Below are 72,089 nucleotides of genomic sequence, written 5' to 3'. Positions count from 1 at the left end.
GACTCTGTGGCATTTCCACTGAAAAAGTTAGGAAAACAATTTACAAATTAAAGGCAACAGTATAAAGAATCAATCAGATCCATCTTTTTTTTGCCTTACAGGCGCCTCCCCCAACTAAATAAAAAGATTTTGAAATAGCACACATTGGTGGATGAAACAAAAAGGAGCAGGTAAACACCAGCTGAACCAAGCTCTGATCTCTTGGGTGAGAGAGGTAATATATGGAGTTGATTAGACTTCATTTCATTCTAATATCACTTTCTCAATTTGTAACAAATGTAAGAATGTGGCAGCACATTATAAGATCTGAAGAGATTCTGATTTCATAGCGAAAATGAGGAAGAGCAAATAAGATACATTAAAAAAGAGAACTAGCAATCGGTACTTAAAATAGAACAAATCACAGAAAAGTCCATTAAATATGACTGAGAACCAAGATAATGGGCTTAATATTTAAAAGTGATTGAACAAAGAAGGGACATGCAAATGATATGAATATAATGCTAGAAAGAGACGAGACTCCGAAAATGATGGAGAAGGTGAATATTGTCACTAAACCACATGTTTAGAACAAAAGAATAGTCAGTTTATTTTCAGAAGGAATGATATTTTTTGGTCCCTCAAAAATGATTTTAGTATTTACCTAGCATCTGCAGCGAGTGTGGCACTGGACATTTATTGCTACAGGAGACTCTAATCACAAAGCGGCACATGCTGCGGTGGCATTGCAGGAGCACCGTGTACCACAGGCTCTCTAGCCTTAACTCTGAAGAATTACAAGTGACTTTCAGAGGTCATTTGGAAGATACCAGTTAACTTGCTTTCTGCTGGAGAAACCGAAAGGCTGAGTGCTGCAATCCTTTCTGATCCAGAGTGATTTCCAATTCAAAACAGGAAACCTGCAGCTGCTCGTTTCTTGACATTACTTAACAGGCATCCACCTTGACTTCAGGCAGTGAAAAGCAACTCCTCAGGGCAGAAGCTAAAGATTTCGCTAAGTTAATATCACAGCTCTCCAACATTCACCTTCTTCAGGCCAGCACTCTATAGCGTTATCTCTTTATTCCTCTTAACTTTGTGCTCAGCATTTTACAAGATGTCACCCACAGTTTCATATCTCTCCCACTACCAAGAGTACCTTTCAAGTTTTATGTATGCCGCTTTCTACTTGGCTCAGCAGTTGACTTTAGGTATCTATTTCAGCTTAAATGTTTACAAAATTCATACAAATACTTGAGTAGGTAATGAATTTGCCCAAACATGTGTAGCAACTGAACAAATTTTATATAGCTTAGATTGGAAAATTTTGCCTAGCAGGAACAGTTACTTTATTATTGTTAAGCAGTTATCACTACTAGAAAAAAAAGTAGGAGAAATGCTAAGAGTGCTGGTCATTGACCCCAACATTTAAATATAGCTATGTAAAGCAAGAGAATTCCTTAAAAGAGCCCTTAGTCAAGCTCAGCAGAATATAAAAGTAAAGGCACAGAGCAAGAAATACTTGTGACAGGGTAAGACAGCCACTGGGCAAGCCTGAGACAAAAAAGAGGAAAGCCACATGTTTGTCATCCAGTTTCACAAGTTTGAGCTGAAGCAGCTGATTTGGTGATTAAAATTTTGTTTGAAGTATAAGTAAGATCATCATCCAAAACACACAGCAGACCCTTGGTACTTTCCCATTTACATTGTTGGGCTCATCAGCTTGCTGAGTTTATAAAACAGCTACTACAAGGACTTTTATAAAAAGTGCACTTGTTTGAAAATAAGTGTGAATCATTTATGACATCCAACTGTGTGTATGACAGGTACAATCTGCACCTCACCCTGCAGCAAAGAAGCAGGTTACAAGCAACGCGTAGGGAAAGAGCACTCCACTGGCCAAATACTATTAATTCAAGAAGACAGAAACAAGGTCAAGGTTAAGCATTTCTGAAGAATCTACTTTTGGACTGTACAGCTACCAAAGATACAAGAAAATGTGCACCTAAACAGCAGTAAGCTAAATCTGATAAAAAAGGTAGACCAGATCAAAATAAAAATCAAGTCTTGTCATACAAGGACCATCAAGCAGGGAACAGCATGCCAAAATTTGAAATTCATCACTGCCAACATCTTAAGAAGAGTGGAAGCAAGTCTTCATAAGGACTTGCTTGAAGGTCTTACAGAAGCTGTGGCACCAGCACCTCTCTGCCACAGCCACAGGCTGTAAAGCAAGATGAACCCAGATAACTGTTTTTGTGGGCCAGACCTGAAGCTGTCTGACATAGGCTGAACACCCAGAAAACCCAAGACCACTCTGTGCCAGACATCTGGTTTTTGAGATTCCAATATGTTTATTCAGATGAGCTGCATTTCACACACTGGAAGGTGTGTGAGCTTTAGCAGAGCTCTTGTACCTGTACCTCATCTACAAGACTCAGTAGCATGTTATAGATTATACCTGTGCTACAGACTGATAGGGCTAATGATCAATCTTTCCATAAAGAACTTGTGTTAACAACTTAGCTGCTAAATAACCGACTGCTTCAGCTTGTACACTTTGTCAGAGTCTGTCTGTGCTGATATCTGAGAGAGCTGGATCAGGTCCCAACAGGAGTGGGAATCTGTCCACTAATAAGGCATGAAAAGATTTACTTCAGGAGCAATTCTGTGTAAATGATGTGTTAAAAGATTAAGGGTCTCTTATAAAAGAGCTGCATAAATGACCTATTATCTTGTATTGCAACTTTTATACACTTTGGAGACACTCAAGAAAAAAAAAAAACAAGAGTACCTCTTAAGGTAATTCTATTTTGTACCATGTTTGCTGCCTGAAGTTGTAGTGACTGCCAAGTTTTTTTGTCACAAATGGTTGTACTTAAGCAGACTTGCCTGCCAATGTGATTTGAACTTTGCTTAAATTATGAGTCACCCCACCATCTAAGTCAATTTCCCACCATGACAAAAAGGTTATTTAAGCTTTCAAGTGTACTGGTTTGAAAATTAAAATATCTAAGAGTGTAACAATAATGAAAATCTGCTCACCTGAGTCTAGAAAGGAAAAAAAAGGCGGCATGCGGTTTGCCTCTGCCTTCTTAGCTTGAAGAAATAGTCTCATCTGTGGGTCAAAACACAGTAATAACTACATAGTCTTCCAGGGATTGTCATCCTGAAAGGCTGAAATATTTGACATGTAAATAAGTTTATTTGCAGATCACAAAGTGAAAACTCTATTATGTGGAGAGTATTAGGTGCATAAGAAGAAAAGAACACACAACCATTCCAGAATTACTAAAGTGTCCTGGATGACCTCTGTACGCTTTGTGGAAAAGCAGAGGATTTTTCTTTGGAGTAAGTTCGTCAGATCCCTCTAAGGAAGCTTCAGTTTGAGCATTCTGAATCCAACGGAATTGGATACTCAGCTAGAAACAAGATTTATAATAGGATGCTGGGGCCATCCCCATCAGCTGGGGACTGACAATTTACCGGTCGGTGGGATTTAATAACACACAGGAGTAGGCCTGGGGCATGGCTGTCCTGCAGAGTTACTAAATCACAGATCAGGAATCACTGTCCTATGTGAAAAGAGTTGTAGCAAAGAGCAAGGTGGAATCCAGCCTGAGTTGCTGGGAGAGGCAGAGGTAGCCTTGCTCCTCTGCCCTGCTTATGTTTCCTTGTTAGCTCTTCCCTTTCCTGGTTATAGGTTTTAGCCAAAGCCTTTGGAAGACTCTCACCATAAAGGACAACATCTTTTGTGTTTCCTGACTACTGAGCATAGCTTTGCTTTCTGTTCTTCCTTCTCCCATTTGCAGGGAGCTCTGCTCTGAAATCAAAGATTTCAGCCTCCCTTTTCTCCCTGTGTGTTGGTCTCACCAGTGCTTCCTGCTGAAATCTGCACCAAAGCATGGGAGATTAGAAGTGGAGGCAGTACCACCAGCTGCCACAGCCTTTCTGTAGGAGTCACGTTTCATAACTTCTATTCTTTTTATTTTGTCACGTCTTCCCTTGACCAGGTACTTCCTTTCTATTTAGTCCATTTCTGCTTCCTGTAGGATCAAGATTTCTAAGACATTCCTTCTAAAAATTCAGAATCAGGATTTATTGTCATATCTGACATTCTCCCCAGCTAAATGTCAAGAAGTTCCCAACAACTTTGAGCTTTCTTCTGAAAGAAGATGGATTTCTTCATCACTGGATGACGTGTGTGGTGGTATGTTAATGATGCTTTACAAAAACTAACTGAAACTAGAGTTCTTATGGGTCTATACTAAGACTCAAAAATAGAGCTGAGTCAAACTCCAAAATAAATACAGAGATTATTCACTAAATTAAACATCCCCTATTTCCACTGGGGCTTCCTCCTTTATAAGAGCTGAACTTGCCTTCCCCTCCCCCCGTGCCCTGGTAGTTCTTGTCAAAAATTCCCAGCTAACACAGGCAGTAGATTTCTTTTTTGGTTTTTTTTTTGTTATTTTTAAAACATTTTCTGTACTCTTCATCCAACCTCATTGAAACGTGGCTGAGTATTGCTATAATGCTGTCCCATTCCTTTTCCACAATGAAGTCTTGTCACTGCCTTTCCGTATTCCTTTATAAAAAAAAAAATAGCACAATCATTCACATGATATTTTTTCACCTCCAAAGGTGTTATTAACTTACCATAATAACAGAACCTTCTCCTACTGTGTCTGCCAAAGAAATTATCCCAGTAGCACAACGAAGCCAAGTCACCTGTCCAGCAGCCCAGCATTCAAAGTGTTTCCGTATATAGCTGGGCTCTTCATTGTCCTTAATATTTATGTAATAAATAAAAATTAAAGTTCCTAGAGAAAAACATTAATTCTTTCAAACACACACAAAGAGGGCTATTATTTTCTGAGATATGCTTTACTATGGAAGTAAAGGTAGCAGTTTTAGGTCCCAATCCTACTAGGAAATACCACTGATGGTACAAATGGGTGGTCACTGGACCTGCTGCAGGAAGTAGAGTTGGCGGGGTGTGGAGGGATGTGTTCTGATCTCTCTTTCTAAATCTTACCTCTTTTAGATGCCTGGACCATCAGGACTAGGATAATGCCCTGTGCTGATTCAGGCCAAGACAATGAGAGGAGAAACTAAGGGAAATGTTGGAGAACATCAAAGTGTCTGTAAAATCAGAAATGTAAAGGAAAAAAAAACCTAGACCAAGTGCCTCTGTCATGCGTAAGGCACAAGCTAAAAAAAAAAAAGGTTCTTGCATTATGTGTAAAGCTCTATAAGGACACTAAAGAAAGTCCACCCCAAAGGCAGGTAAAGGGCAAAAAATTGTCTGCATGGAATCTACATGAATTCTTGTCCAAATACACTAGGTCAGGCTGATTTCTGTTGTAATAGCCAAAGCCACCGGGTATGGATTTTGCTTGAAGTATTTTAACAGTGTTAAACCTGGCCAAATAAGCAACTGGACTCTATAAAAAGCAATGACGTCCCAAATGATGCTTCATGGTTACTACATATTAGCATGGCTGCACATAAACGATATTTTAAAATCATTATAAAGCTATCACCATTAAAATTATAGCTTTGTGTACTTACTGCTTACATCATAGAAGGCACCAAAACATTGCACTAATTCACCCTCAGTATTTAAAAGAGAGTATTTAGAAGCGAGTGGCACCTCCACAACACATAGAAACTTCATAACTTGTGATAGATTCTCTGGTACCTCGTCACTCCAAAAGCCTTAGGACAACTGTCTGAAATAATAAAAAGTATAATTCCTGCACTATTTTTTCAAGAATAGGAAAGAAACTTTTTGTTTCATTGACAAATTATAAATGAAAGAATTATCCTCGAGATAATTATCTTCACAAAAGAAAGGATGAGAACAGTGCCAATTGTAATGAGTTTTTGTTAAGGAAATTAAAACCATAGCCATAATCTGCTAAAAGTTAGCTTTCATTTTTTTCTGAGACCTGGGATCAATAGTTCTGAAATTTATGTTGCAACTACTATTTCTGCAGAGATCTTTTCAAGGACTACATCTGAAGAAGATAGCAAAAGTGGCTGATCACTCAGCTAGAAACCTGTGGAAATCGGCTATAAACGTGTAGTGGAACAAAACTGTTTTGTTAGCATAATCTTGCAGCCTAAAGAACTGGGTTTAGATCCATTCTTTACCACACATTCATTGAATATCTGAAAGAAATCAAGTGCATGACTACAGATCAGCTGACAGCATTATACTTCTCACAGGGATACTCTCTTGGAAGGTTCTACTAAAATTTATGATGTACTCAATCACTATTTGGTCTTCATTGCCAAATTCTCAAAATAAGTAAATCATTATCTAAGATAAGGAGATCTGGAATTCTTGAAACAGCTTCCCTGCTTTATAAGCTCAAGGAGAAATAACTAAACAAACAGCTGAAAAAGTTTATTTACTTTTCCAATAAAAGCAACCTTTTTCTCTTACGAGAAACAGAAGAAAACTACAATATGCTTCCAGAAAAAGATCAATCACAAACAGAACTCATACAATGTTCCTTAGCTTTGTTTGGCACTCAGTGCTGTCACCATGAGCTGTTATTACAATTAATAATAAAACAAAATTTCACAGAACACCCCAGATCAGACTTGATGCTGTCCACAGTCCTCTATCATGAGAGTTTATTACATGGATAGCCTTATTATCGAGTTATATATTTGGAGGAGGAAGGTTACCAAAGACAACACAGAAACACATAAAAAGCATATCTGAAATTTAAGTCTGTGCTTTGACGCATTGTAACACATGAAATGTAGCAGGGCAGAAACGGGACTTCTAAAAAGAAACTGTTCCTCTGCAGTCACAGTTTCCCATGCCTGGTAACTGCTCTATAGAAGTATGATGTTTATTTTGGGGTTTCTGGCTTGTGGTTTTTTTCCCCCTAACACACCTGGAATATTTTTGAGGTTTTGGGTTTTTTTTTTGTACTTATGGCAAGGAGATGCTTGCCCTTTTTTCTTATTGTCATGCTGGGATCACCTCTTTCCTCAGCAGATGCAAAGCTACATTTACAGCACAGAGAGCACATACTGAAAATTTCTTGGGTTTCTTACTTCAGGCCTGGGTATGAGAAAATATCCATCAGTTGTTGGTGGTGGCCACTATTTATTCACAGGACTTCAAACACACCAGCATATGAACTACTAGGATTTAAATTAAAGTGGAGTCTCATCTATGGAGAGATTGAATTCTTTGTCAGACTTCTGCTCCTCAGGTGTTTTCACTGGGACATTTTCCTTTAGCCATGGAGAGACCTGCTCTCTCCTATGCTTGCCAGGAGCACAAAAAAATTCTTGCAAAAGTGTAAGAATGCAGCTCTGCTATAGTATACACCTACCTTTCCCTCTCTCTTTTCTTGTGCACAAAGGTCAGGCACAGCACGTTTACTCCATTTGTTTCTCCCTCATCAAACAGCAGAGGATCAGCCAACGTTTGAGCAAGAAGGATTATTAATGAGAGCACTGACCCCGATGCCAAAACACAACACACTCTCTTTCTGATCACTCTGACTATTACTTGCCACTTTACTAATTGTTTAACTTCTCAAGTCAAGGCTTATGAGATAGACACTTCATTATGACAGTTCTTACTGTGTCGCTCTCTCTTTCCCCTCCTTCTCTTACTCATTCTTTCAATTCCACATTTTTTTCCCACATTTTTCAGCTCTCATGTTGTTACTTACCCTGCCAAGTGTATGAGACTTGCTGTAGTGAATCAGGTTTACAACCCTTAATGAGTAAAAAAACGGGCCGTTTCGCTTGGAAAGTTGTGCTGGGTTGCACAAGAAATTGGTTATTTGGTCCCTGCTCTGTGAAGATCTTTGTTCACCCTGTAAAGGAGGGCTAAACACGGCTTCTCCCTGACACCATCCAGTCTGTTCAGAGGGGCAGGAGGAGTGGGTGAAATGGGAGGCTCAGGTAGGATCTGCAGCTCATTGTGGGACATCAGGCAGCACAAGGGATGGCTGACAGTGAGGTAGCTTCTTATATTTCAGGTATTAGCAAGTCCCTCCATGTAACAAACTTACCTTTCTGTAACAAACTGGACTTAGAAAACACAGGTGGTGATTTTTGAATTCAGACCATAGGCATTCTTTTGAAAGAAAAGGAGAACTTCCATTTTTCCCAAGTATGTTTTTATACATATATTATTCAAAACAATATAAGCAGTTGATTTAGAAACATCGCTCACATAAATATCCACGAGTTTTAAATTTGATCATATTGAAGAGATAGTTAACTCAAACCTTTATCCAAACTGCTTGTGTGACAACTAAAGAAAAACAAACCTACCTCATCAAGACCTCCTTTCTGAGAAAATGCTTAAGAGAAGTGCTTATGTCATTTCCGCTTCTGTCTCAGTGAATAATATAAAATATTTTCCTATTCGTGTGCAATAAAATCAGGAAAGAGCTGATTACTCTCAAAAGCTTGTTGTCAAGATGGTACCCTATTTTAAAAAGATGGAAACACATCTGATGCCCCCATTCTAACATGCTCGAGTTGAATTGGCAGTATGAGTGATGTTGTGTTCATGTTAATTTGAGGATAAAAAGTGTTTGTGGAGAAGGGAACAACCATTCTAGTCCCAGGGTTGTGCTGTGGACTTTATGTACTGAGAAAGTTGTCTGTTTTTCCTAGCTAGATCAATTAGAAACTACATCCATACAAAGCAAGAATATGAGCAACAACTGGCAGCATTCTTCTGAAAACCTTTGTGACAATAGGAGGCATGATGATCAAAAAAAACCCAACACATTTCTGGAATATTCCTTAGAGATAACCAGAAAATAAGTATTCCAGAGCTTCATCTGCATTGTTAGCAACAACTGTAATTTAAACAGTGAGTTAGATAACTCATTAGCTTTTCACTAGTCATGGTCATATAACTTTATTCTGCCTGGTTTTTGGAACTTGTCATTAAACGAGCAACTATTTAAAAATCAAACGGAGACAACTGGTTATAAGCCTATGATTTAAAAGCAAATCCTTGAACTTCATCTGTCATCAGCATCTAATCATCTTGGCACTACAAATCCATTTAGAAAACCTTCTGGAATAAATGAAATAATTTGCTTCCTCTAAAAGGCATTCATTAGATAATACTCTAAATTGTGCAACACACAGTTTCAAAAAACATACAGTAATTTTCTTAGTGCTATTATAATTCATGATACTTCAGAACAAAGTAGTTATCAGAACTCAATTTTATATTATTATCTGTTCATCTTGGTATGCATCTAACACATTTTCCCCCTCCCCAACAAAAGCGGTACAGCTAACACAACCATGCCTCTCCCTGTCCCAAAACCCGGCTCGAGTCACTGGCAGAAGCCACAGATGAACTTCAGAGACAAGAGACCAAACTCTCATGGCCTGATCCACTCTCTGCTCATATCAAACTGTGAATATTAAGCTTTATTTACATATTAGCTGATATTTGCATCATATTTGAGAGAATGCTCTGGATACTTCAGGAGCACAAGTATATGTTCTTCAGTATTCAGAAGAGGTAAGGGCAGTTTTCCCATTTCTAATGTAAGGGGAAACACTATTAATAGCAGGTGGCTTCTCGTAACTGGGATCAGTCAGCTGACTGGTGACATCAGACACCAGACTGTGATTCACTGCCCCGTCACAAAATGCATGCAAACATGCAGAGTCAGCAGATTCAGTAGCTAACTGATACCTGCTGAAACTAGTGAAGCTCTGTTTCTCAGGAAAATCCACAAGCTTGATGTCTATCAAAGGCTTAAATAGGAAGAGCTGGCTTGCAAGAATACCTGGCAACCCCATTTTGGGAACAGCTTATATTCAGCCTATGTCAAACTTAAAGATATCAGGACACAGACTGCATTATCTATTTGGCAGTGGCACAAAACCACTGAGGATCAAATGACAAAGACACCTTTTTGATTACAAGGCTATTTGGCTACTTGAAAAAAGGCAAATGCTGTCTTAAAAAGAAATATATAAACACAGACACAGCAAGAGAAAACCAAAAAACAGCTTTTAGACAGCTGAGGACTCCCCACTACAACAGTGTGTAGCTTCTTCCCTGGAGAGAAATGAGCTATGAACGAGAGCGTTGCCATACCAGAATGCTTTAATGCTCTCCATATGTCAACTTGCAAAACACAATGGCAAAAAAATGCATATTTTTACCACAGAGTCTCCAAAACAATGGAAGTTACCACCATGACAGTCACTTGCAAGGAAGAATTTTTAGGAAATTGTCTGTGTGGGATCAAGTAGAAAAATATAATATGCAGCGATATGAGCTTACGTTGACTCTTTTCACAAAGACAGAAGGCTTTGATATGAGCTTTCTTTAAAATATTGGATTTAGAGGATAAATAGCCTTGTCAAGGTAACTGACCTTCAATGGTTATTCTTTGCCTGGATATACAATACAGAGACTGGAAACTCAGGTGCCAGACACCTCAGTAACAATTACTGCACATTAATTAATGCTTAAATCATGTTTTAATTAAAGTTGTACACATTTTTAAGAAAATGAATGATTATCCCTTGCAAGCTTCTTCCCTCATTAGCTTCAGAGCAAAAGGTCATATACACTCATCTGTGCCACAGCTATTTTTGATCTTGTAACTGCATTGCTGTAGGTCAGCTTTCCATGGCACTAACTACACAGCACAAGGGAGTTGGAGAATTCAGAGAAAAAAGTGCTATCAAGTGCTCTTTCGATTTCTCAGTGTGACTACCTAGCTAAAAGAGGGGAGTCCCAGACTTAATTCTTACACACGTGGTGTTTAAAGGGAAAAACAGTTTTCACGACATCAGAAAGACAGTGATTTTTTTCTGCTAGATATTCACCTTTTTCTGCCAGAGAATCGCAACTTGCACTGATAAATCTAAAGGACAACGCAGCAAGGGCTGCACTAAACAAGTAATGAAATATGAACACTGGAGAGAGGGCAATGCAGCAGGCAGGGAGGACTCTGCGACCTTACACAATTTAGGCACAGTATAAGAAATGCCCTAAAACTGAGCGAAGATGGAAGATGAATTGTAGGAAGGAGATATAGCTGGAAAATGAATCTGACTTGCAAACTGTGACTGATATCCTGCTTCCACAGAATTAACAACACTACTGGATATTTTCCTTAAAACAGGTTTTACTGAGTTTTTTCTAATCACAGAATTACAAGTTAATTCTGTGTTTTGGACTTCTGGCTGCTTCCTGACATGTGGTGGTGCTACTGCTTAAAGCAAGTCAGATAGGTTTCTTTAAAGATCAATTTCACATTTTATTCCTTTAAAAAAATGCACAGTCATCTTAGAAACAATAAAAAGAAACCCCTCATCCTCATATTAATTTTTTCTTCTCAAAATAATGTACAAATGTTCTTTATTGATCTAGGCATGTTTTTCCTTTTACAGTAAATTACTCTTTATATAATGGTATTCCATTAGTTTAAAGAAAATTCCCTTTAACCACGCAGTTCAGCACTTCTATAACTACCTTACTTGGGGTCATGCCACAGCTATTGTCCAAAAAGCACAGCAGATATTTTCCTTTTAGCTCACCTTCACCTGCTGGAAAAAAAGAATGTGTCAGGAAACTAACGATCTTTTGGTTATAAGTTTTCCTTCACCCCCACGGAAGAGAGCTGATACAATATTTTGATGTGCTATTTCTAACTCAATTTTTTTGCCTTTTACTGCAGTTGTGTTCTACACATGGACATACTTCATTTTGTTCCAAGCTGTACAGAAAGGCAACTTGTCATGGCATCTCTTTCAAACCTGATGAGAGCTATGCAAATGCTGGCCTTCGTTCAAGGCTGCGTCTGATGCTCCTGGCAGCAAGCAAAGCAAATAACACACACAGGGGAAGAAGGGAGGAGCACAAGTGAAGGCTAACTTCTGAGACATCCCAACATTAGAAAAAGATTTATTTTAGAAGTCTTCTATATAATAATAATAAAAAATATTGCTGAATCTTTACTGTCAGAAACTAGTGCTCTTAGGGAAATTAGACCAGCTCAACTCCAGTTACTAGCAAGCTCCACTACCAGAATAAATTTGAGAAGACTCAGCTCTGTGGAGCAGATATTCCTCTTTCATCAATGACCAAGAATAGAAAGGTTGGCTGAAAACAGCTCACTTAAAAGAACAAAACCTTTTTCTGCAAAGAAGCTGAACTGACAGTAAATTAACGTGCTTACTGGTGTCAGTAATGCCAAGAAATAGGCTTTTGCACCCAAATGCAAAACATGGAGTTTTGCATGCCTTCTATTTGAAGCCTAAAGACAGTTTAGGGAAAGGAAAAAAAAAAAAGTCTTCCTAAAAGGCAAGATCCATTTGACTGTGGGATAGTTTTCAAAGGGAAATGAAAATGTCATCACCTGACATTTCCAAAGCTGAGCTTTCAACTCCCGAGACAGAGTGCAGGCAAGAGTGTTAAATAGCAGAGCTGGTCACAGACCAGTACACTCTCCATATGTTTCCCTGGGGCAATTAGCGTCACTTCCCCTATCAAGAGGCTTGCTGTGCTTACCGGTGAATATGTCAAGTCTGATTGCTCATGAGTCTCTGAAAATAAACATTACAAAGTTACTGACAGGGCCTTTAGGTTGAAAAATGAATCCTTCTCACTCATACAACCTCAAAAAAGGAAGTTTAATTGAACAGTCCTTTGAAAGAGAGGACTCTGCTCTGCCTTATGACGTTCCCAGAGATGAGAAGCAGAACAAAAGCGACCAAAACCCCATCTCTAGCTGGCTTTTGGGGTGCCTTAACCTAGTTTTTCTCTCCCCTCCTTTCCTGTTGCACTGCTGGATTTGTGCCACAGGGGAAGGAGCTCTCTCCTTCCTGCAAACACACGGGCACGTACCACATCACCCCCCCCACCGAGGAGCCTGGAAACACCAACCCAATGCTGAGATGTGCCAAGCCAGAGGGATGCCGGGAACATGCCCTTTCCTTACCACAGCTTCCAGAGCATCTGAGGACCACCTCAGGTTGCTTGGAGGAGCCGTTAGCTAGTGCTGCACCGCATTAACGCCCGTTGTATGGCCTCGAGGGTCTTAAAATTCTCCGCAATCCACAGAACTATTTTAAATTACTATTATTTAGACATTCCTTCATGACTCATGAAAGGCATCTCCTCTGAGGAGCTGTGTAGATGGCAACACTAAAAAAACATGTTAGCAAGGGGAGTCAGAGCTGAAGTCCTCTCTTCCACACAAGCAATCACAACAATCTCCCCCTCCCCTTCCCTCCCTCATCCTGAGAAGAAAAAGTGGGCAAAAGAAAGCTATTTCTTCTTTTAAAACCCAATACTGATCATCAGGTTGCTCCCCTTTGAGGAAGAGAGAGGCAGCAGCAGGGGCATGTTGGGCTTTCTTCCAAGCACCGCCATTCTGGACCTGCTCTCAGAAAACTGATGGCACCGCTTACACAAGTGGGGACTGGTCAATCTTTGCCCGGAGGCCACTGCAGGAGGAAGCAGACAGAGCCTCAGCGTGCACGGGACTATGTGGTGCATCAAACCACCCAGAAGTGGTGGTACTGGCCCTGTGGCACTGCTCTGCAAGCACCTGGTGGCCAGCATTGCCAGACCACCCTGTGGCTGACTCTTGCAGTGGGGAAGGAATTTCTGAATAAAAATCTTGGTTAAAATTAAAAAAAGTAAAAAGAACAAAACAAAATGACAAAAAGCTTTAGTTTTCACTTTAGCAAGTCATCTGCAGGAGTGGAATAAAGCCACTCTATGGAAGAGATGAACTTTAGACTTCTAAGCCATTTGTATCCTTCTGTGGCAAGCTCAGTGATGTTGATCACCCCACAGCAAATGCGACTGACCAAGAGCAGTGAGCCCTGCATGTCCTTCACAAGCTTTATAGAATTGAGTTGTCTTTCAGGCTATAGATTGCTAGGCTTTTTTTTTTTTTTTTTACTTTGGGTAGCAAGTTCTTAATGCAATATCTGTTTACTACAATGCTCCAAGAGGCAAGATGTTCCTTGGCTTTTATCCAAACCATTTAGTTCACATACATATTGGAAAAAGCTGTCATGTCAGCAGCTAAGGTTGATATCAAGAGAGACAATAAGAGGATTAAGAGGTGGAAAGCTTTAGAAGGCAGGCTACTGAATATTTCACAAGAAATGAAGCTGAGACTGCTATTGGTGCAAAGGGAAGGTCAGAAAGCTTAAACACCTCAGGGACTTAAGAAATAATAGAATAGCCATTAGGCATTCCAGATGTTGATATGCAGCTTTTAGGATCCCGGTATTTCAATCTGATTTTCGTACCAAGGCGAGTGCTTTGCTGAACACACGTCAGTGACATACAGCACTTGCCAAGAGAATTTGCTGGAATGCACCTACAGCATCACTGGAATGATATGACATTTAAGATTGCCTCTGAAGGCTGATACTTTGTTGTTTTATTGCTCATTTTTATTAACACCTGAATGCTACTGGTGTGGATGGTGTTCCACCTTTCCAACTGCAAGGGTCTGGTGAGATCCAGACCGGTGAGAGATTTCACAAAGACTGACTCTTTGTCACAGTTATGGCTTCCTACCTGATCCTCTAATGACATGGTTAAATGGATTCTCTCTGTTACATCTCACCACCATCAAGACCATGTAGTCTGGGGTGAAAAGGGGGCAGCAGAAGAATTTTACAGGGCATCACAAATATTTGGCAGCAAAGGTACCAGGCAGAGGTAAGCCCAGGTGTTTTCTGTAGCCTTGTCAATGACAAGAGGCAAGGCACAGCAGGAATCTCTCTGTAATTGCTTCATTCTACACTGCAATAACCTCACCTATAAACTCCAAGACACAGCCTGCCAACGGGCAATTCAAAGAACATTAGTTTCTTGCAAAGTAGAAAGGGACTTTAGTATTAAATTACCTTACATTATCCTTTAACTCACAAGTATATCTGAAATGACCCTTTCTTCCCTCCCCTGTCTCCATCCTACCAGAAAGGCATTAAGAAACTTGGACAATATATTTTTTATCTTTATATTTTTGAGCTCATGGTGCACGCTAATGAGTTAACACCTTGTCAATATACCATTCCTGTTATACCATGTTTTTGTGGCACATTTTACTTAATGACTTTCTGGAAATACTCAGTCATAAGAGATTTCCTTCCCACCTCCTGTTGAAGTACAGATATTCTACTGCGAAAGTTGAAAAATGCTCGTCATTTCCTTTTATCTTGACATGCTATTTCAGTCTTATATCCAGGCACTTTGTACTTTTAAAATTGAATTATAAAGAGTAACTTTCTAGCCCTTATAAAACAATTTTTTTTTTAATGTTATTTCTCGGAAAAGGTAACTTCACCTTTGATTAAAAAGAAAATTTCTAGAATTAAATTGGGAACTAATTTTTGTTGTTTTTTTAATTACATTAAAAATATTAGATTTTAAAATTTCCATTTCCCCATGTACTATTACTGAGCTGTTGTGTTTTCACGTTACGAAGTAACTTTGGCTAGCTAGTTGCCCACTCTGATTTCTCTTTAATGCTTGGTAGTTATTTTAAAGTATTTGTGTGATAAAATAAGAAAATGGAAGACAATAAATCTGCATGCACAATAAAGGAGTTTTAGAGGTGTATACTACCTGGTCACTGAAGATGGTAAATACACAGTCAGTCACAACTGTTTCTTTGAGGAACTGTGCTAAAAGGACAAGTCAACATTAGCTAGGAACTAAAAACTGGATCTTCTGTACACTAGTTGAAAGGACTGGTGGGAGTCTTTTAGTGAAGCAATTAATTGCAACAGATTAAAGATAAAATGTCACTTTTTCCCCAAAGTGCCAATTTCAACCCAAGTTTTTGCATTTAGAAGTGTTGAATCTAGACTAGTTAACATGGTGCACTTGTTAATATGAGGGAGAAAACTGAATTTCCTACACCTACAATAAACAGGAACGTGGAAATCAAGACATGAGGCTCAGAGACTTCAACTTATGGCTCCATCATGACAATGCAGGTTTCAATAGCTTATCAGATTTAGTCCTTTCATGCAATTAGACAAATCATTATAACACTGTGGCAGTTGCTTTTCGAAGCTCTATTTTCCAGTGACATATAGCAAATGTCTCCAGTATTTTCTTGAGATGGAGTAGACCCAGATATCAGTCATCATTGCAGTAGCAAAGGGAACGCAATCATGTGGGTTCAGCTCAATAAAATACTTTCCCCCATTAGCAAACAATGAAAAATTAAAAATAACACACACTTCCCCAAACCCAAAATATTTGAATTGCACTACTTCATTCAGATCACGTCACTTACCATTTTTTGTACCATTTTTGTAAAGCATGACTGATATTGTCCAAGCTTTCGACAACTAGCTGAGAGAGAAGATCTTGCTCACTCAGACAGTCACTGCAGTTTCCACAAAAGTGAAAAATATTTCGTCCTTAAAATCTGAATATTTGCTAGACATTATCAAACATCTCTGCAGTCAGTCCGAAAAGGAAGTAGTGAGTAGAGCTAAAATAAATAAATTTGAATGTTTTAAAGAATTAGAAGTAATTAACAATAATCAATCAAATAACCGTGTCACGCTAATGGTCAGGAGCAGTATCTTCAGTTTCAGACATACAAAGTCAGGTAAAAGCAGATTTGTCTGGTGATTCAAATATGTAATTATGAAGGGTTCTGTTAAGGATTTCTAAACAGCAAAATGCTGACCAAGACATCTAACCCCCTTTCTCAAGCGATGTTTTAATCTTTTTTCTCTATTGTATTCTGCACAGTCATTTGCAACATTTTAAGTGGTGATGCAATTTCCAGGGCAGCTCTCTACTGGGTTGTAAGTCTAACACATTTTTTTTTGAATCTAGCACAAAAACTCCCTTTTGTTTGTGACGGAATGACGTGTGAAGAGCTGGAGCTACACAGACATGTATTTTTGTAATTAGAGAGATCAAACCAGGTTTCATACCTGTGTAGCTCCATTCCTAGTGGATCTATCCCTGTTTCACCACTACAATGAGATTTTAAACCAGTCCTTACCTTCCAAGTGCACATAAGGATCAGTTCATTCCACATTCAGCAACAGCAGGTGACAGAAGGATCGAAGCCAGCTTAACAGACGGGCTTCACAGAACAAGGATTTAACTTGACTGTGTTAAATACACCTGTGGCATAAGTCATACCAATAGCAGTTAATTCCCATAGCAGTCTCTGACAGCACTGAAAATACTCCTCATATTGCTCTAGTTATAGAATTTTTCATATTTCTCATCAGGACACTAATTTTCCAGTTTTTATGACAGGACTGTGAGAATGCAGGCTATGGTTTAAGGCGTAGTCCTATACGTCAAAGTAAATTCTTTTGGCTGTATGTTATTCAGCTTTTAAGAAGTAGTAATAAAAATTGACTTTACAACAAAGTAAAACATTTATTTGTTTACAGACATTAGAAATTGCTGCACTGCGTAAGTAAAAAGGGGGTGACAGTACAAGACACTCCCAACAGCTTTATTCTGTTAACTGAGGAATGGCATCCACATGCCCTCTCTCCAAGGGCTCGTGTTAGTGGGAGCAGATTCATCAGGTTATGCCCTGGCTGGATCAGACTGACTTCATGAACCCTGTCGCAAACCTGTGCAGGGACAGCAATATATATTAATTTCCAGAAGAGAAGGAACTTGAAGAATTCTGCATTTAAAATTGCTTCAGGTTGCACTTATCTCAGTTCTTCCATCACTTCTGGCAGAAAGGCAAGAAAAACATACAGAAGATTCTGGATGTGGCCTTATACTACATCAAGAGGAACATGGTGTGTGGTTTTTTTTCTCTGCAAGCCGTGGTTGCTCTATCATGGATCAAGGGTGATGGATTAGAACAGTTCCAAGAGCTGTCAGCTAATATCTACACCACAGCAAGATCAGACAGCAGCAACCTGTCTGGAATGCTGCGACAATTTCTGGCTGCCACCATGAGAACTGCAGGTCATGCTACCCTAGGAGATTTTAAAGCAGAAACCTGCAGCGTTTCTTCAAAAAAAAAACAAAAACAAAAACAAAAACCAAAAAAAACCCCAAACACCGAGACTGCATAATATTCTACAGAATAGGAAATAAGCATTCAGAAGATAAAATACTGACAGTCTCTTGGAGATTTTCACATTGCTCCAGCTTCTTGTGCAGTCTGATGCCACCATATTTGCTTATTACACTGGGACAGTGGCATTCAGGAGAATAAGGCCAATGTCAGAGTTACCAGTTGGGCTGCCTGAGCTGACAGTCCCATTACACCTTTGGACCTGTACTTGAGATTAATGGTTAAAAGACAAATAAAAGTCTAGGTGATCCAGATGCTTGTAGCTCCTCTAACTTCATTGTACATTGAGGATACCCATTATCCCATGAAAACAGGACACTTAATAGGTACAAAATCAGACATAACGTAAAGCGTAATGAAGTTGTCGAAAATGTAGGAAAACACTGTATGCACCATAGTAAATGCTCTGTGAAAGATGTTAGAAGTTTAGTTATTACAGTATCAGTGATGAGAGATGTATTTCTGAGACATTAGTCATATGTCATGTAAGATGTGGAATCATATAACTTCATGACTTTGCAACAAGATGACCAATCAAAGCAATAGTTATCTAACTTTCTAGGCCACTTACCTGAATGTTGGCATCCTTTCTTAAACTTTATACGGATAAAAAGAAAGGAAACCACAGTCGCTGGTTGTGCTGGTCACTCACCACGTATTAAGAAAAGGACGATGAGATTTAAGCCTGTGGGTGATGCTTGTGGAGGACTTGACAAGTACGGCTAGGGGCATGGTAGGAACAAATCTGCTGACTACTATCTACACACCAGAAACCCAGCCAGAGGGAGGGCAAACCAGCGTGGTCACTCTGCCTGAGACATGGCCCTGCTGCCCAAATACCAGGGCATTTGTTTCCATGCTGGTGGCATCCCAGTGTGAGTGCTCCTGTTGCACCCGAAGAGCAACTGAACTCTCAGAGTACATGGTGAGGTGCCCTGACCACAAAAGGAAGGTGAACACCATCAGATTCTCTCAGACCTGGGCTCCAAGTCACTCACAAATTGAGAGGCTTAAACAGACGGCTCCTGTCCCTGCTCCGAGCTGCTCCTCCTGCCCCATGGGAGCTTCCCTGGAGCAGCCCCTGCTGCAGACAGCAGCCTGGGAATGCTGAGGCGTGAGCTGAGTGGCACTGCAAGCACCTGCTCCTGGAAATGGCAAAATGAGGAGTACGTGCCATTGAAAGGTGAGAGTTTCACACAGTGCAATTCTGGGAAAACATGGTGAGTTAGAGCATTCATGCTATCTTCCCCCGTGAAGACAGAGTTACTCATGCCCTCGGGAGTCATAAAGGTGAATAAAACAAAAGCGCTCGAGCACAAGAGCAGCAGCATGGAACTGGCCTTGCTGTTTGGCACCGGCAAACTTGAGCTTATCAAGAGCTATAGCTGGTTGGAATAAAAAACTGACCTAAAATACATCTCCAAGCCAGAAGGTGTAAAATGCGCAATCCTGCTGTGCTAAATATCTTATGACAGTAGACTTACTTCAAAACATGCTAGGCATTTGAAGTAGTGGCAAATAAAAGACCTGTTAGCTCACTCACATTACACCTCCCTGTAAGTCTTAACTCAGTTCCACTGTATGCAGATTATGCAAAATACCTTTACACCATCACTGTGGAAGAGTAGGGAATAATGAATTCCTAGAAGGAGGAAAATTTTGTAAAGACAGATTAGTCAACAGAATGCACTTAACCATCCTAGGGCGCTGGCGGTGATTTTGGAGAGGCATCCTCCCCTGCACTGCTCGCAGTGGCTGGAACCAGGGTGCTGCCCCTAAGTCACACATGGATACACACCCTCAGTGCCAGGCCGATGGCACGTGTCTTCCGAGACTTGCACTGTTTGGAGGCAGCAGGGCAGAATATAGTAAATGGTAACTGGAGTTAGTGACAGAGAAGGGAAGAGACTGGCATGGCTGACACAAGAGATGCTGGTCAAAATAAGGAAGAAGAGGGAACTGCACAGGCAGTGGAAGCAGGGACTGGCTTCCTGGGAAGAGTATAGGGAAGCTGCCCAGTTTTGTAGGGATGGGGTCAGGAAGGCCAAGGCACAGCTGGAGCTGAACTTGGCAAGGGATGCAAAAAATAACAAGAAGGGCTTCTACAGGTATGTCAGCCGGAAAATGATGGTCAAAGAAAGCGTACCCCTGCTCATGAGCGAGACCGGCGAACTAACAGCAGATGAGGAGAAAGCTGAGGTACTCAACAACTTTTTTGCCTCAGTCTTCACTGGCAACCTCTCTCCTCACCCCTCTCAAGTCGATGAATGGCATGAAGAAGACCAGGAGGGTAAAATCCCTCCAGCTGTAAGTGAAGACCAGGTTTGGGACCTCCTCAGGAACTTAAATGTACAGAAGTCCATGGGACCTGATGAGATGCATCCCAGAGTCCTGAGGGAACTGGCTGATGTAGTTGCCAAGCCACTCTCCATGATATTTGAAAAGTCATGGCAGTCAGGGGAAGTCCCCAGTGACTGGACAAAGGGAAACATTGTGCCCCTGGGAACTACCGACCTGTCAGCCTCACCTCTGTGCCTGGGAAGATCATGGAACAGATCCTCCTAGAAGATATGCTAAGGCACATGGAGGCCAGGGAGGTGATTCGAGACAGCCAGCATGGCTTCACCAAGGGCAAGTCCTGCCTCACCAACCTAGTGGCTTTCTGCGGTGGTGTAACAACAGGAGTGGACAAGGGAAAACCAATGGACGTCATCTATCTGGATTTTTGTAAAGCCTTTGACACGGTCCCCCACAACATCCTTCTCTCTAAATTGGAGAGCCATGGATTTGGTGGGTGGACTGTTTGGTGGATAAGGAATTGGTTGGATGGTCGCAGCCAAGGGTAGTGGTCAACGGCTCAATGTCCGGATGGAGACAAGTGACGAGTGGGGTCCATAGTGGGACCGGTGCTGTTCAATATATTTATCAATGACATGGACAGCGACATCGAGTGTACCCTCAGCAAGTTTGCAGATGACACCAAGCTGAGTGGTACGGTTGAGACACCAGGACAGGATGCCATCCAGAGGGACCTGGACAAGCTGGAGAGGTGGGCCTGTGTGAACCTCATGAGGTTCAACAAGGAAAAGTGCAAGGTCCTACACCTGGGTCGGGGTAATCCCTGGTATCAATACAGGCTGGGGGATGAAAGGATCGAGAGCAACTCTGCTGAGAGGGACTTGGGGGTACTGATAGACGAAAGGCTGGACATGAGCCGGCTGTGTGCGCTGGCAGCCCAGAGGGCCAACCGTGTCCTGGGCTGCGTCAAGAGAAGCATGGCCAGCAGGTCGACAAAGGTGATTCTGCCCCTCTACTCTGCTCTGGTGAGACCTCACCTGGAGTACTGCGTCCAGCTCTGGAGCCCTCAGCACAAGAAGGACATGGAACTGTTGGAGCGGGTCCAAAGGAGGGCTACAAAAATGATCTGAGGGCTGGAGCATCTCTCCTATGAGGACAGGCTGAGAGAGCTGGGCTTGTTCACCCTGGAGAAGAGAAGGCTGCGGGGAGACCTGATTGCAGCCTTTCAGTACTTAAAGGGAGCCTATAGGAAAGATGGGGACAATCTTTTAAGTAGAGACAGCAGTGACAGGACGAGGGGTAATGGTTTTAAACTAAAACAGGGTAGGTTTAGGCTGGATATAAGGAAGAAATTCTTTACAATGAGGGTGGTGAAACACTGGAACGGGTTGCCCAGAGAGGTAGTGGAGGCCCCATCCCTGGAAACATTCAAGACCAGGTTGGACAGGACTCTGAGCAACCTGATCTAGTTAGCGGTGTCCCTGCTCGCTGCGGGGAGGTTGGACTAGATGACCTCTAGGGGTCCGTTCCGACCCAAAACTTTCTATGATTCTATGACTGACCCAAAACGCTGAAAATCCCCCAGTACTTTCCCAAAACTCCTGCCAAGGATCATCTTTTGTATTGAACTGCAGCAGTACCCACACTGCAAACAGTCCCAACTTTAGCCTTCCTGCCTTTCCACCAGGCAAGAAACAGCGTGCAGAATGATGTAGCCAGGTTCTCCCTGCAAGATGAACGCAACAGAAGAAATTTTGCCCAAACAGTTGTCAGGTGCAGGGTTGAACACAGCACCTAATTCATCTATGGATTTTAAAACTGGTTATTAAGCTAAGGTATTGAGAATATATTGAGAAACATTAAACACTAAGCCACTGCCTCTAACTTCAAGTCCTTAGCCTCAATGTGCTGGTTGTACAGAAGGCACACTGGTGGAAACAGCAATGGTCGCTGTTTTCTTAACCCCCTCCCTAGACCTCTACTGCTGGCCACAGTCAGACATGGGATGCCAGGCTTCCAGTTTAACCCAGTATGATATGTCTTATGCTGTGCTCTTAAGGCATGGCCGATGGAAGAGTTCTGCTTCACTTAGGTGGCTCAAGTCTGCCTTTGCACTGCCTCCTTGCTCAGTTTAACTACACTATATCAGAAGGAGGATACCAAACATAACAAGATGACAAGGTAAAAGAAGATCGTGGGCTCTTTATGCTGCTAATACACATCCTGTTTTGAGTCCTTAGAGTAAATTTTCCCCCATGTAAAACTTTTTGTGCATGTTTCCGCATGTTTCCTCTGTTTTGAGAGAGGTTTTTCACATCCTGTAGATGTTTCAATGTTTGTTTAAATGTCACTTTGCACTTGTCTCATCTCTACTTCAAAAAGATACCACAGCAAAAAAACAGGCATTTTCAGATACTTATAAAGTTCAGCACTGTTGTAGGTGCATCCATTTGAGTGAAAATGTCTTAAATCATGTCTTAAAGATGAACAAACAGAACTGAAAAATGTTAGACAAGCTGAAACAAATAAAGAATTTTATATTAAATACACCAGAAGATGACAACATTTTTCAACAGTTACATAGTGGTTTACAAATTCTGAGAGATTAGCATTATACTTAGATGGCAAAATTGAACCAAAGAATTAAGCTTCCTGCTGTGAGACACACAGGCAAGTGTGAAGCAGGTGCCAAGGAAGAAAAAGAATGTGGATTTTCCATCTCTAATTGTTCAGCTTTATCTTCCTTTTTGTTCCCTAGCCCAGGCTATGTATACGAATTCCTACCTGTTTGCTCCATCACGATAACTTCATACGTTAACTGATTTCAGTTAACTTGCAGCAACAAGCAATTCTCAAGGATATTCAGCTCCCCTATCACTTGGATATTTTAAAAATTAGCCATTTTATAACTAGTGAAAAATACATTGAAAAATTATTCAACAAGACAGAGGCCTTGTATAGCCAGTGGTCAACTTTTTCCCCAGGACAGTTTTAAGGTAAGCCTAGCCTTTTTTCTTCCTTTCCTTCCTAAGTTTGTTTCAGCTATAATCAGCTACAGCTTTGAGTTTTCATTCTATTTCCTCAAAGAAAAAAAAAACAACGATACTAATAGGGGAAGAACATAGTTCTTGTTCTGTGAAGAACTATGTTCTTCCCCCTGAAATGGTGATTTACTGTTCGAGATTAAGAAATGTAAAAGGAAGAATGTTCTGATCTTTCCTTAACTTAGAGTTCTGCTGTTTGAAGCCTGCCTTACACCGTCCCTCTATATAATCCTACTTTCACTTGCCTGTAACTCAGTTAAACTTTTATAATTTGGTCTGATTTTTAAAAAAGAATTATGTCAGGTGTCTGCCTCAGGCTGAAATTTTTTGGAAGCATTTCAACCAATATCTCAGCTATTTCTGCAAAGGAGACAAGGAAGTGCGGGGGGAAGTTTAGCTTGCACTGAGTATTCTGATGACAACTCCCTTTCCGTGCTTTAAAGTAGGGAATAGAAATTTGACAGGAGAAGGAGGGCATCATATGAAAATGATATGATGATTCATTCCTCCATATGAAAATTTGAGCCATTGGGCCAAGTTATAAATCTTCCAAAAAATTGCAGCCTGCATATCTGTTAGTGATTAACAGCTAAAATTCTACATTCAGTGAACACATTCATGATTTTCATGGGTTTTTAGTGATATCCAGATTGCCTATATAATACCCTCAAAGAATAGTTAAGAACACATCTGTGTCCTAAAAGTTTTTGTATGTGAGCCAGTTGGGCATATGCAACCCCCAGACATAACACAGATTACAGTGCTTCGGGAAGACGCTGGCTATTCTGAGCAGAGGTCAGAGACCGGGCAATAGCAGGACTAGGGCAGGAGACAGGGAGGGGGTGAACCTGACATCTGTACACCTATGTGAATACAGGAAGCAGGACACATATGAGAGGAGGAAAGGGAAATTGAGCTGGGAAGCCACACTGCTTATACAAGACTTACAAATTCTTCAGTCTAAAGAAGCTAAGTTTTATGGGCGTAGCATCCCTTTATGTGAAATTGCAAAGCATGCAACAAGAGGGAAAGTAAATCTCAGGGGAAGAAGGCAGACTTGGGTAGGCTAGACAAGAAAGAGCAGGGGCCAGGAGCAAGACCAGTATCAGATAAGGAAGCTAGGTTGGCAGGATAGGGAATGAAACAAAGAAAAGCAGTGTGAGCATTCAGGTTTTACAGATGTATAAGTCCAAGGGAATATGCTGTCTGCAGTTTAGCTGCTTCCCAGATCTTGTATCATCACCTAAGCTGGCTGACCGCTGTCTCACTCTACAGCAGAGGAAGCCTTGCGTTCTTCTGAACTCAGATCCTGGGTCCAGGCATTGCAACATCCCCACCTTGTTTAGTGGCCCCACCAGAGGACTTTCAGTGCCTCTCAGTGAGGACTTTTCCTATAACAGAGTGAAGGCTTTATCAGTAAATGTTACAGACAAGTCATTCTCCAGCATGTAACAGGTTTTATTTGGAAATTACAAGAGCAAGGATGAGTTTTTAGGTTCTGGGAGCCTGGAGTTAGGATACTCACTGTGAGTTGGGAACTGTGGCCTCTAACTGTTTAATCATTTTTTCAACTCCTGTTCTTAAGAAAAACTTTCTCATCTCATTATCTTGCTTCCTAAGACGAGACAGGAGGAGTAGGCCTTGGGTCTGTGTTGCCAGTCCAGCATGACTTGTTGTGATCTGCTCCCACACAGAAGTGAAGTCTTACTGACTGCTGTGGTCTCTTTTGGCCTAGGTCATATCACTAGCACTTCTCTACGAGCAGACAGCACATTGAAAAAAGAGATAACTAGAATAAATACAAAACGATACACCAACATCCTCTTCCATACATTATAGCAGGAACTGAGAGGAAAAACCCGCGGGAGGGAAAATGCAGAAAGGCAAGAAGAAAGATGTAAGAAGGAAGTGTGGAAGAGACTGGAGAAGATGCCCCAGAAAGGTTTGTGAGATAAAAAGATAACTTGTATGCTTTCCTGGAACTTATTTCTGAGCATTCTACAGTTCTTGAGAGCTTGTCTGTCACAGCCATCTGTGTCACCCATCGGCAAATATCCCAGTCCTTACACTTTCTGTGCTAGTGCACAAAAATGTTGACATCTAACAGTTAATTTAGTAGCTTGGAGATGGGGAAAACTGATCCTAAGCTTGGATAATAAATATTTGTTGTTAACAAGGCACCAGAGTGCAGAGCACCTGCCTCCATGCATAATTTGCTAGGTAAGGTTGATTTTCTTTTTCAGAAAAATGCTAAAATAATACTAAGGTTGTGAAGCAACCTACTGCAAGGTTAAGGTTTCCACTGTTAGACCTGCTATTCAATAGTCTCTCCTGCTGCCCACCAATGTGCCATGACAAAAACTATAAGGCTCTGTAATTACATAACTAAATGCTCTCTCACTTCCCAAAAAACCTTTGCTCCATCCACTGTCTAGACTGGGTGGTTCTCACTGTGAACATAAGAATGAAGTACTACTGACCATCAGCATGGAGTCTGGTCCCTGACCTGCAACGTCAGCAAGGTCTAATGCCCTGACGTAGAGACCTCTGAGTACACACACGCCTGTGCTCGTGAACTGCAGATCATCTCACCTCAACGTGTGATAAAGGTCAGCTTTTCTGTGTTCTGTTGTCGTTGGTGTAGGTGAGCTTATGAAAGTAAAGTGGCTTGCAGTAAGATAGCTATTACTGACAGTAAGTTGTATATAAAAAGGCAACAATGAACTGGAGAGGTGGGAAAGGTAAGACAGCATGAACTTACAGTGTCCCACACTACAGAGTCCCAACACCAGCAGAAGGCAATGAGAGACCCTGTCACCTGTGCCTGGTTCAGGTCAAGAACCCAACTCCCTCTCTACTGCCATGCCCTGTTCCTTTCTCAGTTAGTTTTAGCATATGTTTTCCTCAACCCAAGCATTCTATAGCTAAAATATACTGTGTGCTTAGGCACTGCTCTCAGAGCAGGTGGATTCAAACACCATTTCCCACCATTCATATTCACATCAGACTATAAACCACTTATGCCCATTACCACAACAAGGGGAAAACAAGCATGCAGAAGACTGACTCACAGACACCTGCCTGTTCAGTGCCCACAAAACAAGCCCAGTGTGCTATTTTGTGTTATAAAGCTTCTAGAGAAGTTAATGTATCCACACAATAATGAGCCATTATGGCTCATTAGAGGCTCAGCTTGCAAAGTCCGAAGTGTACAAACAGACATGTAGGACAAATCTGAACTAAGCAACGTACCATGCCCTCTGACTGCACCAACGATTTACAGGTATCTGGTAAATGATTTATAAACCTAAAGATAACACAGTATAAAACTGTATGACCACCTTCGCTTTGCAAAGGAAACACTTTCTGCATAATTAGCCAAGTCTCTGAAAATGCTTCAGAATTTGGTGTCTGCTCTGCTGTTTACAGGTAAGTGCCTGGCACCCTGTCTCGTGTCGTTCCCTTATGGCTGGTTAAATAGTGAGCTGGCAAAAAGACCCTGTTACCACCGGAACAGCACTGATGTGAGATAATTAACTGGAAATCACTGCGGCAGGGACATATGGGAGAGTGGGCGAGCACAAGGCTTCATAGCAAATTCTGTGAAATACAGTCTTGATTCTACTCCTCGTGACTACTTTTGAACTTGTTACTGCTCAACCCCTCAGGTAAGAGGAGCGAGGATGCATTCCTGACCCAAAGGGATTCTTACAGGATGATATCCTGAATTGTTAAAATGGTAGAAAGAGATAAATGCTGGTTTTTCTGGAGCATTCTCTAAACTTTATTCTGATATCGACATTTATTGTTTGTAAGAAACAATTTCACATCCGTTTATAAGGACCCAAAATGATCTATTTCACAAATGATTTCTGGGATGTCTAATTTGAATTACTTAAGGAGACTAATTTTTTTAAAGTTCTCAATCTGTCTGATCAATGAACCTTCACAGCACCGAAAATTAAGACTCACTCTGTAAAACTTGGACCGGAGTGAAAATGGATGGAGCAGGGCTGCTGCATCAGCAAGGCTGAAAGAATGTTCTTCCAAAAGCAGCACAGACTGGTACAGTCAATGATCAGTGATGCACATGCTGTGAGATTAATTTATTCCTCACTAAATTAGAACAAACCAGGCAGGGAGTAAGTGATTGTTGACTTCTCAGGTGATTGCCCACATTATGGAAAGCTACTCCATCCACCTGTGTGCATTAAAAGCATTTCTTGGATATAAGTGCTGCAACACATGTGTAGTAAATAAGACATGAAGAGCTAAGGTGAAATGTGGTAGACAGAATTAGCCAGTGCTTAATCATGAATTAATAAAAAAGGTGTTTTGTGAATTAGGACCACAGTCAAATGTATGATTTCTTATGGACCAAATTCTCATGGACCAAATTCTCTTCCTTGTCATAGGATCCTAAGTTTTGGCTTCAGTGAGGGTCTGCAGGGAGGAAATGAGATGTAAAGGGCCTTTCGCTCTTCTGGAAGATAGAGCTCACCTAGAAACCCTCCTTTCCCATTATTTGCACTTCCTGATCTACTGTGCACCTGAGCTTGGACTATTTCTGGGTACTTGTCTGCCTTCCTAAACTTTGCCTCCTTTCCACTGAAGACCGTCATGACACAAGCAGTGTCACCTGAAGCTGAGCAGGGAGCACAGTAGCCTGCTGCCCCTCCTTTTGGAAGAGTTGTCTTTGCTTTCATCTTATTCCTCTGTCTTTCTCAACAGCCTTGTTTGCCCTCTTTCTCAGGTTCCTTTCTTCAAAAGGCAAGAAGAACTATTTATTACTGTTCTTTAGTAAGCTTTTAAAATTTTCATTGATCACAAACAGTTCAGCAATGATCAAGGTGGTAGTAAATTAAAACAGAGGCTGTAATGAGAACCTGACACTTCACCACACCCTCAATTCAGTTGCTATAAATCACACCCCATAATAAACCATCTTCATGCCTCTGGGAACAGGCTTTCTGGGCTGTTTGTTGGACCTTTTCTTTAGCCTCTGCACAGCGCAGCGGCAAGGGATGGGGTACAAGAGCGTGATGTCCTAGCACTGGGATCATTACCAAAGTCTCTCAGATGTCTGACTGGGGTGTCATTCAAGGTTAAACTGATGGCCACATATGGATTTAGGAAGGAAATTTCACCAGGACCTGCTGAGCAGGACCGATGGACCAATGCTTCTTTTAATACTTTGCTGCAGGGGAAATAAATAATTCCTTAGGATTTATCTAGGATTTTTGCCAAATTGCCTCACTATTTACCCATACCTGACAACTTCCCTGACCCCTGCCATCACACCAGAAATACGTTCAATAGCTAATTCTGCATGAAGTGTCTGTAACTTGTCTACTTTTGCTGATGAGGGAATGAGGCTGATGCTGTATCTCTAATGATTGCTAATGGCTGAGCTCTCATCTCCTGAACCAGAGAGATGTGTGGTGCTTGTGTCTGGTGCTGTAAAATTAAGAATTGTCAAAGAATAGAGAAGTCAAGCTTTAAAAATAAACAGAAGAGACCAAAATTTCAAGGACTAGGTGATATGAACAGTGTTGAAGCACTTAATCAGTGACTAAATTTTGTTGGTAACAGGTATTACTAAATCTGACTTAATTTTATTGTAAGGCCTTTCACCATCCAAACACTTCGGGGTACATAGCCAACATGCATAAACACACTTTTTTACCATGTGAAAAAGCAATATTCAGGTGTTTAAATTTAATGTAATTGTACTTTTCAAATGAGAAAAGGTGAAACGTAGCATAGAGATGGCTTGCAGAATCCAAAAGTCTATCCCTGCCACAATCCACCCTCGTATGCAAAGTACTGACAGATAACCACAACTTGATTTCCATGGAGTGCCACATAACCTAGAGACATACTTTCATGAAGAGAAAACCAGCTGCTTCCACACTTTTATTTCAGCGCTTACATTGTTGCGTGCTGGTATTCTGAATCCTCAGACTGAGTCCTCGGGTCTAGCTTTGCAAATCTTTTCTGGATTTAAAAAGTTAGATAGCTGAAGCATGGGCCAGGGAGTATCTGTTCTGGCTCATTTCTAACCTTAAGAAACACACCTGAGTGGCAACATTGGATTTACTTTTTCAAAGTTCCCAACACGTCAGCACCAGCCACCTCAGCAAGGTTAGAGTGTCCAAGGTTGAAGTTTAGCTCTGTCCAAGTTTAGTCTCTGTCCAAGTCCTGTCCGAAAACGCTGATAAGATCAGCAGCCTTACCCCTGTGAGCTGACATTTTGGCCAGACAATCACCAAAGCTGGTAGTAAGAAGAGCTATTAGACTAAAAGGAGACAGAGCAGTTGCCAACTTCTGACATTTAAATTGCATCGATACAAATAACTTCAGCAGTAGCTTTTCAGGATGTGAGAAACCTGCAATAGTCTTCAGAAACTAGGGAGAGAAACAGCTCCAGTTTATATGACAATGCACACAGAGAGTGACTAAAGTGTTGCTAAGTAATTGTCAATTTTTTTGTAAATATCACAGCAAATCAGACTTAAACCACTTTTCCCTGTGGTAGATGCACACAGGGGATAAATTTTGGTTCCAAGTCTGGAGATTGCTCCTCACCACTTGTACACTACTGCTTATCTAGATAAAACAGGCTCCCTGTGGATGTGTGGGGAGCATATCCTATATTAAAGCAAGTTTAAAGGCTTGTCTTCTTGTTATTTAACTCTACCATTAGACATGCGAATGTGGCTTGCCTGCTTTCCCTAAAGACTGCTAAGCACATAATGACTTGTACTGCTCAGCTTTTTAAAAAGAAAAAGCATATCGATTAAATGGGTGCCTAAGCAGGCAAAGGTGTCAAAATTTAATCCCATACTCACATTTCTGACTCTGTGATGAAGTAGACCATTGCACATTCAGCTGATAGAAAAAGACGGGATCTGGGAAAAATCTTCCTGGGAAGATTTTGTAGTTGTACCCAGCTAAATATCTTGTTTTCTAGAAATCTATCCTTGCACAGTAGAGTTAAGCTTCCATTTGCATCTAGTATAAACAGATTTTAATGCAAATAATTTAAGATCTGTGCAGGTTGATTTTATATTTTAAGTGCAATTTGCTAGTATATTATAATACTTTATTATTATCCTGACATTCCATCTAGTTGATATACCTTTTTCATAAAAAGTTGGGATTTTTTTTTCTTTTTTAAATAGTTCATGCTGATTTAAGTACACTTTTGTTATTTTGAGAAAGATGACGAGGTTCTACCACCATGTCACCTCTCTCAAGTTTAGTCTTAAAGCAGTTCACACTAATTAGAAATGAGATGCCTAGAAGACACCATAGCAGTAATAACTACTAATAGTTTTCCCTCTGGATGGTCTCTTTAGGCATACAGGGTAGACAAAACTACCTGCTGACGGCAATAATTACTTGAGCTAAGCATCTGCTTGCTAAAAACAACCATTCTTTTCTATAATTTACCTTCCGTATGAGAACACTGGGTGAATCTTTGGGAGATGATGAAACACTAACTTGTAACAGCCGATACAGCCCCTGCAATAGGGGGCTCCCCACACACTCCTCCTATTTTCCCTTTGGGCCATTAATCCATAAATGTGCTTTTCAAATAACATATTTATCTAAGAGAAAAGAGGGAAAACAGTATTGAATAAAAACATTAATGTAAAATATGTCTGACTGCCCTTCACACTGAGTTAGCTTGTTTCACTAGAATATTAAATTCCTCATCTTTTTTCAGCTCAATTTTATGCTCTGTGAGCCATTTCATTAACATTACTCACCTGCTCCTAAGTCCCTCTAATCTCATGCCCAGGTGCTCCAAAACTCTGTTCTCCTGTTTTCTGTGCTAGTCTTCTGCAAGACAGAGAGCTGCAGTCCATCAGGAATAGTCACTATTTATAAAGCACCTACCCAATCAACGAACTCTTCCACAATTTTTTACTAAGCTGTTCGAAAGGCAGCGAAAAATTACACCCAGTCCAAAAAACTTAAAATAAGGCAAGACACAGGCTATTTGCTGAAGACTGTTCACTGTATTCAGAAGGTCTACTCGGACAGAGACATCTGGTCTGATGCCCCCAGGCCTAGGCTTGAGTTTTAAGATCTTGCTTTCTCTGAGCTCTGCCAGAGCACAAGCAAACATGCAACACTGGTTGTCTGTGTAGTCTTGGTAAAAGACCAACAGGATTATTTCTGGTTTCACTAGAAATGGCCTCGCTAGAGTTCTTCGAGAGGTGAATGAAGTTTGCCCCATTCAGAGAAGTATAATGATCCTTACAGTAAGATTCAGAGAGAATGAGCTAAGCCTGAAGGATTAGCTTCAATGTAAAGACACTTACCTGATTTTCTTCTGGTACTTATGCATCTTTGGAGTGCCCCAGCAGCTGGGGACAAGCCCTGCAGAGATGGCTTCCAGGTGCTGAAGGAGAGAGGTGGAAAAATTTCAGATAGCAGCTAGAAAAGAACAAGAACTGGGTATCAACAGTGACAAAAGAAGCCAAGAGCAGAGCTGACACCCTTGCCTCCCCTCAAAGCAGGCAGGCGCACTTTAATCAAAGTGAATATTCAGTCTGTTTAGGGATGGCATTTCTCAATGGAATCGGATGCAGCCAGAGCAGACTGTATATTAAAAATTGAAAGTTACTGCCCTTAAGACGCAGCACTCTGCACCACAGTAGCCAAGACAACACTTCACTGTCCCATGAATAGAGTGACAAGCTCTTTTTCTGAAGATGTTGGTAGCAGGGAAAAGAAACGCAAGAAGTAGAGCTGCTTAATGATCTTTTTTTCTAGCTGACCATGAAGCTGGAAGGTCAGAGCACATATCGGTGATAAAATTTAATGTGTAATGGCCCCCAGTAACTATATATACACTTACACAGAAGTGAAACCTGTTACTAAACCAATTTCTGATCCCAGTACAGTTATCTCCGTCCAGAAAAGTAATCGCGAGCTTACAAAATATTTAATAACCGCCCCCCATCCACTAATGAGAAGTTAACAAGCTCATAGATTTTCTACTGAGTAATAGTAAATTGCCAGAGAAATAATGAAATTTGACACAAGTTTAGTTTTATCTTGTGCAGCTCTGGAACAGAAGTGTAGCATCTTAATAGACATACAAGAAATACAGTTTTTTCTTCCCCAGGCTAAAATCTTACTTGTTTTCTTAAGTACAGAAATAGCTATTCCTCAGTTCCCTAAGGGAGAGAGCAGTTCACACAACAAGAGTCTTCACACCAAATGTCTGAACTAGGTTTTTCCATCGAGTTGTTAACATTTTTAAAGATGGTATTCCTTAAAAACTCCTTACCCCAAAATTTCTGCCTTCATTTTCTGATTATAGTAACTTGGGCTTTGAAGAAACTGAAGTAGAAAGCAGCTACTGAGACTGTCGTTTCTTGCTAAGTAAATTTTCTAAAGTTCCATTCCATGTCTTCGTTAAGAGCAAAGATGACAACCACCATCACTTCTTTTTGTTTGTTACTGTATAATCAAGAATTTTCTCACCTTCTTTTCAGGCATTTTTTGACTTTAAAAAGAAACAGTTAAAAAGAGCAGCAAATACTCTAGCTTACATATCTGCTACCTATATGCATTCAGAATACTTTTTCTTCTGTTTGTAAGACTACAGACCTACCATACTGCAGATGATCAGCAAATCTAGCAATAATAGCAAGTGAACTGGATTCAGCTAAGCACTGCACATGAAAGCAAACCTTTGACATTCTCAGTTAGATTTTCCCCCTAGAAATTCGGGAATAATGGCATTGGAGAGCTGTCAGTGAGGTGATAGCTTGCACTGCTGAGTTCCCTTTGCAAGACACAATAGGCAATGGTTCAAGTTCTTGGCTCGTCTGTACCAAGAATGTGCAGGTCACCCTCAGGTGTCTGTTTAAACCTACTTCACTAAATCAGAGCACAGCTGTTTACAAATGCTGGCAGCAGCTTGGCAGACACATTTGAGTTTCAACTTAATCAGCGGTTCATTAAAAATTGTGTGATTTGGACTGGCATGCTGTTTCAGACCAGTTTAGCCCCAAAAGAATTTATGTCTCAAATGCTAAAGACTAAGAAGAAAGGACTTTTCCTATACCCCGGCCTTTCATAGGAAGTTAATGAGGAATTCAGCTGGTTTTCTTGGGCAGAACAATTATTTCAAGAAGATCTGCAAGAAGTACTTTTGGGGTGACCTCAAAAGGTACCTAAAGCAATGCAATAACAAGATTAGAAGTGTAGTATCTTTTGCTCTTACAGTAATTTCCATGCATGTAATTTCTATACTGCTACTAATAAGAATAAATACTACATCTAAACTGTGAATTCTAGAAAGTGTAGTTAAATTCTTAGGTAGGTTTTGGGTTTTAAAAAATCTTTAGGCTTCTCAGCACACCTGAGACTAGTGCAATTCCAGTCTAAGGGTTTTTTCTATTACAAAATTGTGTATTAAAAATAAATCAGTGACTTAATTTGATTATAACATTATTTATTTTGGATTCAACAGCAAAATAATTTTTAGCATGATTTATAGCAGCTCTTCTACTAACTTCAGGCTTAAAAAAGTCTTTTTGAAGATCTAAACTAGGACATCTTTGATTACTGTTAAATAAACAACAGCTCCAAAGACATGGTTCTTGGGTATAAGTATGTTTTTCTGAAGTGCACATTCTCATATATTTTTCTGATATTACAAATATTTCTCAGCTTCCATTTCAGGTGTCCTCGCAGCACCTTTTCTGACAGAAGAATCAGCAAATCAGTTTATACGACTTAAACGACAGATACCATATTCTCAGAACTACTGGGACCCAAGCAGCAGCCAGAATGCATGGGGATACACTGTGGCTGAACAGGTATTTTCTTCCACCATCTTGCAGCATCTATTGAAAAAAAAGAAAGTACAGGTCTGGCATTAACATGTAACAGTAAGCCTTTGGGGCAAGGGAGGAAATCTGTCCGATTTATCAATGAAGGCAAGGTTGCTCAGTAGTCACACACTGTATTTACTCATCATCAAAGCTCTGAATATTCTTTTCTGTTTTGATCTACTTCAGGTTAGTGAATCATGGACAGCTTTGAGAGACACAGCACAGTACTACATGGACTTGGGTTCTTTTGCCTTTGATCCTTGGATTGCTGCGTACGATGGAGTTTCTCAACAGGGCATTTCGTAGACGCAAAATGCATGCGTTTAAGTAAGTAAAACTGACCAACAGAAGAGTGCTGGCAGTTGGGTCCTAGTGGCATAATCTGACACATTAAAAAACCCGATTATAAAAGAAGTATTGAAAAATTAAAGAAGATTTGTTTTTACTGTCTGAGTTTTATCGTTATTTAAATGCGGTCATTTTATTGTGGCAAGCTCTTTTTGTAAGTATGCTTTGGAAGAATTCATTAAAAGCTTAAAAATACTAGCTTTTTAAAAGTCCGCGGAAGCTAAACTGCAGCAATATATCCTACATAGTTGATTTAAAAAGCAGAGAGAAAGCAATTCCTGAGGAGAAAAAAATAAAGATAAAAACCCCCATCTATTTCAGTGACAAAACTGTATTCAATATGGAATAAAGCCTCAGCAGAACGAAACAGAGAACAAGACACAGCAGTTGGTAAAACCAGTATTTATAGATCAGCACACAAGTACATGAAATGAAGTGTCTCAAACTGTCATAAAGAAATTGCTTAAGACTGTGCTAAAATATACACATTTTTGGGACATAAGTTTGTCAGATTTAGGGAACAATTGCTCAAAAATTCAGTTTCACAAGCACAATAGAGAATACACACATTATTCCTGCGAAACACTTTTCGTACAAAGATACTGCAGTCCTTTGAAATGGACAGGAGTGGGTAGAACTAAATTCGTACAACTTCAAATTTCAGTGCTTAAAATAGTTACTAAGACACAGCAATATGATCAGTCTTACAGTAACTACCAATAGGAAAATGAATAGATTTCTTCTCATAGTATACTTTGAATTGAGTAAGGTTTGAATTTTATTGACTTAAAAGTAGCTTTCTTTTTGAAAGTTGACTGATGGACTGTTCCACCTTAAAGGTGATGCCAGTTTCACCCACTCTGAGCAGAAGCAAAGTAGAAGGGAACGGCTAAAATTCATGACTTCCCTTCCCTCCTCCTGCCAAGCCTTCAGCTGGTGCCCTTGGGTGACTGGAAGGAAGCACTAGGATATTCTCTCACAATTTCTAATACTGATATAGGCAACAGCTTTCCTGGCTAGCAGCAGTCACTTCTGCCTTATGACAAACCGAAAGTTACCTGAAGACACTTTACTCAGTTTTCTGGACACCCCCCACCCCCGTCTTTTCCATCAGAAGAATTATTCAGGTAGAAAAATGCCTAACTGCGTCTAATTATCAGTTGTCCGATACGTGTGTCTGAAGGCTGTGATCCTGACAGCTGCCAGGCATACTGCAAGATGAGTTATGCCTCCAGAATGATAATCCTTATGATTGTCATATGACAGCATTAAAACCGGTTTACAGAAACACATTTATAGGCACTCCCACTGAAGCATGTTTATGATTTCAGAGCAAGGCTGGTTAACTCCCAGACTGACATAAACTTCACAATGCTAATGCGACAGAAATTAACATCCAGAGCTTTTATGAAGGCATATAGTAGAAAAGACATCAAGCTAGAAGTTACAAAAAACGTTACAAAGTAAAACAATGATTTTCAACCTTATTGATCATGATTAGTGATATTTCTGATATGGCCAAGAAACGCAAGCCTACACAGCATATGCAGGAATCTGGTTCAGGAGCTATGCTTTCAGAAGAAAACATTTGCAAAAGCTTGCAAATCTGAAGACTGGAGCTGCCAACAAGATCTTTAAACTAATTTTGAAAAAGTTTTCTAAAAGCAATTTATTCCATTTTTTCTAGCGACAACATCAAATCTTACATGGACATGCTACAGCAGTCTGGGACTCACCTCCAGCAACAGACAAGGATGAACTATTAAATCCTACACGTTTCATATCTGGCCATGTTAGAATATGGGATGTGAAGTATTTGCCATTATGTAATTGATAAGATGACTTTATCTCATCCCACTGTCTAAAACCAAAATTAACACATGTATTCGCTCAATATCGCATATTTCATATTCATCAGTAGAAGTGAGATGTAAGTCACGGTAAATTGAATAAGTAGTTGAAGACAAGGCAACCATTAGTTTTATAAAACTGTGTTTTCAGGTAAATCTTCTTTTTGACTAAACAATTGATTTTAAATGTGCATTCCTGCTTCTGTGACTGAAACTGTGACATTTTTTATTTCTCATTATTTTACTTTAGCTACAATTTTGAAAGGCAGTTGAGAAATAGAAATTGGTTACTTTGGGTGGGTAAGAGAAGTAGAGCACATTTGCTCCAGGTTTGGCTATAAGGAGAGTATACTACTGTACTTCAAGTGCATTTCCATTTTCAAGTACTGGGGTCAAATTAGTAGGTATTATAGTATTCTTCCATATCATGTGTATGCTTTACTTTCTGCATTTAAGCTAATGTACTTGGTCTCAAATGCTAAAACCAAAAGGAGCCACAGCTACCACTGTGAGTTGCTTTTTCTTACTCCATGGAAGTAGGAGCTGGTGGAAACAGAATTCATAGATCCTTTTCTAATAAAAGTGGTGATGAAAAAAGGTTCTTTATGCCAAGTTCTTGAGTCTGGAACTTTCCCCATTCCTATCCATGAATCTACCTTATTTCACTACATCATTGAAGAAAGGATTGGGTTCCCATATTTCATTTGTTATTAATATATTGCTAGCAATTAAAAGCTTTCAACCCTGGTCAAAATTTCTGCACGGATAAAGAGGACCTGTTCAGGAAACCAAAATGTGTGGGAACCTCAAAGGCAGAGTAGGTGAAGAAGAGCAATTTTTGCTCACTTTATATGCCCAAAGAGCAGGTTCTGCGTGTTGTATGTTCGGGGTTCTTTGTGAATATGAATGATATACTAACTGGAATGAATTCGAAGATAATGTTGGATCTTCTAAAAAAAAAATAATATTCTGGCCTTTTTGCAATCTCTACCATGCTCCTAGGTATCCTAGGAGCTCCTATCCTTAGGCCATTATTAATTTCCCTGCATAGGACAATGGGCCTGATATTGCCCTTATTCATTATCTGAAGCTGAAAATTCATTAAACACTTGAAAGAGATAAATGAGGTGCAAGTTCAGTATTTGCCATGTAGAATTTCAGATCTTCGGTCACACTACTTAATTATGAAAAGTTCATTCAAAGATAGGGGGTGACCAGTGATGTATAGACAAAAAGACCCCACTAGTTAAACACTGTTGTGGCCTGTCCCTTCTGTCCCTCTTCCCTGTCCTACTTGACCTTCGATCGGTGAGTGCTCCAGATACTAAACCTTCCACTATTTTGCTCAGTAGCAGTGCAGGCATGAGAGTGTTACTGAAATTCTTCAATTTATAACAAAAAGCAGGACTGTAAGGATAAGCACTGCCTTTTATTTTAAATAGAGATAAAGTAAAAATCGAAGCATTCACCTCCTCCAGCTGTACACCTAACTGGTCCCAGAGATATTGCCACTCCACAGGCAGCGATGCCCAAGCCACTTGCGCATCAGTTCCTGAAGTGCTGCTGTTTTCAGCTCTGCCTCTTTAATTGATGTTGTTGCTGCCAAGGCAGGGGTTTGGGATCTGCTTGAGAATTAGCTTCAATTTTCGTGCCTGCATGGTAAATTAAACCAAACTGGGAGTTAGCTGAGGACTTGCAAATGGACAACAGGCATCCCTGGAGTGTGGATGACAAAGTCCATCAATGAGGTGGAAGGTAAAATGAAGTGCGTCTTACCTCATCTACTATCAGCTGGTGAGGTAACTGCCCAATCTTTATGAGCCATTTTATGGTTGTCAGAGCCATAAAATTAGAATAAGTCCTGTCTTACATCTATTGCCACGAGGCCAGCCTTGCCTAAGACTGGCTTTGTGACCAAAACATCAAAGCCAGGAGATGCAATTTGACAGTTCTGTTGTACTTAGACATGACTAATTTCTTTAAAGAAGTTGTTCTGAAAGCCAGACCCTCGATCTGCAAAGCCGTATCTTCAAGCTAATGTCACTAATTCAGATAATTAGTTTTGCTGAATTAAATGGGAACAATTGTGCACGCATGAGTAGCGGTTCAGGATGAGGTGCTTATTTTGTGTTGTCAAAATACATGCCAATAAATAAATGGCTTTCACAGACATCTGAATTGAAGTCCTTCCTCTGTGTTTATTAACAACCAGGAAAAATATTAACCCTGTGAATTTGCTCCCCTTATTTAGCTTCACATTCTGTTTCAGCACTTTAATTTGAGTAATTTTGTACCCTTCTTTACTGCCTTTTCCCAGCCATCTTCATGTTGCCACCTACAGGTTTTATCTCCTTGCTTTTTCTACACAGCACATATACGCTTGCAGTACCTTATCAATGACAAATCCAAAGAACAGGGCTAAACTAAAGAGAATTTCAAGTACAGCTCTGATGGTCCTGAGGCCTGTATTTCACAGGCCTCGTGCTTCTACTGCGACAGGGAGCAATTCCTCTAACTAGTTTCTGAATACTGCAATTTTTTTGAGGAAAAACCACCCTAAACCGCACAGACACCAAAGCTCCCTGAGGCCAGAGACAGCAGAGGTTCTGGGGGAGAGGGGGAATAGGTGGAGAGGAAGAAGGGTCACAGAAAGCTGGAGTCAGGTTTCTCTCCATATAGACATCAACTGGACAGATTCAGCAGAACATCCGCCAGCCAGTCCAGAGTTTCCAACTCTTTTCTGAGTGATGTGGGCAGGGTGATTGTCTAAGATCAGCAGAATGACAGAAATCAGGAAGCCCAAGTATCTCATGGCTGCAGTAGGTGGTCTTTCCCAGGCAAGGCACTTAGAGGCTCTCCCTCCCATGAGGGTTCTCAAGTGCTGAGTTCAGATCCAAATCATGCTGCAGCCCCTTTCTCAGTCAGAGCACTTGCCTATTCCTTCAGCTACTTGGAATCCTAAATTTACAAAGTTTAAAAGACCCAAATTACCTTTGCAATCTCTGCTACTCTGTCAAGTTGAATTGAAAACAGCCCACAAGTTAAAAAACTGCTTCTGCTAGACATAGGGGATAAACATGTGCCTACCCAGACATCATGATTGTAGGAGCCTTGCTTTGTTAGAGAATAAGATGAAAGTTTCAAGCGTACTCTGATATGACAGGTGAGGTAAGAACACCCATGTCTCAATAATAACGAAAGAAAAAAATTAATACTTCACGGGCTTTGTTTTAATGAAAAAAATGAGTCATTCCAAACAAAGTAAATAGGGAAAGCTGTAGAACCCAAGTAACCTATATATAACCCACTTACAAATACTGAATGTGGGACAAGTACTAAGACACACTGTTTTGTATAACCTCCGCAGAACAGGTGAGTATATATATGTAACAAGAAAGAACCACGTATTTTATGATCCGAAATGGTTCCTACATATAGAGCAGTGGCACCTAGTTTTCCACAAAAAAATCTACACACTACTTCACCACTATTGTAACTCATATAATTGAACCTGGTCTCATATGATTTTAATGCACAAACCTTTTGAGCTTGCACCACACTATTGTTATGCACTTACATTGCACTTGAGCTTCTGTTATCTTAATATAAACAAAAACAGCTGAGACAAAGTATTCGTCTAATCTCTACCTGCTGCTATGATTCTCAATGCCAGAAAAGTGAGCTATGTTTAAAGCAATTTTATGTTGGCTGATTAAATATACAAACATCCACCTGAGACAGGTGCATTGTCGTAACAACTCTGTGTAGAGTGGAAAACAAATTATTAGCATTTTGCATCATCCATAGGAAGCAATGAGATTAGTAGTTAGAAAAAAAAGATAGAAAATTATCAAAAATTGAGAAGTTCATTCAGGAAAAGAAATAAGCATGCTTTGTACGTGATTAGTATCCTAAGTAACCAAACATCAATAGTTACAGTTCTGACCCAAATACTGTTGAAGAGATATGTATGTCATGTATATCAAGCAATATGACACCAAACTTGTGGAGTCTACTTTCCACTAGCTGAAAAGAGAGTAACAATTTTATTTTTTTTTTAATGGGAGATGAGTAGTATCAAGCTGGATATCTGTAAAGGTGATCAACACGCAGTGACATGGAAAATGTTTTCTTTGAGCCCAGACTGAAGTCACTTTCTACCACAGTGCTAGGCAGGCCCAGTACTGTGGCTGGCTGTCTTAGAGATAAAACAAATACTCACCAAGCCCTGGATTGCGCATTTTAAAATCACGTCCCTGGGGAAGCAAACTTTCCCTATGCCAGCATCTGTCCAGGCAGGGGTAGGGGATGAAGAAGGAACAGACTGGTGCATTTCATCCTGCTAGGATCTACCCATAAAACCTTCTTTCTCTACAAGATGTTACAAGATAGTCAGCTTGGAGTGACACTTCTTATTCAGCTACTTACTCCCGGTCATACAACCACTGCTAAAGTGGTTTCATGCCAGTCACTGCCTCCTCAGCAGCACTGAATAAGCATGTGAGATCTTGTCTGAATAAATCAGCTATGACCTGGTTGTGACTGAAAGCTGCTGCGCAGCAGGGAGCTAGTTCAGGGAAGGCTTAAAAAAACAGCCTTACAATTGCTGTCAATATTATTATCATAAATCCAAGGCCCAATTGTGCAAGGTGCTTTGAGAAAGCAGTTGGTCTGGTATCTCAAAACGCAGGTAGAACTGTCTAAGGACAAGAAAAAAACCATAGGAAGAAAATGGTTAAAAAACAACCATGGATCTTGGTGGTGGCTGTTCAGCACTGCAAAATAACTGATTAGGTAGTTACTTAGAAGTTAAAAAAACCCCTTGTCTGCAATTTCAAACATGCTTTCAAACCTTGCACAGAGAACTGTAAAGTGCTGCTTCCTTTCAGTGTCTGTACTCAAGTATTTACAGTGTTACCTTTGTTCTGGAGTTAAGGTAGAAGGCTCAGTGCTGAGACATCTACCACAAGCTTTCTGATGGAATGGCACCTATACCTCCCCGCATTACATCATGGGCACAATGCAGTCTGATTTCTGCCACAGTACCACTGAAGGCAGCTACCATTACATTATACCAAAGCTACATGTACCGACTTTTTTTTTTAATTTAGAAGTGCTTCCAAAAATAAGGAAGAGTCTATTTATAAACATTTACCTTAGTGAACCTAATGGTAAAAAAACAAACCCAATGCTTTTCTTCATACATCATTTGGGACAACAACCTTTTGCTAATCATTCAAACAATTCAGAGTCACTATCCTTTGTGGACTGTAGAAACAATTTTCCTACTAACAAGAAACTATTCTCCCTTTTTGTTATTCAGGGTTACACAGTTCCCTACTCCTTTCTCATCCTCTCTGCCCCAGGCTAAGGGCTGTTTTCATTCCCTCAGTAATTTCCAGAGGATTAGATCTAGCCAAAGTACATCCACAGGTACTGTTTATAGCAACCACAGATAAATTTCTGCCTCACTAAAATGTTCAGGCTGCCCTGAGCTATCAAGCCAGCTGTGTCAGGAATAGCATACACAGCAGCAATTACAAAATAATAAAGTTAGAAAAAAGTCTCTTTCCTTGAAATGATGGACTTTGTTATTAAGACACTGTAGTCTGAAACCAGGAATGGAAGCTGAAGGATTTTCAGAAAATTGCTTGTCTGCCAGCTCCCTCTTTCCCACAGTGAAAGCTTTGAAGCCACATTACTAGTGGGACCAGCAACAATGGAGTACAGGAAATTACCTGAGATGGGCAGAGCCTTCCTTTCCAGGTCTAAAATAACACTTAAAATTGCATGCCTGGAAATGCAGGGGCAGCCAGCATTCATGATGAAAACATTGAGGCACACCCTCCTAAAGTCAGCTCCTTGAAGAACACTTATCAAGTAAGCAGAGATCAACACACAAAACCACTGCAGCATCTGCATTTCAGACGGTTGATTAGAAAAAAAATGAGTCCCAGGAGAACCAGGAATAGCTAGCTTCATTTTTCTCAGAAGCTCACTGGATAGCCTGGGCTACCAAGTTTTCTCTGAATCTTTTTCAAGTTGAACTAATCTGCCCTGAAATCTGCTAGCTTGAAGCTGCCCATACTGTTAGTCCAGAAAGGGAACTCAGAGAAACACTTTGAAATTGTTTGGTTTGGTTCTGAGCAGACTGAAAGTAGCTCATCTGCGCCAAGAAGTTGGCTGCCAAAGGACTGGATGTGTCCTTTGCATTTGACCCTGATCCAAGCGATATGTCATCTTTTACAAATCCTGCAGCATCAGGATTCAATCAAGTTAAAGAGCTGATTTTACCATCCTCTAAAACTGGACATTCCGAAGCATGTATGTTTATACAGGAAATGGCTCACAACACTGAAGCGTACAGACGTGAATTCATTATCTTTCTAGTACAAGACCACATGATGTGTAACAGCTCTACCAATCATCATGCCCAATGAAAATAATGGATTATAAGTGTTTCTGTCTCATTATCTTGTGACAGGATTGTCATTAACTTGTGACTACACAACAGTTTTATGGAAAGACTCCTTGAGGACAGGCCATATATATGCCCGACTCATTTTTCTCTTTCTTTCCACTGCTTAGCTTGCATAGCAAGCGTCCTAGATGGAAGGGGTCAGTCAGTGATGGCTAAACTGTAGACTTTATAGTTCTCCAAACTTGCATTAACATGAGCGAATTTATACCACAGAATTTTTTTCAAATGCAGAAAAGCTGGCTGTTGAGATGGCATAACAGTCCACAGTGAGAACATGGTTTTCCAGAAAAAGGCTGGAAAGTGTCATGAAATTACAAGGTGGTAATAAGACCTGAGCTTTTTTCCAGCAGGTATGGATGTCCTGCTAATCTGATATGCCAGTGCCAGACTGTGCCTCCAGAAATAATTAGCAATAGCAGTTGCACAGGTACATCATCAGTAGAAACATTGGGGAGTGATGAATCCGTACAAAGATTGCACAGGTAGAACAGAAATGTCATTACACTAGACAGATACATTAATAGGCTAGCAGTGTATTCTTAGTGTGTGAAGTCCAGTTTTTCAGTTTCATCTCTTTCCTGGGCTCAGTGTCAGTGAAGAAGGCTTGAATAATTTCAAGGAAACCAGAGATATGTTTTTTGTCAGTTTTTATATATTTTTAAATTTTACAGCTTTTATAATTTTTTTTTAATATTACAGCTTTTAGAAACTACTGAATCATATTTTACTGTGGAGTTCCTAGCTGAAATTTTTCCTGCTGATCATACTGTGCTGTCCTTGTTTCTAAGTGGAACAAGCACAGCTCCTACCGTGTACTCTTTTCATTGACCAGCAGAAAAACGATTTAAATTCTCATCCCACAAATATTCATGCACCACTTGATCTTGAGCTGAAAGCTGAGAAGGAAGACAGGCTACTTAAAGTTTTACTTGCATATGCATAAATACCCATCTGAATTACCCAAATTCACTTCTATGTTCTAGCAGACCCACTTTTTAGCAGTAGCCCACAGCCCACCCCCCCTGTTATCCCACTTACACAGTAATACTTTCTTTGAGCACTTTCAAATTAAGAGTGGAACGTGATCATTCAGAAGACCCAAGGAGTGGTGTAAAATTGACATTCTTCCCCAACACCTCTGCACCTCTTGCTCTAATTTAAAGAGTAGGAAGAGCAGATTGAGAGCAGGGCCATAGGAACATTTTCACATGAAAGACAGTTTGATCAAACCCTGCTGCAGTCAGCATTGCTCAGCTCCATATGTATCATTAAATCTCTATGAATATCTAAACAAAGTGCTAATCTCTTTAAAGAGGATCCAGTTGCAGTAAAACAACCTTAACTTAAATTTGCAAAATGACGTAGTAAAACAGCCTTGTGGGAAGGCCAGCCACTGCCAGTGGTTGTCTAGTCTATAATGGCTTGAGAGTTTTGTTTTGTCCACTGCCAGTGGTTCTCTAGTCTATAATGGCTTGAGAGTTTTGTTTTGTCCTACAAAGCTTCAACTTGTTTGAAGTAAGTGCACAGCTGACTTTTTGTTCCTCTACATAGTATTATCATAGCTGCGAGAGAGAAAGATCCTTCCCAGAAGAGCCTTAAGTTTTGACAATCATATGGAAAGACTCAAGAATTTCTTTTTACAAGATGATGTCAGTTATGAAAGTCATTCTTCTGTATATTATCTGATAAAACTGGAGTTTCAGTCCTAGCACCTTCTGTAAAGCCCAAGATTACCCCTTAAAAGTAAGTACTGGCTGATAGTCAGCCAAAATCAGTTGATTACCATCATGCCTAGTCTCGAGAGTTAGTAATGAGCTGCATGTATTTTTCATGATTTAGACATTTGGACTAGCGTTAAGGTCAATTTTTGAGCTGGTATCCAGTAGAAAATTCAGCAGATAGAGACATTTCACATTGAAAGGTTAATGCTGATGTGTCTGGGAAGGCAGTGGAGGTGTTACTCCTTGGTAACTCCAGCAATAGTTAAATAAGCAAGTTAAATACCAGATATGGGACAGTGTGCAATGGGAAGACTCCCCCAGCTTCCCCTCAAAAAAACGAGAACAAGTCTTTATTTAGTGGGAATACATCCTCCTGAACACATCAGTATGAAATATGGTTTGGGAGAGTAAAAACTGAACCAAAAAAAAACCTGTGTCCGTTTCCAGGAGAGCAGATCTGCCATGGGTGTGAGTGGGCTTGGCTGAGAAGAGCCCACCTCCGGCAGACGCAGCCTGGAGTCCGGGGCATGTACGAGCACAGAACATCTGCGGAGTGAAAGTATCTGGAAACAGGAAAGTGGAGGGTGACCTTACCGATTTAGTTTCGGTAGATTTGCAGCAATTGCCTTGCATTTCCTCAGAACTGACTTTTGTAAACTTTTGTGCCAGTGCTCTCCGTTTTGGATGCTGCAGATGAATCCCTTCATTCAGAGTTCACTTGAGCCCCGTTTGTGCAGAATGCAATTGCTAGATTGCAGGCGAGAGTTGAGGCATGTCACACCAAAGCACGTGGTGAGTGGCAGGGCAGGGAGGATAAAACACGAAGTGTGGTGTGTGCAGGTGGAGATGGATTGGAGTGGGGTGTCACAGGAAAGAGCTCTTTTCCAGGTTTTGGAAACTTGTGCGGCTCCAAGACAGTCACCTTGTGAAAGGAAGGAAGCCACATGCAAGCAAAGGGGAAGGAGACCAAAGGGGCTGCTGAGGAAGTGGAAAGTTATAATTTGAGTGGTGAATGACCACACCAGCTGCTGTTCCAGGTAATGATAAAAAAAAAGTCCTGCCTGCCATGAGAGTAAAGGTCTAATGGCATCTGTAGCATCTGCACTCGAGGCTGAGCAGAATGAACTAATTCTGGCTGTCTTGCCTTCCCTGACAAAGACTCACATATCTACATAGATCTGCTCGTTTTTACTTGCCTCTGTCTTTACCCCAATAAAATCAGATGAATGACATTTTTTGTTGAGCTACCAGCAGTACCAAGTTCAGGTGTTACAGCATCAACTGTGCAGGAGAATAACTGATGCCCAGTGTTTGTTTGGGATAGTGCTACAGCATAAATTAGACAAACACCTTTCATTTTGCAACAGTAGGAGGGCAGTGAATTGCCAAAGATAAGCCCTTCCCAGGGTGTTAATTTGGTTGAAGTACAAGAGCCTGAGGACAGATGTTATTCTTCAACTCTCTGCTTTGGTTACAAAGCAAAATGGAAGACAGATCCAGGTTAACTCTGCTTCTATCTCCTTAGACCAATGCTTATCTTGCATAGCTTCCAAAGTAAAAAGAAAAATAAAACCATAAAACTACACACACCCCTAATGCCTCAAAAAACTGCCTTAATAATCGATTGTTGTACTGTCATTTGAAAATGACCAAACAGAAGAGACTAACTAGGAGAAATGACCAAATTAAAACGCTTGGGAAAAAAAAAAAAAAATCTCTCTTCAATACTGGCTGGATTTTTGACTAATCCTTTTTTCATCCCAACCATTTCATAAATCCCACATTTTCTTGCATTTAAATTGCTCTTCATTTATTCTTTTTTAAGTTAGTGAAACAGCCCTGGCCTTTGGCTTTTAATTTCACACCACCTCTAAGCAAGACTGAAAGTTTCCTTTGACTGCAGCCTGCCACAGTTCAACAGCTCCTCGACAGCAGGGTTGTGACTGTGTCCTTTAAAACCTTCACAGCTTAAAGATCTTGCACACAGAGCACTCTTTTCCAGGAAATTGGTTTGCACACTGCCCCTACAAAAGCCTTCTTTCCTCCTGCCTCCTGTGACTTGCATTAGTCCGTTTATGATTTTTTTTTCCTCTTTTTTTTTTTGGCTTAAGGCTAACATGAGGAAGGCTGAGCAATTTAATCACCCAGCAGAGTGCGTACTGTTGCATGGACAACGATAACAGTGTGTCACTGTGCTGCTTTCTACCTTAAGTAGGATTAATGAAAGGGGGAAAACCTGCTGAAAAGGGATCACAGAGGAGACTCCAGCCTTTATCCAAAAAGGTCTCAGGCCGTGCTCTGGGATTATGCACCTGGCTGCGGCCGCTGCTGTAAATAGCTGCCTTCCTAGTGGGGGAAGGCAAAAAGAAATGGAAAGTGGCATCACCCCACGCTAAAGCTTTACCGGCTGATGGAACCGGGGCAGGGCTATGGGTTTTGCTTACTTACAGGCCTGAAGCAGAGTGGAAACAGACCTCGTGCAAGCTTGGACAGAGCAGACTCGGGTAGGGTCAAATGAGGGTGTGTGTTTTTTAAACAAGGGGCAGCATGTCTGTCAGCTGCCCATTTGTGTTACCAGCAGCCAGGAGGGGGAAGGGAGAAGCCAGCCAGGGCTCTGCAGAAGCAGCTCAGCCTGCAGCTGGGGAAACCCACGAGAGCCTTCAGAGGAAGCAGAGACCATCCACCCTTCGTTTGAGCTCTCAGGGTTTGCATAGAGACTTCTTTCCAAAGAAACCTAGTTCACCAGGGCATTCAGGCACCATCACGGAGAAGAAATCTGCACTGGGGGCATCACTCTGCCTTTCTGTTCCCGTCTTCCCTGCTGTCCCCCACCCAAAGGGCTTCGAGGACCCACTCACAAGTCAGGAAAGACCTCCGAGGCATCCAAGGCACTTGGACTTGGGTCCTGGGAGGCTGGAGTTTGGTGGAAAAGGGATCAGACCTGGCACACAGATCTGTTCACATCAGGTTATTGCTCAGGTTTTAAAAATAATAAATAATTACTTTTTTATAAAGACCATTTGATAACTCTAGCAATTCCCTCCTTTGGAATTCTCCGACAACCCCCATTTCTTAGCTCTCAGAAAGTAACTCCATCTCAAAAATCACTTCTTGAGAGAACGGTTACAGCAAAGAGCAAACTCCCTATTTCTTCTTACACCTCCCACACAGAAATGTCAGAAAGGTACTGCCAAAATGTTTTCTATGATGACTGGCAACTTGCTTGCATGCCAAGAGAAAGGAACTTGTAAGAATATGCAAAAGTGAAATCTTGCCATTCGCTCCCTTTAAAAAGTTTTTAAAAAATAGTAACTACTTTTAGTTGAGTTTGAAGAAGAGAGCTACACGATATTGGTTCTATTTTTTATTTTAACCTTAAGCAACTCACTTATGTCTAGTCTTCTACCTACAACAGGAGCAAGATTAAGAATATACCAGGCACAGGTGAAATTTAATTAGCTAACACTTATTCGTTATCCTAGAGTGCTTTTTGCATTCTCCATGTCCTCTTTAGGAAATAATGGTGTTTCTTCTGCAGTTCAAGTGTTGTTTGTGTACAGCCCCATCATCACTTTGTCAAGAGCAAATGTCTGAGGTGAAGAGAGAAGTCTGCACTGCACCAATTGCTCATTGATGTCCTAGCTGGGCTTACAAGCCTTTTCTAGAAGCAGTTGTAAAAGACACCATAGACCAATATCTCTATCCTGCAAGAGCCATTTTAACTATTTCCTCCTGCTGATAAGCAGGTTTCTCACAGGCAGAAGAAAGAGCAGCTGATATCCAGGTTTCAAGGTATTTTTTCTAAAAAAAAAGAAACAAAACCAAAAGAGCAAAAACATTTTATATTTGAGGGCACAACGGTATTTCCATAAATCACGTACAGAGATAGGAAAGACCTCTGATTTAAGAGTGATGGTGGAGACAAGGAGTCTTATGTCAATATCCTTTGTCCAAATCCAGTTTGATAGCGATAAAAAGGTGCCACTTAGTGATCTCTCTACTTGAAATGGATTTATGGTAAGACACTTGATGGGCAGGTGCTTAAAATAGAAAAGCTTTTCTTATATCTGTGGTAGCTTCAGCTGCATTTTTTCTGTAGATGAATAGAATACCAACGATATCAGTTCAGACAAATATATCAGCCTGTACTGTATTTTGAAGGGAAAAAATTGATCCAAGAGAAAAAAAGAAAAAAAAACCACCAAAAAACTACTTTCTCCTACCCCGCATCTCTGCTATCACAGTAGAAGCTTCTTATGCATAATTCCTCCAACAAACCAGAGAAACAGCAGATCTTCTTCACACCTCACAGAAGACGGTCTCAAGCAACAGCAGAGAAACATACAGAAAACTAACCTCAAAATATTTGCTTTCCAGACTGTTTCGTGGTGTTTTGTTTCTTCTGAAAAGTCACATCAGCCTTGAGCTACATCCAGCCCTTACATCAGTCCCCCAGCTCTGGGAATCTTTGCAGGAACAGAGGCAAGCCCACCGCAGGCAGGAAGAGGCATTTCCCTGAACCAGAGCTTACCAGGGGTGTGACTGCAGCAACACGTGTTTAGGCACACCTGTGTAATAAAGCTGCGGGTAAAGAAAGTCAGGCGATGCTTGTCATCTTAGGTCAGCTTAAGCTTGTCTTTGGAGAAGTTAGGAAGATGCTTTGACACAGGTGAATAGCTGAGGAGCATATGAGGGAAAAGCAGGAAAGAGGCAATAGGGATGGATTTCATCTGGTCTTGGTCTGCAGTCTCTCCAGCCTTATTTAATTGTGCTGCAGTAACATATGAAAACAGAGTTAAACCTGTGAGTAGCATTCCTCATCCTGCTCTATGCAAATGCCACCCCTAGAGTTACAGAAAATGGTGGAATACAGATCAGTTTGAAATTGAGGTGTACTGAAGCTACTGGTGCTGCACTGGTAGCTTAAAAAAACCCCAGACAACAATGAAAAATCTCATTGTACACTGCTGGACCCAAGAACAGTCTTTGTGATCTTTTTTTCTCTTCTAGTCAGGAGCGTTCTTTTTTAAGCTGAGTAGTAACTAAAGTTGAAGGAAGAGCTCCAGGATATCAACTAGTCCAGGCTACTTCTCAAATGCTGGGGAAGAAAAAATATGGAGCATCCTTCCACACACAGCTGGTAGCTCTGAAGTTACGTAGCTCATCTTTCTGGTCCCCTATACTGAAGTCTGTTGAAGGGTAGGCAGATGTGGAGGGCAGGCCTGACTGAAACCAGGAAACCCACAGGAAATATCAGGTGTTCAAGTATAGGAACAACAGGCAAACTATTTACTCTGACAGTGGCTGCTCTGCATTTGTTTTATCTTCCCTACAGGATTTATTTTTAAAATGTTTTATTTTCAGGTTTGGCTTATATGTCTAACTGCTACCAGAGAATTCCAGCTCTCAAATTTACATGTGCTTAGTATTTTTACACTTTTCCACATGAGGCATCCTGTGAAGACAGAGAAAAAAGGGAAAAAAAAATTCCAAGTATGTTGCCTCTCTGAAGAGCTGTGTTAAGATTGTTATTTTTACTGCACAGATCCATACTCTGTTAACCATCATAGCAGCAGACTTCCATGACTAGAAATTCCTCCCTTATTTTCTTCTGTATTGTCAATTAGCTGAGGCCACATAGCAGAGGGTAGGGTGCTGTTGCTGCTTGCCCACCCATGGCTATGTGTAAACACTGGGGGGGAATCAGTCTCACCCAAACCCCACTGTGAAGTGTGTTTGTACAGGTGTCACCAAGTAAGGCAGAATTTGGTCTGCAGAACACATCCAGCCGTACATGCTGGAGAAAACTGACAGGATGGTTTGGGGATCTCACAGGGAAGTTTGTAAGGCTGGCTGCAGATAGGGTGAGGGGGGTATTTATTTCTTTTCTTGGTGAACTGAACATCCCTGGTGTGCATACTGGCTTTAGCTGGGATGGAGTTAATTTTCTTCTTAGCAGCCCGTATTGTGCTATGGTTTGGCTTTTCAAGGTCACTTTTCGCCCTTTGCCCCTGCTGCATCCCCTTTCCCAGAAGCAGCGCATCACAGAGCTGTATGTTAGGGCTGACCTACCTCCATGAGGGCTTCTCTTCTCCTCAGCATTTCAGAGGAAATGGATGAGTGCAGCAACTCATTTGTGGCAACTTTTTGTCAACAGTGAGGAGTGTATGGCCATATGGAGTGGTGCACTGAGCTAACAGACTGGTGTGAATCCTCTTCTGGGAAGCCAATCTCTCTGTCAAGAAAAAGCAAAACAAAGAAACTCAGCAAACATGCACCCAGGATTCTCCAGATGATAAAAGCTCAAGATAAGTGGCACTATCTCACATATGCTGCGTGTAAGCACAAGGACTTCAGCGTAGCTGGCGCAGAGTAACTTGAAGCACAATAACACGCTATGCTGCAGTTTGCTGTCAGTAACTCCTTCAGTTTGAAAGAAGGATTTCAGCTATGGAGAGCTTTCCCTGAGGTTTTAATGACAGACCATAGCTCTCAACCTTGGGCAGCCCTGCTCATTTCAAGGAGCAGTACCTCATGTGCCATCAATAATGCTTTAGGTGGTATTTGAAGTCTTTTCCGATTTCTAGTGCTTATCAAACTACTAAAAGATGATCATGAAGATCTACAGGGGTGCTTGATTAACAGGGGAGGGGAAAATAAAGGATGTACAAATCAAGGCGATTGTACAGGATGAGACTGTAAAGAAATGTGCTCACATGAAGGGAGGTGCCAATAGTTGACATTTCATTGAAGGAGCTCTGGCTTTAAAACTTTGGAGAACAGTGTGGAGAATGTTTCTAATATTTCAAAACCAGCTACTACAAGTAGCTCGTATTTATTATTTTGTTAAGAATTGCACTACAATTAGCAAATAATGGCATCTTCTGTTGCATAAATCCAGTTTTCCAGCATTCTGTTGTTGGCCGTACAATTCCTAACATCTCCCTCTCATAAAGCGCTTCCCCTTATTCATCGGAGAAAAAGTAAATCTTACAAGTTTCCATATAGAAACTACAATCTATTTTAATGCTAGAAGTATTACATGTGTTTTCTTTTCAACTGTCTGAGTAGGATCTAGGACTCAGACTTCAAAGAAAAAGAACCTGAACAGTCACACCTAACAGTTCAACCTATTATTCTGTGACTTTTGTATCAGCACCCAAAAGAATGTTCATCCCTCAGAGCACACAACTGCAGCTTCTTAAGGTCATAGACTTGATTGCCTCATGAGGTACTTATGTTTTCATGCATGGAAGACACAAGTGGACATCCTTTCTAACAATTCTACACTTAGTGGTAGGAGTCACTCTCATGTACTTTAAGACACTCCTGCCATATATTGGCATGAATATCAAGACCCAATTCTATCAGCTTCCAAAACTGGAAGCCTTCTCAGCTTCATGCTGTGTGGCTCATTTGCTGTAGCTGTTCCTTTTTTGATGTTAGCCTAATCTTTATCGAGGCCAGGCAAACAACAGAAAAATATAATTTAAGGAACAATACTGTCTTGACCAGCAAAGAAGAGGGAGGGCAATGGATCTTAATGACCCTTTTATGTGTCTGATTTTGAGTGCTGTGAACTTATAATGCTAACATTGAACTGTCCTGAATTGGAGGAAGTCAAGATAACTCAAGGACAAAAACTTCTTTGCAACCAGTGTAGATATTTGAAATTTTCTCAGCAGTTCTTTAAAAATCTCATTACAAGCTGAATGGGGTTTTATTTCTTGTGGTACTCCTACAGTCTCTGAATTTCTTGATTCTTTCGTTATGCATGTTTTGATTACAGAGACAAGATCTCCCACAGATAAACTACAGAACCATGTAGGATACAAAATATCCATAAATAATTATTTGGTTACTTTATTTGCTAAAAAAATCACTCTTGCCTGAAATATTTAAATCTGGATGTCACTCCAGGAACAGTACAAAAAGGGCTTTGGTGAGTTCTGTAACATTGTGAGAACACTGCCACTACTAATTCAAATCTTAGTCAAATCCATTGTTAGTATTTGACATGTTATTTTTTTTGAAGAGGACAGGTAAACTAGAATATATGGTATATTAACTCCTTCTCCTGTTTTCACCCCTTATTGTAGCTACAAATATCCTTCTGACAAACAAAGTATCAAAACTACACTTAGAAAAAAATTGCTGGGCTTCATATTATGTATCCAGACCAAAAAAAAAAAAAAAAAAAAGCATCTAATAAGTAATTGAAAGCATGGTTTTGGATTACAAAATTGTATTTTCTCACATTCTATAAACAGCAGGATTGCTTTAAAAGAAAAAAAAAAGTGAATAATTTTCTGGCTACCATGCATTCATTCACAACTTGTTATTACTGGTGTTTTCAGGGGGGGATTTGATACGTTTCCTTTGGCTATATTGCTAAAGAGAAGACTATGATTCAATAGAGAAAAATGGCTGTGACTTGGGAGCCCAGTGGAAGAGAACAGGCAATCCTCTGTCCTGCAGAAGACTGACTATTGCATATCAGCTTAAACTAAGCTCTTAATGGGGACAGAATATTCTGTACCAATCATAGCAAATTGCATGACATTAGTAATACAAATGTTCTGCAAAGATAATGGCCAGTCCTGCTTATCTGCCATAGTAATTAAAAAGCTCTAATAAAATAATATTGAGATAAATTTCAATGCTTTTTATGATGGAGCTCCTCACAGAGTCCCCCCTTTTTTTACAGCTTTAGCTTCAACTTGTTGCTTGTTTTTGAAAGCTAATGCCATGCTAAATTTTGATAATATGGCTAATGCACATTTCTATGCTGCACTAATTATACATTTTAAAAATCCACAGAAGACACCCACAAAAAGGGCAAATTCGGCAAATGTGATCTGCAACTGGAGCCAAATTAAAACAGTGCCTATCACAACAGCAATATTTCCATTAGATATTACTATTCTTGTCCAGAATTTGTACATGTTAAATTATTGTCATGATTCCTTAGCTCTCCTTCTTCCCTAGAGAGGTCCACGGATCTAGCTGATACTCTTGTAGAAATTATCACTTCTACAGAATGCTAAACAAAGGTCTAATTTCTTTACCCTGACGTCCTATTTAGAAGAGTATAAAGTTCTATGCTCTCAAGTCATAAAGTCTGAAGTCAGTGAAGAACCAAAATGAAGTTTGCTACGTTCACATGAGGAGTTACTTACCCCTTTTTTTTAACACGACTTTCTCATTCTGTGTCAGATTTAGTGCAAAACCCTGCTATAACCAGATTTGTGCAAAGGTCTCCATAATCAGACAGGAAGATGTTTTGCTGGTAATACAGGACTGTTTTGATATAGTCTCCTTTGCCTAGGAGACTCCTGTTGCTAGAAAGCCTGGAAGCTTTAATTTTGCTTCGCTGGTTCATGAGCAGAATTGTGGCAGGGAAGAGAAAGAGCCATTAGGATACACAGGAAGGGGGGAAGTAAATAAAATCTCAGTGCCAGCAAGAACAAACTGCTGACACGGCTGATCTCAAATTTTCTTCCTAGGTGGGAGACTATAACAGAAAACAGCTGAGATTTTCACCTTGGAAAATACTAGTGAACTGGAAAGGATATTAGAAAAAGTAACAATGCTAGAAAAATAATGCAGATAATACTTCGCCGATACAGAACTATGCAAGAACAGTAATTAAATTAACATGTATCTCTACTGAAGCAGCTGATTTTTTTTTTGTCAGTTGCAATATATCACCTAACCAAAGGTATCACAGTTAAGGAAAGAAAGGCTATTTTAAAGAAAATTATACTTGGCCAGGGACCATCTGCAAGACAGACTATTGCCCTAATTCCTGATGTGAACCTATACATACATGCAGTTTGCCGTCCTCAGATTTGATTTAGAAAGTAGTGCTAGCACAACTCCATGCTTCATGAATCAGATCTGTTCTTTGGATTAGGTAAAAAATACAGAATGTTGAATGAAGAACTCTAAGGCTTCTGTGAAACTTATGATCTTGCAGTGAGCTCTACACTGAAGAGACACGAGAAAAATTCAAAATGTGGAGAACACCACTCTTCAATTTTGTGCAAGTGTTGTTGAAGGTGTGGAGTAAGCTAGTTCCACAGATCTGAAATTAGGGTATAATGAGGACTGTGACCCTAGAAAAACTGCTTAATTGAAAAACAAGTTTTTCAGTTTAAAATAATTGAAATCCTACCACAGTGACATGCTGTAAGCACTGGTAGGATTTTTAGGTCAGGAAAGAGCAGCTGAAGTTTTCTTCCCAACAAGAATTTTTTCATCATCAAATGTTTTTAAGCTGCAGGGGGTTTTTAATTCTTAGGAGCCTAAGACTTTGCACAGCTTTGCAGTTTGATGGCAGGCAGTAAGAGAAATGAGCATGATGCGTATCTATAGCTCAGAATAGTCTGTGTTCAGGTACCCGGGCCAATCACCGGCAATAAGTAGAACAGAGAGTGAAGCCCATCCCTACCAAACTTAGCTGAAGTCTGATGATTTCCCAGGCTACATCTGCTATTGTGCCTATCTCTTTTTCAAGTGAAAATTCCATTATGGACTGATAATCCTTTACCAATAACACTAATACTGGAGTATTCCAGGAAAAAAAAAATTCAGTGAGGTTTTGAAAACAACTCTTATCAGCAATTCATAATAATTAAAAAATTGAGAAGTTTCTCACCAGCCCTAGTTACGGTGACAATTTGCAAATACAAGAAGTTTCATCTGAGAAACAGAAGATGAGAAGCTCAATCTGCATATGCAGATAGTGGATTACGGGTTTTTTTTGACTCATATGGTCTTGGAATAAACCTGCTGGATCGTGAAATCCAGTTCCTAGACATGCCTGTGAAAGCACTGACAATCTAATGAGGTTCAGAGCGTAGATCTGAAGCCCATTCACAGAAGTGAACAGAAGGCTTTATGTTTCACCATCAAACACTTCATAGAAAAATGGGCGAGAGCTCAGAACTCAGATAAGACACAAAATCTCACTTCAACACTGAGTGGCAGATATAACTGACTTAACTGACATCATTTTTGTTGACTGCATTTTTTTTGTGGTGCAGATGGGCCTACAGTGCATTATAAGATAAATAAAATCTTGAATTTCTACCATCATTCACATCTCAATTCTGATTACTGCCTGAAGTGTACCTTTGCAAAACCTAATTGGTGTAAAGATTCAACAATAACTTACCATACCAAACTTTCTTACATTTCTTCTCCCAACACTCCATCTCCATGCAACCTCACTGCAGTTCTTCCCCAAGGTAAATTAGTACTATACACACATAAAAACACAATCTACAGCTGAGGAAACTGCTGATTTTGTATGTGTTTTTTTTCATTTCAGGCTAGCCTTGCAAGCTTTATATATTTACTCCGAGGTGTATTTTACCTGCTGACTGTGTTCTTCCCTATGTCCCCATCATTAGAAGACTAATCACATTAGATACAATGCAGGCATTCTCTTCTACTTTATCATTATTCTGCTGGCAGATAACAGTGAAGAATAGCTGACAGATCCTCAAAGGCTTCCATTTAGTGTTGATCAAATGCTGGCCTCATTTTTCACGTAGACAAGTATGTTTGTGGTAAATAAGAAATAGAAGTAACAAAAATTGAATACGGATAAGCTGGAAATATTCCCATATATGATCAAACCCAGCTGTATTTAAAAGGAACTGATACAGCCCTTATCGGCTTTGACTTTGAGACGGAGGAGCAATTATCGTCTGCGTATCTTGGGAAGTTCATTAGCTATACCATAGGGTTATGCACACAGGTCCCCATGCTTAGACTTGAAAGGGCATGGATAACCAGCCTCTTGAAATATGTACACTAATGCGTATGTAATGCAAGATGCACACATCTGTTGCTATGCTTCCTGTGTAGTTGCTATCCTACTTGAAAGCCATCACGGCACACTTCACAGTCGCTACCTGACTTCAGCACGCTGGTCTGTGCTTGGTTCTGTGTGCGGACTCCTGTTCAAGCACTGCGGGAGCTTTGCAGAATAAGATTTGAACAGACTATCCCTTGTGAGACGGTGACTTTAACGGCAAGCGGTACCTTTAGACACCAATGGAACAAGGTGTACTGATAGTCTGTTTAAAGGACTGACAAATTGCTCCTATGGATTAAAAAGCAAAACCAAAAAGAAAATAAAAATGAGTATAGCAGAAGAAACATGGATTTTTTTTTTTCAGACAATTAAATTTCACAAAATAAAATACATGGGTCCTGACTGCTCTGTATTTGGAACCCAGGGTAAAAGTGTTTAAAAAGTGAGGGGCAATGATGCAGAACAAAACTGCTCTCTTTTGGTCTTCCGTTGTGCGAAATGGTCCTAGTGCTCCAATCGCACTTGAAAGGCTCAGAGCTTGCCTTTCCTCCAGGACATCTGGGACACGCACGTTGGTTTAAGAAAAACGTCATTATTGCCAATTTTAGTTGAAATGCATTTTGCTTCCAATCCCCATTAGTAAAGAGGAATGAGGTAGGTTCACAGAAAACAGGTTTGCGCTGGAAAATTAAAAGGAAGTAATTTTGGAGGGGTAGGAAAGAGGAAGGCAATTCATGAAGAATACACCAGGAATAGCTCCACACATGATGCCTTCTTGAGATTAATGAATTTGTTGTACATGCCCATGATTACTTCCATTCACATGGAACAGGTCCAGCTGCTTTCTGCATCCACAAATGAGAAGCAGAAGGAAGCAGAAGAGAAAACAACCATATTTTCTTACGTCCAACAGTTAAAATCACTGGATAGCAAATAAATTATGCTAAGCACAATTAAACACAGAATTAACAGCAATAATTTATAACACAACACAACAAGACAGCTGAGATAAACGAGAAAGGGCCTGCATCACATCATATTGAGAAACTGAATGATACGTTGCCTAGATACATGTTTACAGAAATATGAAGCTGAGGTCAAATAACTGATTGGCTTCTAGCGGTACGTGTATTCATCTACGCCTTGTTTGCGGCTGTTCCTTATCCTTTCCCCTGGCTCTGTGTGCGCTAGAAAAATCCTACTCTCATAATAACTACTATTTTAGCGGTACTAGGGGCAGGAATGCTAGCGCAAATCTGGGCTCAGGGGGGCTGATGTTTAGTTGTTACCGAGTGGGTTAGACTTGCCCCGCACAGGGTGAGAGGTGGCACGGCGACAAATAGCAGCTGCCACTCTGCTTCAGATCACTCTGATCTTCAGAGAGCTGCTAACGACACCAAGACAAGAGGGAAATATTTCCCCAAAGTAAATTCAGTCAGGGCATGCCTACAGATGCAAGCATGGTCCACGCATGCTTCAGAGCATTGTGCAAACAGCTCTGATCCAAGAGCTGCGTGGGCTGATTAAAGCAGTCCATGGGCTGGGCTGATACCTGCTTGGCCTCTCAACAGGCCTTAAAAGCTTGGGCCCATCTCAACAGTAATACAGGCATTCAGCTTTTGTCAGCTTAAAGTGCAAGCACAGCAAATGCACGTAAGCCTGAAAAGAACTAGTCAGATTACAGTCTCATGGTTACAGCTACATTAGCTTTCCAAGGTTCAGGTGCTTGCATTTGTTAAAAAACCCAATTCCTTCATCTGCTGCTATAACAGCTCTCTGGCCTTTTTACTCAGCAATAGTGTTGGCCCAGACTTCAGTGTTGTTATTTCTTTTATTGCATTTTGTGCTGTCTTTCAAAGATAATTTAACTTGCCATGGTGGAAAAGCAAACTATCACCTTTCATTGGACAATAAGTCCCAGCCATGGAAGAGGACCAGAGCCCCAGCTCCCTTGGAAGAACTGGCCCCAGGTTTCCATTGTGTGGTGGGGATGATTGCCCAAAAACCACAGAGCTGGGTTACTGCCGTAGCGTGCATCCAAATCTATAATCTGAGGAGTACTCCTGGGAGCTACAATAAGCAGACATAGAGACTGTGCGTGTAACTTGCCAAAAGGATGATACGGATAACCTCTAACACCAACATGTTTAAAAGCTAGCTGGTGTGATAGTTTTGCTTTGCCTTCTTAAGTTGAAGTCATTCCCCCTAAACAGAAGAAAAAAGGCATCAGCTTTCAGGACAAGGCTCTTGAACATGACCGTGCCACAGGCGATCCCTGGGGATGTAATAGAGCATCTCTGGATTAGGAGGAGACAGGGAATCTGAGACCAATTACGTTCACACTAGGCCCACTGCCGGAAGCCTGTAGGACTGTTCCTCTGAGGGTCATACAACACGCAGAGGAACCACCTTCCAGCTTTACTGCTTCATTAAGTCTCCACCAAGAAGCTGTTGTTGCCATAGCAGATAGAAGCTCCCTTCAGGCTCCAGCTTTCAGGAACATTTTACATTTGCATCAGAGACACAGAAGTATGTTCTCTACTTCAAATCACACCTATGCCACGGGCTTTCCACAATCTTTGAAGGATGAGCCAAATTTAAAAATTGATTTCTAGCTCCTGGTATGAAAAGACAGGCAGAAAATTTCCATAGTAGATGAGTGGATGGAACAGCATGTCTGAAGGAGATGAGACAAGAAGGGCTGCAATGTGATTGTTTCCTTAAGGAGGTGGATAAGGCCCTTGCCTATAGCTTTTGCTTAAAACCTGGTTCAACATGACAAGACTAAATCTATTTGGTTTCTCCCTGCTCTCTTTTCTCCTGAAGAGTAGCTGACAAGTGGAGACTAAGCCAAGAGAACACAGTCCCTGCATTAAGCATTAATGGAGACAAATGCCAGGTGTAGATGTCAACTGCAATTTTTATTCCCTGCTGATAGCAGAAGGCTCCACAGAGCAATGCCAAAATGTTAGGGTAGAAAATGCACTCATGGTTCCACGAGTCCTATTGTGACTTCTAAAAAGCTTTTTGTTTTCAAAAAATGATTTCTCTCTGGTACTTCCATTACTCCATGTAGCTTTGCCACAGTTGATCTTCATTAAAACTGAAGACACTACAAAAGAAGGCACAATTTTATAGTAGAGGTAATTGTTCTGTAGCCTGATCCATTGCAAGTGCCAGCATGCAAAATAATGTCATGCACTCACACATGCTGTGTAGTGTTAGACATTGACACAAACAGCAGTGTATTTCCCAGTTTGTTTTGATTTAGGAATTACAGTGAAATCATCTTCTGCTAGAGGCATTTTTCTACAAAACAGACATGAGCAGAGTCACAGCCAGAACTGAGACTTGAATTCTTGTAGAGGAGAGCCTGGAAACCTTTCAGGGTTTAGCATGAGCATGGGACCGGTGTTTCACTTCGTTGACTTCTTCAAGAGCGTGCTTAGCTGGAGTGATCTTTTTTATTTTTGTTTATGTTTTTGTGAGTCAATATGATTCCACTTTTGTGGAGTGAAGAGGATCCTTAAGTTGCAGGCATTTCTGCCTCAACTGTCAAATGGCACGTTGCATGAATAGTCTCTACAACTGTGTGAATCTGACAAGTTTGCTGCAATGCTTCAGTTCTGTAGATTGACCAATATCCTAAAGAAGGAAAGACAGAGCAATTTAAGACCACCAAAATTCTCTCAACAGTTGTCTTTCAGCATTATAACTCCTTCTGCATGAAAGCCTCAGTTATGGTTTCCCTCAGCTGTAACCCACTGACTGTCATTCTGAAATGGCTATTAACAGAGTATCTGTTCTAAATCAACAACCAGTAATGGAAGGCGTGTGTTTATATAATGCTTATTGTTTGCCTGGAGTACGTCTGCCCATTCAGTAGTCGATAATAAAATGCAATGTTCAACGGCCTGAGACATTTCACAGTGAAATGTGCTTGCTGAGAGCCTGTGAGAGCAGGGGAGCCAGGGGAAGGTATTATGCCCTTAATGAGTTCATTAGAGGCAGTCATGTTTAGGAGATAGCATCTGATCTGTCAAAAGTTACATTAGTCTCTCCAAAGAAAAAGGTAGATGTTCAGTAATCCTTTCCTGGAAAAAAGGGCTAGATTCTTTCTTTATTGGGTTGGTGTATACTTAATGGGGAAGGAAAGGAGATGCAGATATGGATATAAGTGAAAACTCAAGAGATTCCAAGGAACTAGGTACAAAGTCTAATGCAATTGACTTGGAAGGTCCTGCATCCACTGGTACTCATGAGCACACAGGAAAATAATTCCTGCCTGAGCACTTGAGCCAAAAAGTAGTGTGAACAGGTTGGCTGATACAGGACAGGACCTTTTTTGTTTGATTTTATCATCAACAGAGTAACAAAACAGCTTCCTTCTTACTACATATCCCTCTTTTGTCAATATTTTAAATGATGTTGTTTATTCTGAACATTGTAAACAAACTCCTATTTGCATCCATCTGACCTTGATCTGAGTTAAGGGTGACTACTCGTTTAACAGCAAGGCACTACTCGTAGCATTGTGATGATCCTTTAAATGAGAATACTTGAACACTAGCAAACAAACCGTTTCCTGAGGGCCTCCAAAGGGTAACAAGCTGTGCCCCCTCTGGACTTGCACAGGTTGCTCTTTGCCCAGGTATTACCATATTCTTGTTGAGGGTAGAAATAAAAACAAATAATGAGTATTGTAGTACAACTCTACCAAAAGTTATTATTAACAGATCATGTGCAATGCCTGTGAAGAATCACAGAATCACAAAATAGTAGGGGTTGGAAGGGACCTCTGTGGGTCATCTAGTCCAACCCGAATGCTGATTCTTCATCCAGCTTTGCTTTTAGTGAATTCATTTGGCCTGCAACCTAACATGTTAACTCTTTCAGCTTCGCTATCAAAAACTTCAGTCAGTCAAGGAATACTACAGCCATGGATGCTATAGGCAACATTAAGATAAAAATGATGTAGATCTGGCAGAAAATTTGTCACAGAGGTGTACCAAGTAGAAATGACTCAAATGTTGTTAGTAAACAGCATTATCTTTGCTTCTAAGAAGCAGTTACACCCACATAACTATCTGTTTTGAAAGTCCATAGTCATTTAGAATGATCTGCTTATAAGCCCTGAGTTGAAGGAGTAAGTATGTGTGAGAAGGAGGAAGGAAAAGAGACAGTTGTTCTCATGAGAGATAAGCTTGGATTACAACTTCACAGGAGTGAAAAAGGAGTAAGACCTTCAACACCATTCTCTTCATTTTGTAAAAATAAATATTCATAAAACTAATTATGCAATGAGGTAGGCCAGGATTTTACGATGGCAGCTTGCATTTGACTAATGCAATTTCAATTTATCTTAAACTCTAGCTGCCTATGTGAAAAGATTAATTTAGCTCTAACATTGATGTAGTAGATTTAGCTGACCAAATTAAACTCACACTTGACATACATAGTTCCCTATAGTTGTTTGGTGAGAAAGGACATCTTAGTAACCAGGCTGAATAATAATTGCATCTTGCCTGCAGACAGCTCATTGTCTCCAAAACACTGTAGATTTGAAATTTCCTGCTTTGTTCATCAGAATTCAGAATGGTTACCGTGTATCCACCCAAAAGTTACAGATACAGTCCATAAATGACAGGTCAGTTAAGCAGGCAGCATGCATTCCTAGAAATGCTGAAGAACAAGGGGTGGAAAGAATATATTACAAAGAAATTGTGAAAGGTTCTTGGTTTTGAAACAGAAAATCAGAATGGAGGACAAAGAGGTAGGAAAGCACAGAAAAATAAATATCAAGCTATACTGCCCTCATTAAATACTTACCTCTTACTGGAGCTGAAAACCTGTCAAATTCCGGAAAAAAAAAAAAAGAAATTCAAAGCCAGGAGAAAATGTGTAATTTAGTAGCAGCATCTAGTAGTTAAGCATCATCTGGTTTTCTGCAGGGAGAAAGGATTTATGAAGTTACCGTGATAGGACTATAAGCAAACAGAAAGCACAGGGCTGTGAATAGTCTGCTGAACAGTTTGAAAGAAACAGCACAGATGGATCTAGGAATCACCTGCATCCAGACATCAGCTTCAGAAAAAGATGGTACACTGGCTGTAGAAATTGGCCGTTGCCCTCCCATCACCAAGGTCTGCATTATTAGTAGAACTTTTTTAATCACTGGCACCAAAAGAGTCAAATTAATTCACTTACTGGGTTCAGGCTGGACCAAAGAAAAAGATTATCCAGATTCATGCAATTTGAGCTGAGTGAAGTATTTCTGGCAAATATAACCTTGCAAAATACGCACTTTTCAGCAGACCAAAACATGTCATGAATTTAACTAAATTCAAAATAAAATTTTCCAAACTGGATAAGTGGAGGGAGAAAAAAAAACAAACCAAAATCACACAACAAATTAAAAATCAATGTTTTGATTGAAGTGCTACGGTTGGTAGTTTTGTGTTTAGAAACAAGATTTTTCAATTTTGTTACTGAGGTCAAATAATAGTTTTGGAAAATAGAATAAACAACATAAACCTTAGAAGTTTAATACAGAGCCAAACACCAATATATTGTTTCTAGTCAAACAAATATTTGGACTTGTTTGAATAATTCATCCTCACTGATTTTTGCTCTTCCAAACCAAATTTAGTTGTGAAATACTGCAATTTAGGAAAACCAAACCGAAACAAACTGGAATGAGCTTCAGAGTCATAGTCCTTGTGTAGCTCTAAGTCTGAGTGAGGAAAGGATGACTGCAGAGTTTCAACAGCCCCTGGGAAAACTCTGCAAGCAGGATTAGGGAAACTGCTTATGTAACTCTCCCTGACTGAGGTACAGGGACAACATGCTCTGCACCTTCACCAGCCGGAGGAGGGAAACAGTGGCTTCAGAGCTGGTGGAGTTCTGCTGCTGCCTTGAACAGCAAGTGAGTAACTTACCTGATACACACAGTGAGAAGGATACCTGCTGTGTTTGGCCAACATGCAGATAAAGTAAAATAAAAAGTTTTTCCAACTTGTTTGTCCTGTAGCATCAAAGTGGCCCAAAGCCACAGTTGAAGACCAGTAGATTTGGTAAGAACCCATGGGCAGGGACTAGGGCACTTCAGAAATATAGGCTTGTCCTTTTTCTCTTTTTAGTCTATAAAATGGAAACAAAACCACTTGAGTTTTACTAAAGTAATATGCAGTCTTGACTTCAAGGCACTCAAAGGCACTACAGTGACCATATAAGGCACTACGGTAACCGCAGGCACTAGAATAATCATATAAATATCAAGACATGAATAAATATAAAGGTACCAAGTTGGCCAGAATATGTCTTTTCTGCTACATCAAAGAAAAGAAATTCTTTTAATGTGGGCATAACTAATGCACTGTTGAATTATTAACCCATATGAGTGTTCCAAAGTCATTAGTTCATTATTAAGGTCTCCATACTTGAAAAATTGCATAAATTATTTCAATAAAATAATTTTGTTCTTTCAATCTAACCTATTAAAGAATAGGTTATAACAGTAATTATCTAGTAATGGAAGAATAATCAGGTATGTTCACAAAAAATCCAGAATAAAGGAAAACCTCCATGTGTGGCATTTTATCACAAGCTGAGCTTCCCAAGGAACCGAACAGTAAGAGCCTGACTGAAAATGTTTCCAAACCTAGAGTGGAAGACTCAGCTATGACTGTCTATACACAGTATTAAAGTATCACAGTCTCTTATTTAGGAATATAAATTTTGACTAAATAATCTTATTTCTGGCAGAAGGCAGACCAAGAACAGTATTTGTGATAAATAAAAATAATAACAAAATCAAACCATCCAAAGCAATGCAACGCCTTCGAGATAGTTTAATTAAACTGGATCCAACAGAGATTAATTTGTTGCTTGTCATCAGCTCAGGTAGGAGCTCTGAAGAAGGACGATATGTCAGACCTAATTGTGCCTTATTTAGTGTGAAAATGGCAATAGACTCTCTAGGGATCACCAGAGTAGTAAAACAACCTTTTAATTACTTCAGTTGTCTCATTTCACCATTGCTTGGGGACATACCCTACCACTATCCCTTGGTTATTGTCGCAATATTACACCTGTCCTGCGTGGCAGCAACAGAACCACACTGAAATATCTACCCTCAGAGTTTTACATATTGCTCTGAAACACCCCGCATTGGCTGCTGTCAAAGAGAAGGCGTTAGTTTAAGGTGAACACTCTTTCTTGAAGAAGAGTACAGGCTGAGAAGATTCCTGGGGAGAAGAAAAAGAAAAAAAAAGGGAATTGCCATCCTGCCTTCCTGGCACCTCAGTCCTGAAGGAGTGCTGGTGAGGAAAGGGTGTCCAGGTCTTCCACTAACTGGCACTCAACCATAATGTCAGAAGCTTGAGGTCATCCATCTGATGTCACAGGCATAGGGTGCCATGGCTCAGTTTCTCCCACTGTTCATTGTGTGTATGGGGCCAGAAAAGGTGTGGTGACAGCAGAGCTGACTCCATAACAATGGGGCTTCAGGAAGGGAGAAGGGCCCAGGACTCACCTGATCAGCAAGAAGGCCCCATTTATTGGAATTTCTCCAGGCTCAAGGAGTAAAGATGAGTGAGAGGCAAGGGAAATGGATGCAAGGCAAGCAGGGAACTCAGCAGGACGAGAAAACATCGGGTTTGTTGTGTATGGCTGTAACTGCAAGATGATTTCAGGAGTTAAGAAATCCTTAATCTTACTGAAATGTTAATTATAGAATGGGGAGAGCATATCTGGGGCAGTGGTGTGTGTTCTAGGACTCTCCTGCTCACTTGTGATGTACTGTCACACTGTAGTAGATTGACTCAGGTTTTAAGAAGCTCATATGGGAATTTCAGAGAAGAGTCAATAAAAACTAAGTATGGACTTCAGGATTTGAACATGCCAGCAGTAGCACTTAGGTACAGCTATCTTGCAGATAAAAGGCAGCCATCAATAGACTTAGCAAGAGTAAATCCCATTTAACAAGATACATTACACTATCTGCTGTAAAGCAGACAAAAGCAAACATACATCTGACCTAAAATATCCTTTCCAATCTCAAAAGTTCATCCTGTGGGACTCAGCACGGCACCCTCCAAGGACTAGAGTTGCTGAATCAAGTGTTACTGAGATTCAGCTCTGTGAAACACTCTTGACACAATGCTATAATCCCCATTTTATACAAAGAACACTTTCCACAATCATGACACCCCTGATCCCTTGGTCTTGATCTTTAAAGATCTCCTTTTACTGGTCACAAAAAAAAGGGATTCAATAGAGATATTGATTTCATGGCAAAATATAATTTCCTTTCCCCTCCACTAACCTTTCCATGTTCCACAGGCTATTACTTTTTCTTTCTTTCCATTAGAGAGATAACTGCCTTACCACCTTTTTCTACTCTACACATACTAACTACCTTTTCTTTGAGAGGTAGCGTACCTGGTACATATCTGAGTAATTGCTTTAATTTTGCGTTTAGCTCTGAAGTCTGCTAATTCTGTTTCAGACCTGAGGAAGGCTGGTGTGCCTGCAAATTCCTGTACCTTTCCCAATTATACTAGCTGATTAAATAAAAGATGATATCTCAATGTGCACATGTGTTTTTATCTCTTACCTTTAGAATATTGTTGTTAAACCAGCACGACCACATTTCATTTTTATTTATTTTTGCCAAGAAGTTGGCAGGTTAAAAGAACACTATAAGTCAAGCACACCAAGTTAAATAAAATATGAGATATGATGAGACCTTGTTCAACTAAATATCTAAGTGGATCAAAATGTAGTGGTGGAATCATAAATAAAATCATAGAATCATAGAATCATAGAATGGTAAGGGTTGGAAGGGACCTTAAAGATCACCTGGTTCCAACCCCCCCCCCTCCACGAGCAGGGACATCTTCCACTAGACCAGGTTGCTCAGAGCTCCATCCAACCTGGCCTTCAACATTGCCAGGGAGGGGGCAGTCACAGATTCTCTGGGCAACCTCTTCCACTGTTTCACCACCCTCATGGTGAAGAATTTCTTCCTAATATCTAATCTAAATCTGCCCTCTTTTAGGTTAGAGCCGTCCCCCTTGTCCTATCACTTCACATCCTTGTGAAAAGCCCCTCTCCATCCTGCCTGTAGGCCCCCTTCAGGTACTGGAAGGCTGCTACAAGGTCACCCTGGAGCCTTGTCTTCTCCAGGCTGAACAGCCCCAACTCTCTCAGCCTGTCCTCATAGGAGAGGTACTCCAGCCCTTGGATCATCTTCGTGGCCTTCCTCTGGGCCCACTCCAACACATCCATGTCCTTCTTCTGTTGGGGGTTCCAGAGCTGGACGCAGTACTCCAGGTGGGGTCTCACGAGAGCGGAGTAAAGGGGCAGAATCACCTCCCTCGACTTGCTGGCCACACTTCTCTTGATGCAGCCCAGCATACGGCTGGCTTTCTGGGCTGCAAGCGCACACTTTTGGCTCATGTTGAGCTTCTCGTCCACCAGTACTCTCAAGTCCTTCTCCTCAGGGCTGCTCTCGAGCCACTCTCCGCCCAGCCTGTACTTGTATTTCGCATTGCCCCGACCCATGTGCCAGACCTTGCACTCGGCCTTTTTGAACTTCATGAGGTTCACACAGGCCCACCTCTCCAGCCTGTCACGGTCTCTCTGAATGGCATCCCTTCCCTCCAGTGTGTCAACCACACCACACAGCTTGGTGTCATTAGCAGACTTGCTGAGGGTGCACTCAGTCCCACTGTCCATGTCACTGACAAAGATATTAAATAGCACCGGCCCCAGTACCGACCCCTGAGGCACACCACTCGTCACTGGTCTCCACCTGGACATCGAGCCATTGACTGCAACTCTTTGAGTGCGTCCATCTAGCCAGTTCCTTATCCAATGAGCGGTCCATCTGTCAAATCCATGTCCTTCCAATTTAGAGACAAGGACATCATGCGGGACAGTGTCGAAAGCCTTGCACAAGTCCAGGTAGATGATGTCTTGCCTGCCCTTTGTCCACCAATGCTATAACCCCATCATAGAAGGATGCGAAGTTGGTCAGGCATGATTTGCCCTTGGTGAAGCCATATTGGCTGTCCCCAGTCACCTGCTTTTTATCCATGTGCCTTAGCATGGTTTCGAGGAGAATCTGCTCCATCATCTTGCCAGGCACAGAGGTGAGACTGACTGGCCTATAGTTCCCTGGGTCTTCCTTTTTTCCCTTTTTAAAAATGGGGGTGATGTTGCCCCTTCTCCAATCAGTGGGGACCTCCCCAGACTGCCACAACCTCTCAAATATGATGGAGAGTTGTTTGGCCAGTTCCCTCAGGTCCCGCGGATGCATCTCATCAGACCCCAAGGACTTCTGCACCTTCAGGTTCCTGAGGCAGTCTCGAACCTGGTCTTCTCCTACAGTAGGCGGTTCTTCATTCTCCCAGTCCCTGCCTTTGCCTTCTGCAACGTGGACGGTGTGGCTAGAGCACTTGCTGTTGAAGACTGAGGCAAAAAAGTCATTAAACACCTCAGCTTTCTCCACACCCCGGATAGCCAGGTCTCTAGCATCCTTCCAGAGAGGGAAGGGCCCACATTTTCCCTAGTCTGCCTCCTATCATTGACATATCTATAGAAGGCTTTCTTGTTCCCTTTGACATCCCTGGCAAGATTTGATTCTGTCAGGGCATTAGCTTTCCTAATTTGCTTCCTGGCTACTCGGACGATTTCTCTGTATTCCTCCCAAGCTACCTGTTCTTGCTTCCATCCTCTATAGGCCTCCTTTTTCTGCTTGAATTTGGCCAGGAGCTCCTTGTTCATCCATGTAGGCCTCCTGGAATTTCTGTCTGAGTTCCTCTTGGTCGGAATGCATCGCTCCTGAGCTAGGAGGAGGTGATCCTTGAATACTGACCAGCTGTCTTGGGCCCCTCTTCCCTCTAGGGCTTTATCCCATGATATTCTATCAAGCAGATCCCTGAGGAGGCTAAGGTCTGCTCTCCTGAAGTCCAGGGTAGTGAGCTTGCTACGCACCCTCCTCGCTGCCCTAAGGGTTTTAAACTCCACAATTTTGTGGTCACTGCAAAATCAATAAAGAATCAATATGAAGAGTACTCACCATAGACAGTGTCTAAACATCTCTTTCTTTTTTCCTTTGTATTTTCCCTCCTTTTTTCCCTCCTTTTTTCCCCCCCCAAAAAAGGCACCAGAAGGTTCTGACAATGATGTGCTGTCTCTGCGCATCTTCCAATTAAAGTAAAAAAGTGATAGCACTGTCTTCCTGTTTGTCCAACAAACTGCACTTAGACTGAAAGGAGACCCATCTTCCAAACACAGTGTACAGATAGTGTAGCCTGTGTCAGCTCCACCTGCTGATTCAGGAATGCAAGGATCTGCTCTAGGCTCTGTCACATCAACCAATGTTTTGGAATTCTCTTGAATGCCTTGGGGCAGCACTTGACGTGAAGAAAATTCAGTCTAACCTAAGAAAACCATATACCATATACTGAGGAACAGCTCATTCAGGCTCCCCCTTGATGGACTCAGCATAAAATCCAAAGCCCATCTCAAATATTCTAAGTCATTGCTAGCTGAGGACAAGGTATGGAGCATCATTTCATAGGTCACAAACTGAGAATACCACCCCACCTCAATGCTAAAGACAGCCCTGGGTGGCGTGAAGAATTAATGCTCCCAGGTAGTTTGCCAGTAGGACCAGTTTGTTAGGCTAGACATAGTCTCTCTGTACTGACCTAACAGGAACAAGAATGATGGAAACAAGTATAATATCAATAATAATTTCAGAAGTCTAGTGGCACTGTAAAAATAGTCAACTGTAAGGTCTGCTCATTTGTTTCAGAACACTGGTACATGTTTTTCCTACTAGTACATTTTTCAGCTAATCATTAATAAAAATTATTCCATATAACTTCATTAACACCATTAATAGCTTCACTCTAGTCCTCAGGAACTTTTGCTATAGCTAAGGTCCTTCAAAACAAGTGAACATTTGTAAATAAATTAGAAACATAATATGAGAGGACAATATAAAATAATGCCATAAATTTTATTTCAGTGGACAGTATCCTTTCATACTTACGACTGTTCCAATTTATCACATGAATAATAACACAAATATGTCATAGTGTATTGTGATACTGTTGTGGTAAAATAAAGCTTTTAGCCAGCCTCAATAATATTTCCAGAATTCAAAGCACTAGAGCTACCAGTAGGAGATATTTCCCTATTTAAATTTTCTAGATGCTCCAAATCCATCCTTTGCTTCATGTATTGTTTTTGCTGTGTCATTATTTTGTATCCTTCAGGAGTTATTCACAGAAAGTCAACACCAGAAACAATGGCTGTGTTAAATGAAATCTTACAAATACAGGAAGCTAGCTTTAATATTACTTGGCCAGCACAGACAAATTGGAAACTTAAAAATGTTTAGCACTCGTCCTGGTTTTGGCTGGGATAGAGTTAATTTTCTTTGTGGTAGCTGGTGTAGTGCTGTGTTTTGGATTTGGGATGAAAATAATATTGATAACATACTGATGTTTTCAGTTGTTGCTAGGTAGTTAGTCAAGGATTTTTCAGCTTCTCACGCTGGCCTAGCCTGCCCAGGTGCATGGGAATCCGGGAGGGGACACAGCCAGGACAACTGACCCAAACTGGCAGAAGAGATATTCCATAACATATGGCATCATGCACAGTATACAAGCTGGGGTTGGCCGGGGAGCAGTGATCACTACTTGGGGATGGGTTGGGTATTGGTCATCGGGTGGTGAGCACTGCATTTGTGCATCTCTTGTTTTGTATATATATTATTATTACTATTATTATTATCTCTTCTTTTGCATTCCAATTAAACTGTCTTTATCTCAACCCGTGAGTTTTTATTTTTTCCGATTCTCCTCCCCATCCCACAGCAGGGGGGAAAAGGGGGAGAGTGAGTGAGCATCTGTCTGGTGCTTAGTTGCCAGCTGCGGTTAAACCACGACAGCACTGTGTTTTGCTGTCAGGGAAAAATTTATTTTTAAAGACAGAAGTTACTGATGAACACTATGTACTCTTTTTAAAAAAACAAATGTATTCCTTTAGAATCCATAAACTTCAGTAAAAAAATTACGTCCTGTGACTATAAGCTATTATTACATTCTTTTTTTAGGTTAATAAGAAGAGCTACTGCCTATAAAGTGACTTTATTTTTTTATTAGATTATTATTTTTTTAATCTTATTATTTTATATATCCCTAAAGACAGTCAGGGAGGGACTAATCACCATAGTTGTTGAACATCCTATCATACAGCAATTTAAGAGAACAAAAATCTAGCAAAGCACATCTGCTAGTGCTTTGAGAAGGTGCCATTTACAAACAAATAAATAAAAAGGGCTTTTCTAATCCATGGCTATGAATCTGTAAAGCAGAACATCATGGGGTCATGGACTAAAAAAAGAAAATCCTTACCTTTTCTCCCCTTCACTTGTGCAAATAAAGGGCCAGGATTAAGGGACTGGGAGACATCATGCTGTATTTAAATTAGGCTATTTGTGGCTGAGTTAATCTGAAAGTAGCTGGATTCTTCCCTTGTGGAAACAGCATTACTGAAAGCCATCTCCTCAAATATCAGACCTGGCTGTTGCACTCGTTAATCTGCAATGAAGCAAAGACTCGCCTCTGTTGTTGCCGCGGTGTTACAGTCAGTGACAGAGAGGCTGGCTTGCTCGACACTCGCCTGTCCTCTGTGGCACCTGAGAACACCTCCCCACAAGCCAAAGCAGTGCTTGGGGGCTAAGGACTTAACTATGAATATTAGAATTCATAATCAAGTCTTATTGCTTGAAAAAAATAAATATGCTAGATTTAGTTTTAAAATTCATTAAGAAAATTTATCCAAGGATTTTTGGGCCCCCAAAAGATCCTAAAATCCTAGCAACATCTAGGAAATCAGTTGGAAGTACAACTTATTTAAGTTGTACTTAAAGGTGCAATCAGAAGTGACTGCAAGTCTGCACACTAGCACATACCTACTACCCCACATCAGGACATCCACACAAAATTACAAAGTTTGTAACTTATTTGTTATCTGTCACACATCGTACCTCACTGCTTCATCTACTTATTATTCATTACATGAAGGAAGCAAACTGAGGGGAATAATCTCTTTATTTAGCATACTAGATGTCAGCTGAAAGAAAGCCTTGTTTGTCCATTCATTGATAGTGTAGGAGTGAGATGCATAATTGATCTGACTTTTCTTTCACATTGTTGAAAGCTAGAAAATATCCCTGCTGACATCAACAAACTATTCAACTTCTCAGACTTTAATGACAGACACTGATGCAGCTGTCGTCTTTCCTGCACACAATGGCCTAAAAAGAACCCAAATTTTAAAGCAAAACAAAAGTCAAAATAACAGGGTAGCACAGATAGGAAGGTTGGTCACACCTGTGTAGACCAAGATGCTCACTTTTGGCACAGCTCCACCAAAAATGTTGGATAATAGAGACTACAGGGCTACTGCCCATAAACTGAATGTAACACTCTCGCTTTCTGCTGACAGCTATGAGAAAGCAATACTCCCTCAGTGGTGAGTGATCAGATTCAGCTGAATGTACT

At 40.7% G+C, this 72,089-nt stretch overlaps 1 protein-coding gene across 1 annotated transcript; it reads left to right on the top strand.

The window, feature by feature from the left end:
• Nucleotides 1-26,787: 26,787 nt before the first annotated feature.
• On the top strand, nt 26,788-38,613 carry C1H3orf85 (chromosome 1 C3orf85 homolog; the record flags this gene model as incomplete). The annotated part of the gene is made up of 4 exons (XM_075413880.1): nt 26,788-26,842; nt 34,112-34,260; nt 34,462-34,547; nt 36,311-38,613. Coding segments are annotated over 4 exons (369 nt in total), but the record flags the coding sequence as incomplete, so codon positions are not given.
• Between the last annotated feature and the right edge of the window lie 33,476 nt (nt 38,614-72,089).

The sequence above is a fragment of the Opisthocomus hoazin genome, chromosome 1, assembly GCF_030867145.1.
Source record: "Opisthocomus hoazin isolate bOpiHoa1 chromosome 1, bOpiHoa1.hap1, whole genome shotgun sequence".
Classification (NCBI taxonomy): domain Eukaryota; kingdom Metazoa; phylum Chordata; class Aves; order Opisthocomiformes; family Opisthocomidae; genus Opisthocomus; species Opisthocomus hoazin.
The sequence above is the reverse complement of the archived record's forward strand: the minus strand, read 5'-3'. Positions and strand labels throughout refer to the sequence as shown.